At 49.8% G+C, this 66,577-nt stretch overlaps 3 protein-coding genes across 13 annotated transcripts; 2 read left to right on the top strand and 1 right to left on the bottom strand.

The window, feature by feature from the left end:
• The first annotated feature begins 4,407 nt into the window (after nt 1-4,407).
• On the top strand, nt 4,408-25,322 carry KEL (Kell metallo-endopeptidase (Kell blood group)). 9 transcript variants are annotated; one of them, XM_032644051.1, is made up of 20 exons: nt 4,408-4,542; nt 4,925-5,033; nt 5,256-5,400; nt 5,694-5,870; nt 7,686-7,810; nt 8,110-8,256; nt 11,138-11,197; nt 11,291-11,476; nt 11,710-11,858; nt 13,471-13,600; nt 14,013-14,135; nt 20,795-20,905; nt 22,018-22,116; nt 22,360-22,437; nt 22,879-22,979; nt 23,141-23,251; nt 23,385-23,452; nt 23,683-23,852; nt 24,206-24,301; nt 25,019-25,322. In XM_032644051.1, exons 2-20 carry the CDS (start codon nt 4,986-4,988, stop codon nt 25,178-25,180), a joined length of 2,286 nt encoding a protein of 761 aa, XP_032499942.1. In that variant the 5' UTR covers nt 4,408-4,542; nt 4,925-4,985; the 3' UTR covers nt 25,181-25,322. The 9 variants fall into 9 exon arrangements, 8 of the variants coding, with proteins under 8 accessions (XP_032499942.1, XP_032499945.1, XP_032499943.1 ...); XM_032644054.1 differs by having other exon boundaries at nt 4,416-4,542; nt 4,954-5,033; XM_032644052.1 differs by having other exon boundaries at nt 4,444-4,597.
• A 532-nt stretch (nt 25,323-25,854) lies between these two features.
• On the bottom strand, nt 25,855-26,923 carry LLCFC1 (LLLL and CFNLAS motif containing 1). Its single transcript, XM_032643795.1, has 2 exons — nt 26,577-26,923; nt 25,855-26,033 (listed from the first exon to the last, which is right to left on the bottom strand). The coding sequence occupies exons 1-2, from the start codon at nt 26,716-26,718 to the stop codon at nt 25,855-25,857; spliced, it is 321 nt and encodes a 106-aa protein (XP_032499686.1). The 5' UTR covers nt 26,719-26,923.
• Nucleotides 26,924-30,453: 3,530 nt separating this feature from the next.
• On the top strand, nt 30,454-60,311 carry TRPV5 (transient receptor potential cation channel subfamily V member 5). Of its 3 annotated transcripts, none has more exons than XM_032643994.1 (16): nt 30,454-30,503; nt 30,931-31,037; nt 33,032-33,129; nt 33,270-33,392; nt 33,863-34,000; nt 34,288-34,386; nt 34,543-34,718; nt 35,104-35,250; nt 37,156-37,368; nt 49,431-49,517; nt 49,619-49,695; nt 49,940-50,105; nt 50,309-50,375; nt 52,142-52,410; nt 56,782-56,888; nt 57,668-58,847. In XM_032643994.1, the coding sequence occupies exons 2-16, from the start codon at nt 31,021-31,023 to the stop codon at nt 57,966-57,968; spliced, it is 2,085 nt and encodes a 694-aa protein (XP_032499885.1). In that variant the 5' UTR covers nt 30,454-30,503; nt 30,931-31,020; the 3' UTR covers nt 57,969-58,847. The 3 variants fall into 3 exon arrangements, with proteins under 3 accessions (XP_032499885.1, XP_032499884.1, XP_032499883.1); XM_032643993.1 differs by lacking the exon at nt 30,454-30,503 and adding an exon at nt 60,248-60,311 and having other exon boundaries at nt 30,910-31,037; nt 57,668-58,001; XM_032643992.1 differs by lacking the exon at nt 30,454-30,503 and having other exon boundaries at nt 30,910-31,037.
• The last annotated feature ends 6,266 nt before the right edge of the window (nt 60,312-66,577 follow it).

Raw genomic sequence — 66,577 nt, forward strand, 5'->3', positions numbered from 1 at the left:
TGGACGCGACTTCTCTGGCCCCTTTCTCTCGGACCAGTGAACCTCGCCCGGGACCGCTCCCTAATAAAGCTCACTTGAAGCTTTCCTTTGTTTCGCGGTGCCGTTTTGTTAAGATCCGACCTTACAGATGCCACATTGCCACATGTCCTGAGATGCCCTGCAGTGCCTGAGGGCAGATGAAACAAAGGCCACCATTTGTGTGCCGTAAAGATCTGTGGGGTTTCCTCACATAGAAGGCTGAACCATTTGGGTTCCTGCCATTTCTTTTCTGTGTAGATTTTTGCTGGTCTCACCTAGGGTGCTAATATTTCTGCTACCACACAGGTGAACCAAACCCCTCACACTAGCTGGAGAGTATGTAAGGTTTTCAGTGAAGTAGGTGCGATGGTTTGGATTCATTATTTAGCAAATAATCACTACTCTTCCCCTCCTATGAGGAAAGTATTCTTTTCCTGGTCCATTGATGTTGGCTTCGGCCATGTGATTAACTTTGACCGATGGAACACTGGTAAACATGGTTAAAAACTGAGTCTTAATTACTTGCATGGTTTGGCTTCAGTCTTGCCCTCTGGTGATTCTTTATGGGAAAACATGACTTGCTTAACTTCTGCCCCTTCAGCTTGGGCCCTGGAAGAAACACACATGCGACAGACCTGCAGGAACCTAATGCCTAGATCCAGGCCCACCCAGATGCAGCCCAAAGCACAAACGAACACAGCTTACATCAGTGGAACAGCAGGCGACACACAGATCTTTGATCATGAGAATAAATGCTTGTTTTTGCAACCACTGAGTTTTGAGTGATGCGTTACAAGGCGTTATTATGGCATTATTTGACGAAGACAGTAGACTTAGCAAGAGCTTATGCAAATTCTTTTTGAGGACACATACATTGAATTGATACCTGTGTCCATTAGAGTCTCTTGCTTCCAGAGTATTGCCCTGGACACCTGTTGGATTGGGAAGAAGAGAGTGGTGGCTTGGAAAAAAAATACTAAGAAAAGTAAAAAACAAGTGTCCTGCTTTGGAGACGTGTTGATGTACACATTTGAAACTTCAGTCTTTGGGGCATTACTTTCAAGTTTTTGCCATATTCAATACCAACCAAACTATTGCTGTTAAATATATTTGTGGTTGATTTCCTAATTTAATTGAACAGGGATTGTGTATTTTAGTCTTATATCTATAAAAGAAAAAGTATATATGCAAATTAAAATATTAAGAGCTTTCCATCACTTGCAGCTGAAACTGTTTCAAAAGTCATAAATTATTCTTTCTCAAGCGTGATCCCCACCTCTCAATATGGCTTCTTTTGAAAGAGCAGTTAGAATGCCCCCAGACTGACCCAGGAATCTCTTTCTTCCTCATCTTGTCAATCCCCAGCATTGCCTGTGACACCAAGGCCTCCTCTGGCTCATTCAGAACCATGTTTATTGCTCTTAGGAGGTAGCTTCTTAGTTGTTACCACCAAAATCAAGTGATCTTAGATGTATACACCTGAGAGTGCCACCATATGTAGATAAACGGCCCATTCTTGATTTTGATACCTTAACCAGCTGTAGATGGTAGCTGATTGTGGACAGACAACAAAGGCCAAATCTTCAAAAGGGGAAATTAGATGTTTGAGTGTTTGGAGAATAACAGCCCCCCAAGGCAGTCACAGAACAAGGTCAAGCCATGAAAGATAGTTTAAAGAGTTTAGACAAAGGAAGACTAACTAGGAAGAGACTTCCAGAAACTGAATCTTAATGACCAAGAGGTCCAATTGGTAAGGCTGTGGTTCCATTCCCAGCTCTGATCGATACTGACTTTATAACTTTGGGTAGGTTTACTGCACTTCCATAGCTCAGTTTTCTCCTCTGTAAACTGGGGAAAATAGATCTTATCTCCTTCATAGAATTACTGTGAAGGCTGAATGGAAAAATATAGGTAAACAAAGCATTTATTGTAGTCCCTGCACCATAGGAAGTAGTCAGTAAAAATGTCGTTGTAAATATTGCTCTTATTATTTGGACATCATTATGGTATCAGACGGAAGGTCCTGGGATTAGAATGGACTGGACAGAACAGTGAGAGCAACCAGGAGGCGGTGTCTGCGAAGATTAAGTGTGTGTCTGCTCCCTGAGCCTGGGGTTGATTGTGAGCTGAGGCTGCCTCGGGGCTGCGTGGAGGTGCTTGGTGGGACTGGGAATGGCCGCGGTAGTGGAGATGACGCTGCAGACCAGGACTGGGGAGATAAGGGGCCTCCTACTCCAGAGGCAGCAACCGGAACAGAGGTTACTCTGACTTTAGGTGGCAGCAGGGTAGGGAGGGGTGGCCTGGCGGCTGTATCTCCACGGTTGGCTCAGAGCCTAAGCCCAGGCCAGGGGGGCTGTTTACAGGGCTGATGTCCCACAGCGCACTTGTGCCTCAGCTTGCTCTTATCCAATCTGAATTGGCCCTGTTATCATTTTCCTAGAGAAACTTCAGCCCAGAGGACTCGGTTGGTGGAAAAGGAGTGGGGAAGGGGAGCGGGTGTGAAGGAAGCTAGAAGTCCATGGGTAGAGGGCTGGACTTTTGGAGAAGGGAATAGAGAAGGTACGATGGATTTGTATCCAAACAGACCAGAAACCTCTAAAATCCTGAATCATCATTTTGCTCTCAGCCCTTAACCAACTGGCATCACTATTCTCTTGGACATCCAGAAATAAACTCGGAAGCTCATTTGTGGCGGATATACACTGTTATACAGTACCCCCCTTCAATCGGTTTCCATGATTTTATTTTCCTCTATAAGTGTTTTCTTTCCATATATCCCCCTCCCTCTGCCCTCACCCTGGGCCAAGCAGCACTTCATCACTCCTGTACCACGGAACCAGCACTGTTTCTCTTGCCTTCTATCTAATCAATCCAGATCCCCGGGACCGCACCAGCCTTTTGCAGATATTATTTTCATTATGTCACACTCTTCCTCAAATCCCTCAGTCCCTTTTTATTCTAACGTGTGAAGTTGTACCGTTTCTTCACCGACTCTCACGATGCTTTACTACATGCCGCCCATCAGCACAGGAACCTTATTCCTCTTCTCCAGCCGCAGAGCCGTCCTTACCCCATCCCGGCAAGTACACCATAGCACAGGGCTGATGGGGAAATACTGTCAAGGTATCGTTAGTGTGACTATCCTAGTAAGTTCCATTTTGCCTGAGATGGGGAAACAAGGGACAGAGGTGAAATACTTCCTTTCGGAGATGTGCTAAGACCCCAGGTGAGGACTCAGTATGATGTGGGAAAGAGAATTTCTGGCTTAGAAAGCAATTCATTCCTACAAGTGTTTATGAAACATCTTAGGTGGGTGTGAAGGAAAAAGGGACATTGTCCCTGCTACCAGAGAGTTTGCAGTCAACAGGGAGATGAAGATACAAGCCACCTGAGTAATAGAACTAGAGGGTCAGTCGTGCCTCTGTTGACTGAAAAAAAAAAAAAGCACAACCTGCAAGTTGAGAATTATGTTTTACTTAATGGACTTAGTGAGGACTTAAGCCCGGGTTACAGCCTCTCAGCTCTCAGGGACTGTTCCAAAGAGGTAAGGGAGGAGCCAGGATATATAGGAGTTTTACTGCTAATTAAAGAAAAAACAGACATCTCAAGTTAATGACTTTAGTGCCTTTCTATGTACGGAAGATGCAAGAATCTGGACTTATAGAAATTATTCCTTTCATATGCACTTTACTATCTAGGACCAGGATCCTGGTTTTCCCCATCCTGAGTCCTCTCAGCATGCACCATTGGGACGGCTACAGTAGCTAATGGCTTTATGGCTGTAACACCCTTTGTTTACTAAGATGACAGGCAACTGTTCTTTGTCCACACTTTATTCTTTGTAGAAGGTATGAGACCCTGTGAGATATTCAAAGGCAAATTCCATCCTCATTTTCCAAACCACAAAACTTACCTGCCTGAGAGTTTAAATGGCTTGTTCATTGTCACAGGGCTAGTCATTAGCAGATCTCCTGGTTTGTTGGGCTTTTTCATGGACTGCTCTGCCTGCAACCAGCAGGGCTCTGACACACCAGGGAAGACATCAGGCATGCTTGGGAGCAGGGGGAATGGGCGTGGAGCAGGGAGACCTCCCAGGGAAGGTGGCATTTGACCTGAGAATTGAAGGACTCAAGAGGTTTCAATCATAGAAGAAAGGAGAGAAGAAAGAATATTTCAGAAATAAAGAAGCTCTGTGAGCAGAGTCACAGAGCAGGGCCAGAGGAGCCACCCAGGGTAAGACTGCCTGGGGAGTGAAGTCTCCCTCCCTCCGTCTCCTCTGAGAGGCTGAGATAAAGGAGGAGGAGAGGCTGGGGTGTCTCCTGACTGATAAACAGTCTCCACCCAGAGGCCAATAGCTTGTGAGTGGGCACAGGGGCGCCAGGTGGCAGAAGCGCCCTTTCTCCAGGGAGAAGGAACTGGGGTGGAGTAGGAGGGAGGCCGTTTCCTGAATCCCCGTCCTCAGACTCAGCACCTAGAGCAGGACCAGGAAGGATTCTGGGAGCCAGAGAAAAGGCCAGACAGACGGCAAGTCCCCTGGAGAAAGCCATTCCCTTTTGGAGTCAGATGCCTAGGGTGGGAGGTGCGGCTGGATGGTGTGTGTGAGTGCCCTGCCTGCCCCTGGAGAGGAGGGATGTGAGGCTTGGAGGACAGGACTGGTGAAGGAGAGGGAGGTGACGGGCGAGGGAGGGAGGGAGGTTAGGGATACCTTTAGGGGAGAGGTTCCTTCTGAAGCACTTCTGGGAGCACTGCCCTGGCATGCAGATACACAAGTGTGTGTGTGTGTGTGTGTGTGTGTGTGCGTGCGCGCGCGCGCACACGCGTGTGTGTACGGGGGAGTAGGTGGGCAGGGGGAGGTGTCCAAATGGCCTGATATAACTCTCTTTAATGTCCCCCCTTCCTGAACCAGCTTCTCTGTCCTCCCTCCTCCTCATTCAGTTCAGGAGGGTGGAGACGAGTGGGGGAGAGCCATGGTGTCTGAGCCAGCGAGCGGAGTGGGGACCCGCAGGAGACGGGAGGTAAGTGACCTCTGTGACCTGTGCGGGGCAGATTTATGACAACCCTGCCAGCTCCCAGGGGTCCAAAGAGGGCTGGGTTTGGGATAATGAGGGGTGTTATCTCCATACAAAGGGGCCCTAGCACTAACTGTCCCTTCTTTCTCCTCTCCCCTCCCTTTCCCCACCCCTCTCCCAATATCCTCTCTCCATCTTGTGGTTTTCACCTCCTGGCTCTCTGCGCAGAGATCTCCAGAAGAGGGGCTGCCCGCTGTACACAGCAGACAGTGGGCGATGGCCAGGCGAGCGCTAATGACAGTCCTGCTTTTCAGTCTAATCCTTGGTGGTTCTCTGCTGCTTTGGGGCTACGTTTTCAAGGGCTGTGGTCCTGGTAAGTGAGATCCTAGGTCTCCCACGACCCACTCAGCCCTCCCTCATTCTTGGACCCCATCCATCCATCCATCAGCTTGAGGCTCTGTGTCCATTAACTGACACTCATCCCGACCTTCTGGGGCCCCGGGTTCCCGACCTCTTCCCCCTTGAATCACGCTCCTGGCCGCCAGTCAGACCGTTTCCTCCTCACCAGGGTCTCTGTCCCTTTCCCTCCCCAGACATTCCTTTGCTTAGCCCCTTGGGGGAGCCCTCATCACTTTCTCTTTCCCAGCTCTGAGCTTTTCCCCACAGCCCACTGTGAGATGCCTGTGTGTCGGGACCTCCTGAGTCTTTACCTGGCCTCTGGAAACACCAGTGTGGCCCCCTGCACTGATTTCTTTAGCTTTGCCTGTGGAAACACCAACAGGACCACTAGTTCTTTTCAGGCTCTTGCAAAGGAGAACAAGCGCCGACTTCAGAGAATACTGGGTAAGGAAATCAGGGTGGAAGATTCTCTTGCCATGGGTGCCACTGAGCCTAGAATGATCACAACTGTTCCAAGCCTGTGTGCCTGTGGAACACCTGGCTTGCACCATCCTCCATTGGCTCTCAGGGAACTGCTAGGTTTGCTTCTCCATCACCGTACATTTCACCGCAGGTACCACCTCTCTTCCATCTCTTCTTGTCCCTCCCTTCATCTTTTCTTTACCTAATCCCTATCCTCTCTCCTTTCCCATTTATCCACGATTGCTCCATTCTCTCCAAGTTCTCCCTTTCACCAAGTTCCATCTTCTGTGTTATCTCCCTTAAATTTTCAATTTCTACCCTATGCCAGGTGTCTTCCCGCACTGGCATCTCCTCAACACCTGTTGCACTTTAATCTTTCTCTCCATCACTCTCATTGTCCAGCCCTCAGACCCTTCTTGTCTCCTAATGCACCCTTGTCAGTGTTATCCTCTCCCTCCCATCACTTCCCAGACCCCCCTCTTTTCACCATTATCTCCTGTTCTCCCTGAAACTTTGGACCATGGTGTGCAAGTTGAACTGGAAGAAGCTGAACTGGGATGATGGAGACGACTGATTGGAGATGATGGTGGGAGGAAAGAAGTGGTGTAGTGGGTGAGAAGTGACGGAGGGGTCTTTATTGGGTTGTGTGTAAGGGAATGAATATAGATGGACACAAAAGAGATGCTGGAGGGAGAGGAGGACCAAGTTAAAAAGGCTGGAGGTAAGAAGATTCCTGTAGATGGTGGCTGTGTTGAAAAGAACTGAGAGGAAAACTGTGAGGGAGGAACCAAGGCCACATAGGAAGTAGGAAGTTGGTCCCAGGAAGTTGGTGGATGGTGGCGAGGATTTGGGAGTAAGCATGTAACAAAAGGAATGCATTTCCTGCATATGGGAACCCAGAGAACCTGTTGACGGTATCAATTGGAATCTGGAAGAAATAAATGTATCCCTTTGCCCTCCTTCTTTTGACGGGGAGAAAGTGGAGGTGGGTATTCCCTGCATGGTAGAGGGGTACGCTTTCACTTAAGGTATGGAGGTGAAAAGAAAAAATACACTTCGGACAAATTCTGCTGCCCATAATAGAATGAAAGGATGCCAGGGGGACTGAGGGAGAGGTGTTAGATATTAGAAGGTGGAGGATTCAAGTGGGTTTGTGTTTGGGTTATTGTCCTGTGTTTGTTTGTTTGTTTCCTGGGATCAAAGAGAGGGGAGAGTCCAGACTAGGGGAGCCTGCCCCTATGTTTTCTCTTTGCTGAACATTTCCTCATGCACTTTCCTCTCTCTGATCCCTCAGAAGTCCTCTGATTTCCCCAATATTTCTAATTCCTTCATTCATCTCCCTCCTGCCTCTCATTTCTACTTTCTCCTTTTTCCATACTCTACTTATCCCATTTCTTTTTTTCCTCCCCTGTCTTTTCGTCTTTATTTCCCTTCTCACCTTTCTTCCTTTTTTTTGGCCACGCTGCTCAGCTTGTGGGATGTGGGATCTTAGTTCCCCGACCAGGGATGGAACCCGGGCCCTTGGCAGGGAGAGTGTGGAATCCTAACCACTGGCCCGCCAGGGAATTCCCTCACCTCTCCTTTATCCTCCTTGTTGTCTTGTCCGTGCTCCCGTTCCCAGCTCTTTTTCTTCCATCAGGTTGATCCAGCTCATCCCATCTTCCCAGTTTTCCTCATCCCTCTCTTTCTCCCCTTCCCTCCTTATCCCTGGAAGTTTTCCCTTTCCTATCACCTTTCTGTCTCCCACCTTCCCGGCTGGTGCCCCACTCCTTTAATTCTCCCACACTTGGTTTCTAGAAGCCCCAGGTTCCTGGCGCCTGGACTCTGGGGAGGAGAAAGCCTTCCAGTTCTACAGCTCGTGCATGGACACAGGTGCCATTGAGGGTGCAGGGGCTGGTCCCCTCAGACAAGTTATTGAGGAGGTGAGACCCGGGGCATCAACCTTTCTGGATGCATAACACGCAAGACCAACATATGCTCAAGGCTGCCGCTTTTTCCCCCTAGAGGATGGGTCTCTTTCCTAGGGATTTGGGAGGGAGATGGAAATGTTAATGGCCTGTGGATGTATTAGGACCTTGGGTGAGGGTAGGGAAAGAGGGATAGAAGTGGAGCCCTAAAGGGGTTAAGGGACTCAGAGTAGAGGTCAGGAAGTAGCAATGGTGGTGGGGGGGTTGGTCTCGGAGACTGTCCCTGTGCTGAGCCCTCTCTCTCTCCTTCCCAGCTTGGAGGCTGGCCAGTCTCCGGTGATTGGACTCCCTTAGACTTTAACCGAACTCTGAGCCTTCTGATGAGTCAATATGGTCACTTCCCATTCTTCAGAGCCTATCTGCGACCTCTTCCCACCCCTCCGTACACGCCGGTCATCCAGGTGAGGGAGGCACTGGCAAAAAATGTAGTAAAACCTGGGCCTGACTCACATTTCCTCGGAGAGGAAAAATGTGCGATCCAGGGAAGAGACTTATCTTTAGGGAAATTATTGATGTGAGAACCAGGGACTTTATGTGACATTAGGGAAAGGAGCAGCAGGGCAGTTCTGGGAAGACAGAAGTCGTCTTGGTCTTCCTTGTAGCTTCTCGGAATCACCCCCAGGGTCTCTCAACTAGTTCCCCTGTCTCCAGTATTGCCCTCCTATGATTTAGCTTTCATTTTCCCCAGAGGGACCTTCCTAAACCAAGAGCTAATTATGCTGTCGTCTCTGTTTAAATGCCTTAAATGGCTCACTAGGTCGTCAGGATCTGGTTCTTAATCCTTAGCAAAGCCTTGCAAGTATGACCCTTACAAACTCCTCCAGCCTTATCTCCTCCTTAATACCCCAAGCCATGCTCGCTCGCTTACAGCTCCAAGGATATTCGGTTCTTTGCATACGTGGCTTCCTTTGCCTGCAACGCTACTCCTCAGTTCGCACACTCAGCCTGGAAAACCCATACATAGTTTTCAAGTTTTGGCCTTGATTACTATCCCTTCCAGGAAATCTTCACTGAAACCCTGGCTGAGATGTAGGTGAACCCCTCTGTTCTCCCATTTCCTGTCGTCTCAGCATTTAGTGCTGTGTTGAAGACTGAGCCTCTTGAGAACAGGCCCACGGTTTATTCAGCTCAGGTCCTCGGGACCTAGCACAGGGCCAGGCATCTAGAGGCCCACACCAGGTGTTTGCTGAGCGGGTAAAAAAAAAATTAAAGCCTTGGACGCATCGGTATTGTGGTGGGCCATGTGACCCTATATGTTTGGCCCCTACTCTGAAAAATGCCACGAAATTATATGAGGATGAATATACAAGACCTGATAATACACATGAGGCATTCTCAAATTCAGTTCTAAAGGGTGTGCTGAGGAGTTTAACTGGTGTGGCCTTTGGAAATTGGTTAAGACCTGAAATGGTTAAGGAGAAGCTCAAAGGAGGGAGAGTGTGGGCTGAGTCCTGAAGCCTGGGTGATTCGTACAGCTGACGGTGAAGCTAAAGGGCCTTATAAGGGCTGCGGGGAAGTCCTGAGCTAAGGGAAGAGCCTGGAATGGCGTGACACCTCTGTGGGGTCAGCAAGGAGGCTGGTCTGTCGAACAGAGGATTTGCGGGTAGGGGTGGGGTGCAGTGGAAGGTAAGAGTAACGCTGAAGACATGAAGTTGAGACTGATTATTCCCAGCCTATGACACTGGACTGAGGTGATAACTTTTGACATAATAGAAAAAAATGAGCTACAAAGGCCTTTCAAATATGACGGTTGTACGTAGAGCCCAAGTACAGTCAGCGGTTTTCGAGGTCAGCCTAGAGGTGCCGAGGCAGCTAGATGAGCCACGTTGATTCTGAACTAAGATGATTGTGGCAGAAATGGAAAGTGAGGCCAGGCATGAGGATGTAGGCAGCTACCTACATCCTCATCCTAGTGGTGATGGATGGTCCATGGTGATTTGACTGGTGACTGACTGAATATCAATAAGAGAAATGGAGAAACTAGACAATGACCCCACAGTGTTGGTTTGGTGTGAATGGGAGGAGGGTGGTTCCCATCACCTTGAGACTGAATGGTCTCTAAGGGGAAATACAGGTAGAGAGAGTGAACTACAGAGGGAGCACCCCAATGAGGTGCTGGAGAAGAGTAAGAACGGTCAGGAGGTGGGGGTCAGACCAGCTCAGCTGAGCCACAAAGGACAGGGGAGAGACCAGTTCAGGAGGGAGGGGTTATCTTTGATTCCAGAGACTTCTGAGCTTAGAAAATAAGGAATGAAAAGACACCATTGGAAACCTTCTAGACATAGCATCAAAATGGTCATGGAGATGGACTCCGATTTTATGGAGTTAGGAGGAAGGTAAGGAAGTTGAAGCAAAGGCATAGATGACTTTTAGTTCTTTAAAGTTTGGACAGAAAATGTGACAAAGGAGTCAAGTGAAAGCTTTATTCAAGATAGCAGAAAAGTATATAGCTCCAGGGGGGAGTAGGATATTGAAGTCGGAGAAGTAAAACAAAAAACGTGGGAGCAAAGATCTTCGGGATAGAAACAAGGACACACCGATGTCAGAAGTAGGGTGAAGCACGTGAGGGTAGTGGGCTACTTGCCTGGGGCGCAGAATTTAAGAGGGCACCCAAACTCACTAATCAAGATAAATAGTATTTCAATAAATATTTTTTAATGTCAAAATCAACGGAAAAATCCATGATGAACAAAATATCAAATTTTTATTCATCGTGGATTTTTTTTTTTTTTGGAAAAAACAATGGATCAAAACTCTATTGTGGACTTTTGGGGAAACATCTACAATTCAAAAAAAATGATCAAAAATACATTGTGGATTTTTGGGGAAAATACATGATGAGCAAAGTTTTGCTATTTTATTCTGTGGGGATTTTTAGCGTTAATTTAGATTTTTTAAATTTCAATTAAGATATTATCGATCTTGATTACTGAGTTTTCAGTACCTCTCAACTTTTGCACTTGAGACGGGTATCTCACTCCCTTTACCCTAGACCTGGCCCTGGCACAGACAGTGATTCCCTACGGGACATGGGTTATTATGCTTCTCTCTTGCTGAGCACCCCCAAACTGGTTGAAGTACCTTCTTTGCACATTTGCACATCTGTACTCTTCCCCCATGTCCCTCGCCCCCAGTCCCTGGCTTTCCTTGCTCTCTGGCTCCTCCTCTGTGCCCCCTTTAGTCCATCTCCTGGGGCCATCTTCCTGGTAAATGCCCATCTCCCCACACCTGTCCTCTCCTTCCTCCACATTCCCCACTTCTCTCAGTCTCTCTTGTGTCCAGATAGACCAGCCAGAGTTTGACGTTCCCCTCAAGCAAAAGCAGGAGATGAACTATGCCCAGGTAAGATGGCACTGGGGACCAAGGTCCTGACCTCTTGTGCTAGAGAAAGGCAGGGGCCGACGGTGGCTGTGACTGAGGTTGCGTCTCCCCCAGATCCTGCGGGAATACCTGACTTACCTGAATCGCCTGGGAACCTTGCTGGGAGGAGACCCAAACAAGGTGGGAGAACACGCCTCCTTTTCCATCTCCATTAACTCACAGCTGTACCAGTTTCTGAGGCCCCCGGAGCAGCAGGCACAGGGAAAGCTCTTCCAGATGGTCACGATTGACCAACTGCAGGTACCTTGAACCAGGGACTGGATGAAGATGGGCCTGAGGGTCTCGCTCCCAAACTTTCTTGACCTTCTTGTCTTCTTCCTCCTTATTTCCTTAATTCCATTCCATCCCTAACTTTCCTGGCTCCATCCTTTCCCTCAACCCCCACCCACCCACACTCCCTTTCCTACCTGAGGGAGGGGATGCCCCCTCTCCTCCTTTCCTGTCCCCCCAAGCCTCCGTATCCCTCCTTTAAGGAAATGGCCCCTGCCATCGATTGGTTGTCCTGCTTGCAAGCGACATTCGCACCAATGTCCCTGAGCCCCTCTCATCCCGTCGCAGTCCATGACCTGGAGTATTTGAAAAACATGTCGCAACTGGTTGAAAAGCAGCTGTCGAAGCACAGGTTTGCCCCACGTGGGAGGGTGATGGAAAGAGGGTCCGAGGACCGGAGGTCTCAGGGACAAAGAAGACTGGAGAACGCAGGCTAGTAAGGGCCTCGCAGAAAGATGGGAGGGATCTGGGGCCATGTGGGGGCAGAGAGGGGGTGGGATGGACGGCCCAGGAGGACATGGTGGAAACAGGAAGAGGGGCTCGGGGGGCATGGGGTAGGGAAACACACACGAAATGAGGGATCCAGGTATCTGACAAGACATGGGGTTTGCTGGGAGTAGCACCCAGCCTGTGAAGAAACTCTGAGCTGTGGGAGATGCTCGAAGGCCAGTTGCTGGGGACAGCTGGGCATTTATGTCTTGTCAGCAGCTGAGGGGTGTGGGTGGGAGGAGAAGGTACGTGGGATGAGTAGATGGAGGAGGTGAAGGCTGGGAAGAACCTGGGGGAGAGGCTGTTTCTCATCTGTAGTGAGAGGATTCTGGGGCCCTTGTGGGAAAGATCAGGGCGTCGAGGAAGGTGGGAGGAGGGAGGGTGAGGCTCTGTGTTGGGCTCACTGCTGTCCCTGATACTGTGTGGCCACCACTTGAAGGCAGTGGCTTCCTTCCAGGGCCTTGGGCTCAAAGCCCATCTTCATGGTAACTCAGAGGCAGCAACGTCTAGAAATTCTTTCAGGGAGAAGCAAACAACCATTCACGCAGGTGCGATTTGTATCCTATGTAAGGATACAAATCAAACCCGGTGAGAGAGTTTCCAGCCGGGCAGAGAAAGGTCCTGGATCCCAGCTTTGTTGCTCTTAGAAGATGCATCTTAAGATGAGCTGAGCTTTCTTGGTTGTGGAAGTAGCTCAATCTGTTTGGTTGAATCTAAGTCCAGCCTTCATCTAGCCCAGATCCTTCCCCCACCCCCACCCCCGCTGTGACTTGAGAGGTCCGCCTCTTCATCTGGTTCTTTCTTCTATCATTCTCCACCCCAGCCCAACCCACATCAAGAAAAGCTCTTCTTAAAACAGACAAAAGTTTTGAACGGTGGTTGCCAGGGGCTGAAGGGTGGGGAAATAGGGGGACGTTGGGGAAAGGTTACCAACCTTCTGTTGTAAGGTGAACAAAGTCTCAGGATCTAATGTACAACATGGTGACTCTAGTTGATAACATTTAATTTTGCGTCCGCTGTATTTTACTTTGTAGAGATTGTGGTTTTTTACAAGTGAAAGGTTTGGGGCAACCCCGTGTCAGGCGAGTCTGTGGGCACCATTTTTCCAATAGCATTTGCTCACTTCATGTCTCTGGATCATATCTGGGTGATTCTCGCAACATTTCACCCTTTTTCGGTATTATTTTAATTGTTAAAGTGATCTGTGATCAGTGAACTTTGATGATACTTTAATCGTTTTGGAATTTTTTTAGCAATAAAGTATTTTTAAACTAGGGTAAAAAAAAAGATAGAAAAGCCCTTCTTTTTTTTTTTGAAAAGCCCTTCTTGACGTGTTCACATGTGAAGCAGTTATTCTCTATTAATACAGAAAAGGGCTTCCCCGAGAGTATCAAGGTGACCTATCCAAGCGGAAGCTTTTCTGGTGTTTTCCCCAGAGCCCGGGGGTATATTGTGGGTCTCTTTTCTCTCCACAGGGACTTTCTGCAGAGTCACATGATCTTGGGTCTGGTGGGGACCCTTTCTCCAGCCCTGGACAGTAAATTCCAAGAGGCACGTAGATTGCTGAGCCAGAAACTGGGGGAGCTGACAGGACGACCACCCACGGTGAGGAGGGGAGGGGAGGAATTCTCCCGGATGGGGGGCTAAAGGAGCATCTGTCATTTGGGGGGATAAACGTGGGCATAGCCCCCTCAGGGAGGGGCATGAAGATAGATGCCCCAGGGTCTGGGCTCTCGTGGAGGCACTCAAGGCTTACACTGAGAGCTGAGGCACCAGGGACCAGACCCTTAGGCACACGTCCGGCTACCTCCAGGGCCTTTTGCTGATTGTTAAAGTCTAGATATAAAGCTCTAAAGTGATCAAGGCCTGCTTTTCTTTTGTCATGACCCCTAGACTATTTGCCTGGTTATCCTGAGCGCTGTGATTTGAGGGGCCGGACATACAGCCTAGGGTTCACTGGAGTAAGAGGCAGGGACCTTCCCTTTGTCTCGGTGACTCCAGTGTTCCATGTCCAAAGGTGCTTCACGAGGAGCTCATCTCTGACATCCCGAGGGTTCTGTCGGCCGCACCGTGGGCTTCGTGGTGCAGATCCCAACATATCAGAGGAGGGAGCTGTACCAAACGTGCTCTACTAACCAAGGTCTACTCTGTCCATACTCAGTTACTGAGAACTTTGAAATCCTAGGTCGACACATCCAATCCCAGGAGGAGGCGTCTAGAACATAAGGTGCCCTCCATCCTCAGGCAAGGCCTCAGGGTAGTCTTGAAAATCACTGGGTTTCTTTTCTTAGTAATTTGTGGACCATTTCTCTGCCTTGGAGAAACTCATGGCTTTGGCAACCTGAAATATCTGTGGAATTCAGAGAAGGGAATTGTAGACGCAGGGACTGGAATGTAGTTATTGCCTATTGAGACTTTCAAATGTGCTAGATATTTTTCTAAGCCCTTTAGATACATGAGCTGATTTGATCCTCACAACAATTCCATGAGATGGGCAGACCGTTCTGTCCCTGTTTTATTGATGGGTAAATTGAGACCCGAAGGTTAAGGGGCTTGCTCGGGGTAATATACCTAGTAAGTTGTGAGAGCTGGGATTCGAACTCTGGAAGTCTGGCTCCAGAGTCTGTGTGCTTAATCGTTGTTTAAAAAAAAAAAAGAAAGAAAGAAAACCCAAAAACCTTTCTGGAATTTTCACTCAGGTAGGCTAGTCCCCAAGAACCTGTGGCTCAGCCTTTCCCTTGACTCAGATGAGACAGAGCCCCAACCCCTCTTAGTTAGGGTTGCTACAAAATCCCTGGCACCAGACGGCCTCCGGGAAATCCCAGAACCGTGGCCTGGTGGCGCTTCTTGAAAGGTGTAAGAATGCCAACATTGAAATTCACACTTAAAAAACTTAGAAGGCTTATGAATTGCTAAAGTCACCACCCTTAATACACATATATATCCTTTATATACATATTCTAAACAGCGTTATGTATCTAATAGGATATATAATTGTCCTTGGGCTTAAAAGCTGAATCAAACCCTACCAACAAATAGTTCTGTGACTTGGTGAAGCCCTTTCACCTGTCTGGAACAGTACCAGGTATGACACATATTAATAATAAAAGCTGAAATACATGGAGTAGTTACTCTGTGTCAGGCATTGCTTATTTTATTTACTACTCCCAGAACCCCTCTGAGGTCCTCAGAAAGGACATGTAATGTTCCCAAGACCACACAGCTCCTAAGTGAAGGAACACACTCCCAAACAGGTCTGTGTGACCCGGGAGGCCATATTTTTAACCGCAAACTGTGCAGGATTGAGAAATAGTGGGTGGTAACAAAAAATGCTTTGGCAAATTCTTTCTATAAAGGTCAAGATAGTAAATATTTTTGGCTTTGTGGTCTATGTGATCTGTGTTGCAACCACTCAACTCTGTCCTTGTAACACAAAAGCAGTCATACGCTAAGTAAATGAATGGGCGTCACTGGGTTCTGAGAAAACTCTGGTTTAGATACTCTTGGAATTCCTAAGAGGGAGAGATGAGGGTGGGTTTAAATGATCAGTGGGATATCTGAACGGGAGGTAGGACGGAAGCAGTGTCTAGGGAGAAGAACGGGTTTTCCGGCGGAGACAGGGATGTCGTTTCATTGCAACAAGGCACGGGGCAGGCTGGCTAAGGCTTGGTGCAGTGTGAGGGATCCTCCTGGTGGCTTTGGCTGAGCAGAGGTGATGGGGCTTGCAGGCAAGGCTGTCCTACTGCTGCTGGAGCCTGGCCTGGGGGGTTTGAGAATCAGCCTGGGAGCCAGCACACCTGGAACAGAGAAAGCAAATAGGGTAAGAGTAGGGAGGAAATCAGAGAGGGGAGGAGGGGATCATCCTGGGCCTGGTAGGTCACTGTAAGGACCTGGGTTTTTCTCTGCATGTAACAGGGGCCTATAGAGGGATTTATCTGTTTTATGTTTTAAAAGATCATATCCTGAAGGTAAGCAGCAGTGTTTCCTGACGGATGTGTGGTGTGAGAGTTAAAGTGGAGTCAAAGATACCACCAAGGTTTTGGCCTTGATTTGATCAAAATTTGTATTTCTATCCAGTGGTTGTTAATTACAGATGTCTAACCATATTCTTCTGAACGAATTCTAATGGATAATGCCCTCATTCAGAAGGCCTGTTAGGTCTCATTATCTGACCGTATTTTATTTATGACTTTTGAATATATCGTCAATGAACCTGGCTGTTAAGCCAGGTCTTCCTCTTATTAAACTTGAGAAGCTGAGTTTGGGGAATTAAAAGCAGAACCTCACATTTTTGCCCGTTAAACGTGAACTGTTTACATTCAGCGCAACATCCCAATTTATTCAGGTAATTTTAGCCTTTGTTTCAATGATCTGTTATTTCTGCCTCAGGTCATTCATGGTTTTATTTATAGCATCTTCATCTAGATTACTGGTAAAATTCTGCAGAGGGAAGAGTATTGGGTCAGATTATTGAAGACCTAGCGTAGAGTCGTCAGTTCATTTATGCACCAAATGTTAATTGAGCCCCTATTATATGCCAGACACTTCTCTAGGCCCTTGGGAATCTTCATGAACAAAATAGACAAAAATCCTTGCCCTCAAACACTTATATTCTAATGGAGGCAGAATGACAGTAAGCTGAAAAAAACATATTGGATGGTATTAAGTGTTATGAAAAAATAAAACAGGAAAGGGAGAGAGGCATACTAGGTGAGGATGTGCTTCGATGTCCAGCGGGGGGGGTGGTCGGGGAAGCTCGTACTAACTTGGAGTCAGTAATCACTGATGTTCCCTTATGGACCAGTCAGTCAGAATCCACTCAAGTCACACTGTCATTTAACGTGGATTTCTCCATCGATTTCACAAAGATGTAAGTTTTGGTTTTACCAACTGCTATCTTGAAATCAAAATCATGCCAACAGAGTGGGGCAGAACTTTAGAATTTACAGAGCACGTTCCACGTAGTGTTTCCCCTGCTCTCCCAAGTAGCTTTGTGAGGAAAGCGGAACAGGAAGGCAGAACAGGCATTAGGCTCATTTTTATAGCTGGCGCAACTGAAGTATGAGGGTTTAAGTTAATAATCCACAGTTCGTAAATACTGAATTCTCTGTACAGAGGGAGCACTGCGGTGGTCCTTGAGGCTGAATCTGGCCCATAGGTGTGTGTTGTTGGCCTTTGAAGCTTTTTATAAACTGTTAGGTGATGGCACAGCAAGACTCAGAGTTCCAGCCTTTTTTGTTGTTGTCAGTGTGAAGCTCTGGCAACACGGAGCTAGCCGTCTCCAGGGGCGACAAATGACGAACTGAGTGATGCAGCCAGCAGGGCTGCGTCCCTCTCTCCGGTTTGCCGTACCCCTTGTCCTGGGGTTCTGACGTTGGACTGCTGCTCTCACTTAGGTTACCTCATGGCCCCTGTTTGAGTTTGTGACTCCAGATCTACCGTTTGTCCTAATTTAATGATCCTTTAAAAGTGATGACATTTCAAAAGGGTTTTGATATTATTCGTCCTCAGTGGTGCTATGCTGGCCCTCAGGAGTTACACATTATTTTCCAAGTGTTCAAAAATAGTCGGTTTAATGATTCATTCTAGAATTTTGTTTAGAAATTAACATTAAGGATTCCTGACTCACCTGTAATCTCTAAAATCTACCTTCCCCTTACTGAAAATTGTGCAAAAATTTGCTTCTCTCCAGACTCTTGGAATTTTTCCTGATTTTTATCATGTCTGTCATTACTCATGGTTCTAAGCTTGTATCTGCAACTTTTTTTCTTTCTTTTTTAAAAGATTTTTTCCTTCAAGTATAGTTGATTTAGAGTGTTGTGTTAACTTCTGCTGTGTAGCAAAGCGATTCAGTTATACATATATATCCATTCTTTTTCATATCCTTTTCCATTATGGTTTATCACAGGGTTTTTGGGGTTTTTTTAATTAATTAATTAATTTATTTATTTTTGGCTGTGTTGGGTCTTCGTTTCTGTGCGAGGGCTTTCTCTAGTTGCGGCGAGCGGGGACCACTCTTCATTGCGGTGCACGGGCCTCTCACTATCGCGGCCTCTCTTGTTGTGGAGCACAGGCTCCAGAAGCGCAGGCTCAGTAGTTGTGGCTCACGGGCCCAGTTGCTCCGCGGCATGTGGGATCTTCCCAGACCAGGGCTCGAACCCGTGTCCCCTGCATTGGCAGGCAGATCCTCAACCACTGCGCCACCAGGGAAGCCCCTGTCACAGGGTTTTGAATATAGTTTCCTGCGCTCTACGGTAGGACCTTGTTGTTTATCCATCCTGTATATAATAGTTTGCATCTGCTAATCCCACACTCCCACTCCATCCCTCCCACACTCCCACTCCCGCAACATTTTTCTGTTCCTTAAAATTAATCTTTTGAGCCTCATTATCCTGGGTTTGAAGTATTTCTTCTATCCTTTATATTTTAGCAATGATTTTTTTTCTTTTTCTCTATTTTCAATCAATGTGGTATACTCTATCACTCCACATCTTGAGAGACAGCTCAGATACTCATAACCCCCAGCAGTGAATATACAACCTGCCAACCTCCACTCCTGAGACTTACGTTCATTTATAGATTCTGGAAGTTATTTTCCCGCACGTAGAACATATGACTCAGCACAAGTGTGACCAAAAGAATCCCAGAGTGGCACAGGGTGCGCAGTGGGTGGTCCGCGGTGGTGTCCACACTCTCCAGGAACCAGGTCAGGGCCTGCCGTGGCCTGAGCTATGGGCAACAGCATGGAACAGGCAAAGGCTTTTGGAGAGAAGGGCAGGCACCAGCCAAAGGGATCAGGAAACAACTCAAGAACCAGGAGGTGTAGAAAGGGCAGGCAGGTCCACACTACCAAGCTCAAGGCTGATGTGTTTGCTCCTGTCCCGGGTGCAGCCCTCCACCCCCGGCAGCAGTCTGATGAAAGGCAGCCTCAGAGCCGAGCTTGTCATCGGGGGCCTGCAGCACCTGCCCTTGACCCAGGCATTGCTATCAGACCGAGGTTGCCTTTCTATTTGCATTTCACATTTGTGAGTTTCAGAGCTCCAAGTAATACAGTATGGAAAGTGTCTGAGTCCCTTCTCCTCAACAGGAGAAGGTCCTTAATAGGTCTCATGGTGAGGGGACAGACAAGAACGCACAGATGTGGGCACCCGGGTCTGGAGCAACCTCCAAAATGATAAACATTCTAATAGGCAGGCCCGGGAGTGTCTTCGATGACAGAAGTGCTGGCCTTCCTTTCTCTTTCCTCATTTGTCGGAAGCCCCATAAACTCTCTCCAGCCTTAGGACCGGAATGCGTGGTGGCAGCCTAACTGCCTGACCTGCCAGGACGTCTGGGGAAATAAATAAGTTACAGGAATGAAGTCTTATGACTTCAGCCCACTCAGCCCAAATTAGCATGTTAGCCGGTTTTTCCTAAGTCGCAGCTCAGCTTTCCCTTAGGCCAGCTTCCTGAATTTGTTTCTCACCTGCCCTGCGTCATCTCTGGGCCTACGCTTGGTCGTCTCTTCAAAGCCATCCACCCCAACGTCTTTCTTTTATGTTTCTTAGTTTTTCCATCCTGCTGTTAGCACATTATTTGACCGGGGGATTTTTGCAGAAACTAACGCCTGTGGCAGTAATATGTCTCTGGTCAAACATGTGTTAAAAAACACCCCAGTTGCCAAGGCCCTCTTTGAGTTTTTATTTTTTTTATTTTTTAATAAGTTTATGTATTTATTTTTGGCCACGTGGGGTCTTCATTGCTGCACGCGGGCTTTCTCTAGTTGCTGCGAGCGGGGGCTACTCTTCATTGTGGTGCGAGGGCTTCTCATCGCCGTGGCTTCTCTTGTTGCGGAGCATGGGCTCTAGGTGCGTGGGTTTCACTAGTTGCGGCACGCGGACTCGGTAGTTGTGGCTCACGGGCTCTAGAGCACAGGCTCAGTAGTTGTGGTGCACAGGCTTAGTTGCTCCGTGGCATGTGGGATCTTCCCGGACCAGGGCTCGAACCTGTGTCCCCTGCATTGGCAGGCGGATTCTTAACCACTGCGCCACCAGGGAAGTCCCCTCTTTTGATTTTCTGTCTAACCGTTTCTCTGCCTTTGAAGTTGAAGACGTCCATCCTCTCATCCTATATCCTTTTCCCTGATTTGGCAGAAAGTGTCTTAGTGCTCTGAATTCGTATATTTAGTCTTTTCTTTTTTCTTCTTCTCCCACCAAACAATATGGTATCTAAAACCCAATTTTACTCTGATAACTTCCTTCTTTATAAGACAAGGTCTTACCATATGATCCTCAATAACCATTTGGAGAGTGGGGTAGGAAGGCAGGAGGCAGGGAGTCTCTTCCTTCTTCAATTTCTTTTTTAAGTAAAGAAGCTTGGGAGGATGGGAGTCTCCGCGGGGCTCTGTGCGTGGTGGGTGGGGACAGGGTGGCAGGCGTGGTGGGCGGGGACAGGGTGGCAGGCAGACCTGCTAAAGTGAGAGGGTTGGCTCTAGTTCTGTCCTTCCCAGGAGCCTTTCAGTCATCCAGAAGGATGCCTCCCAGTGGCCTGGCTTTCAAATTCAATAGGCAATAAACAAGGAGAGTTTGCCCAACCCAGGCTCATGAGACTAATCCCGGAGGAGATGTGAGCCCCTCTTTGCTAAGCAGCATGACCCCATGTGTGTCACCAAAAGGGGTTATAGAGTAAAGGGAGACAAACCCAGAAAGTCCAGCAAAGAGAGCGTGCTCTGGGGGTGAAGGTCTAGGTGAGACTGGCCTGGGAAAGTGGATGAGGAAGACGCCTTGGCGGGAGCCATTCATTCCAGCTTTGTTTCTGTAGCCTGCCCACCCTCGCTGGATGACGTGTGTGGAGAAGACAGCAGCCTTCTTCAAGCCTACGCTGGCAGCCTTGTTTGTCCGTGAGGCCTTCGGCCCCAGCACCCGAAGTGCTGTACGTGAGGGCCCTTCCCCAGCCCACGTCCTTCCGCCCCTTCCCCGCCAACCCATCCTCTCCTAGTTCTAGCGACTTTGCTCTTCTCGATGGTCTCTGTGGTCAGAGAACCAGCCAGTTAGAGAACCCAGAGAGGGACACGCTCCATCCCTAGGGTCTGCATGGTTTAGCTCTGAGACACGAAGTCCGCACGACACACACTGACCTGGACAAGTCGCCCAGCTTTCCTGCTCATGTGTTTCTTCAACCATAAAATGAGAAAATTGAACTGCATGACCTCTAAGCCTACCCCTTGTTTACCTATGATTTTTTTTTTTAACAACACGTGAAATGACATCAGAATGGAATGCTATCATCTTCAGAAGTGCCAATAAATAACTACTGAACACTTTTCAGTGCCCACCATGTGCCTGATACTCTTATAAGCACTTTGCACCAACTACTTTAATTCCTACTATTATTATAATTTTAAAGCAGAGAGAACTGAAGCACAGAGGGGTTAAGAAACTTGCCCAAGATCACACAGCTACCAAATAGCAGAGTTAGGATTTGAACTCAGGCTCCCAGTGTCGTCATCCATTTTCCTCCATCAAGAAAGGAAATACACACGGTGGTAGATGGCTGAGGAAGCAGTCAGTGCACAGTCAGGGTGTGAAGCTGGGCAGGCTTCAGCTTGTTGCGAAGCTGAGGAACCCTGGAAGATGGAGAGAGGAAATGCAGGCTGTAAGAAACAGGCTGTGAGGACGAGGGCCCTCGAGAGCAGAGAAGGGGATGGTGGTCCACCTCCTCCCGCCACTTTCTGAGACGATTGCCTGGCCGAGAGAAAGGACAGTGTCACGGAAAGGAGCTGTCTACCCCGTCAGGTGTCAGGCGTGACCAGTTCCCACCTTCCCCTTCTGTGCCTGGTACCTCCTTCACATCCCCACAGCTCTCCGTACCCTGAGTTTTTGGTCACCTAGTAGGTAGCACTTTCCACTTTCTCTGTCTGAGACCTTCCTCCTTCTGGCAGCCCCTCAGGGTCGAGGCCCCTTCCTAGAGGCCCAGTGGGCAGGGCCCAGCACTGAGGCTGAACTTGATCCTGTTTCTTTCTCCCTGCCCCGTCCTGCCCACAGGCCATGGAATTATTCACTGCAATCAAGGATGCCCTCATCGCTCGCTTCCAAATGCTTCCTTGGATGGATGAAGAGACCCGAGCAAAGGTCCAGGACAAGGTAAGGCCAGGAGAAGGAGACGGTGTGGGAACGTGTAGTAGGTGTGAACTGAGTGTTGGATCAAGAGATCAGAGGGCCTGGAGGAGCGTGCTCAAGGCCAAGGGCACAAGTATAAACACCAATATGCCGCACGCACATCCTGGGGGCACTACCAGAGGAAGGGACGGGGCAGTGAGCAGGAGAGATTCCTTCTGATAACACTTGGGGCAGCTAGGTTCCTTCCACCTTTGTGTCTCTTCCCAGGTCACCCAGCTGCAGGTGAAGATGGGGGCCCCGGAATGGGCCTTGAAGCCAGACCCAGCCAGACAAGAATACAACGATGTGGGTTCCTGCCCTTGCCAGTTACTCTTTAACCCTCAACTTCTTCACCCACCCTGATCCACCAGAGTGGCAGACAGTCATTTTCCCTAGTTGATCCTAAGAAACCCCTTCCCTGCCCTGGTGCTGCTGGGGCCTGATGGCTGGATAGCCACACTATGGATCTTGCCAGCAGAAGAGTAGAATCTTTGCAGGTCACGTTGAGCGCGTGTGAGCACTCGCATCCATGCATTCGTGTGACTTGCCTGAGTATTTGTGTGCTGGTACGTGTGAAGCCTGTTTGTACCACGCAGGCACTGGTGTCATGGCGCTGGTTTTCCACCATTCCGGGGATGTCCGCCCATCAGGGCTTATCTGTCTGGGTTCAGATGTCCGCATCAGGGTATATCAGTGTGCATCTACATTTGTCTCCGTGTATTCGAGTTGCCTCCTGCCTCCTCCCAGATACAACTTGGACCCAGCTTCCTGCAGTCCTTCCTGAGCTGTGTCCGATCCCGCCGAGCTAGAGTCATCCGGAGTTTCCTGCAGCCTTTCCCCAACCACAGGTATGAGGGCGAGGGAGACACAGACACCGCATCCCAAAGATAGTCGTCCAAAATCAGCAGGAAAGAAAGCCAGAGGCTCAGGGAAACAGGAACAGTGACAGTATTTGGGAAGGACGGCATGTAAATGATAGAGCTGGTATTCATATGTACTCTTTCCACAGGTGGCAGGTGCTCCCCTGGGGCGTAAATGCCTACTATTCAATACCTGACCATGTGGTGGTCTTCCCAGCCGGACTCCTCCAACCCCCGTTTTTCCACCCTGGCTACCCCAGGTATGGGCCATTCTAAGTTTCCCAAGAGCAGTGGACCAATGTTATGATGAATGATGGATGCGACTGATGGTTGGAGAATTGGGGCCAAAAACTTGGAAGGATTCTGAGGGTAAGACAAGCCCTTGCTCCCTAGAGCTGTGAACTTTGGCGCTGCCGGCAGCGTTATGGCCCATGAGCTGCTGCACATCTTCTACCAGCTCCGTGAGTAACAGCGGGCCGTTGGGAGATGGGGCCATCGGGAACCCAGGTGAAGGCCCCAAAGGCATCCTAGAGGGGGAGAAGGGAGGCTGTGCGAGGGTTCCGGGGTGGGGGGGGGTGCAGTTCTGAAGCCTTTGCAGTGCTCCTGGGAGCCAGCCCAGTTTGTGGTACCCCCATGTCTTCACCCCTGCATCACGCCTCACCGTTTCATTCCCTTGCCCCGTTTTCAACAGTATTCCCTGGGGGCTGCCCAGCCTGTGACACCCATGCCCTACAGGGGGCGCTAGTGTGCCTGGAGCGCCACTATGCTGCCTTTCCATTACCCAACGGGACCTTCTTCAATGGCTCCCGCACATTCCTGGAGGATGCTGCAGACACGGGGGGACTGGCCATTGCACTGCAGGTAACTCACATCCCAAGGGCTGCGATCTATTTTTACCAGCAGAATAGACAGCCTGTCCCCAGTTTTTCCTTCCACCATCCCTCAGGCAAACATAGCAAAACTTTCTGCCCTTCACATCCCCACTGAACAGGTGGCAACTTGAGGACCCCCTCCGACTCCATAGAGCCCTCTTTTCTAGATCCATAGATCTCACGGCAAGTACCTTTTCTCCTGGCTCAGAGCAGCGTGTCAGTGCAGAACTTGGAAAGAAGGACCATGAACTGGTTTTGGATATTGCGTGTAGGGCATCAGATTTCCAGATGGCCACGGGTCTAGAGCCTAAGGGCGACTCTCCATCCCACTCCCATATCCAGGCATACAACAAGAGGCTATTATGGTACCGTGGGGAGACCACCCTGCCCAGCCTGAACCTCAGCCCCTGGCAACTCTTCTTCCGAAGCTATGCCCAGGTAGGCAGCCGACACCTCCCACCAGGGCTTAGTCCATGTCAGATAAATACCGTATTGTTAACACTCAGATATTGTTAAGCATCTCCCCCCAATGCCACCAACCCTCTGTTGCACAAATCCCCGATGTCATCCTTTCACACATGTCCCCTTGGGACCATCCCTTCATCCTGCTATAAATTCTTCTACCAAATTCAGCAGTGCCTTCAAAAAAAGGAAAACAACTCTATTCCCAAATCCCTCCTTGAGATGAGCCCGACTTTTATCTTCTCTCATTTCTTCTGGAAACACAGATCCCTTCAAAAAGAGCCTTAACAGACTATCTGTAGACCACATTCCTCCTCGGAGACCTCGCCACGCAGTGGGGTCCCCACCTGACAGGAGCCCCGCTAAGTGCCATCTTCTCCCTCGGCAGATCGTGCCCCCAATTCCTCAGGGCACTTAAAGACCCACACAGTGTTCTTACAGCAGACCCACCTCTGGGGCACTTACAAATGGTATGATTGCACAGACCAGCCCTCCCCAGATACCCACTGCCAGATTAAATGACCCGCAAATGGCAAATATCTTCCTTTCTCCACGTGGCCCTCGGAGCATTGCTATCCCTGCTTTTATCTTTGCTGTCCCTCGTTACCACCTGGTCACCAGGTCTGCCGTGTCCTGCTGACCCTGATACCCTGCTTTTCTCCTTACCCTGTATGGACCTCTCTTTCTCCCCAGGTGATGTGTAGGGACCCCAGCACCCAGGATCCTCAGGACACTCACAGCCCTCCTACCCTTCGAATCCACGGGCCCCTGAGCAACAGCCCAGCCTTCGCCAGACACTTCCACTGTCCCCATGGCACCCTCATGAACCCCTCCAGCCGCTGCCAACTCTGGTAACCCAGCTGGCTCCCAAAGAGACCTCAGTACAGGTGTATCAGCATCTCCCTGCCCCATCCCTGGAATCAGGACAATACCTCCTCTCCCCTTCTGTTCCAAAAATAAAAGCCGGCCCTTGGCTTCTGCCTGCCACTTAAGAACACTTTCCTGCTATGTCCGATGCCTAGAAGTCAGAAAAAATCAGAGGAGAAACCGCCAAGCAGAGTTCCAAGGACGTGAGACAAGGAAAGAACCAGTGAATGAGCTAAAGGTCGGCGGAAACCGGTTAGAGACAAAATTAAGCTGCCCCCACTTGTTTCCAGGATTTGATTGTTATTACTTTCATTGTTGCTGCCTCCCTACCCCTCATCTGTTGTCCTGAGCAAAGCCAGGAGAGGCTGGGGGAGAGAGAAGGGCAGGGGTCCGGTGTCTCCGCTCTTGGAGATGGCCCTCAGAGGGTGGGGAGGAAGGTGGGCAGGGGCCATGGGCCGCTGAGAGGCCAGCACGGGGTCTCTCTGATGCTGCGTCCCGAGGGGGAGGGTCGTGGGCAAGAGCCAGGAAGCCGCATGTACGTCACCCTCGGGAGAAGCGCTCTGAAGCCCCACGGGGAGGCGGTCAGTAAGCTACCGTGAAGCGGAGGCAGATGTCCAGGTCCTCGTCCAGGAATCAGGCCACCGCCTCCGCCTCCAGGTCCCTCACAGGAAAACCACGGTGCCGGCCAAGTTAAAGCAGAAGGTGAGGTCGAGCAGGCAGCCACGGCTTGCCACCGCCTCTGACGTCTGCTCGTCCTCTTGCTGGGTCATGTCCACTGCCTGCCACAGCTCGCCCACCGAGGAGGCCACAAAGTGCTCTGCAAACTGTTCTCCATCTTGGTCTGAAACAGGGGACGGAGGACAGCATGAAAGGACTGTTTCTGATCCCCCCCCCGCCCCCCGCCCCTGGCCCACCTTGGAAAGAGGAAGGCATTGGGGAACCTGGGAGCCCAACTGCCCACACCCTTGTTCTTGACCACCACAGAGGCGATGCTCCATCTGGGGGGTCTCTTCTGGTCTGTGTGCAGCCATAGCCCCTGCTCAAGGGCACACACTCCCCACTGCCAATTCAAACTGCCTCCTCCAAGGTGTTACCTCATTTGGGGAGTGAGGGACCAACGTAGAGAAGGGTGAACTTCCAAGACCCTCTTCCCGTATTCACAGGGTCCCATGCACATCAGCTGGCCCCGGCACACCCTGAGTATGGCCCTGGCGAGGAACCGCGGCTCTAGGCCCTTTACAGGACACTCACACTGCAGTAGTAGGGCCTGGGGTGACCGCGCGTAACCCAGACCTATCTCAGCTTTCCCTCTGGCCTGAACAGTGATCTGACTCCAAAGAGATCTGGTCCCCGGCTTCAGGCATCGTCCCCCTTCTTCACCTACCTGAAGAGGGTGTTTTCTCTTTCTGACTCCTCTCGTCCAGGTCTGGGCTCCCTTTCTGAGGCTTCACCCCCTTGACCCACAGCAGCAGCAGGACGGATGCCAGGAATGTTGCCCTGCAGAGCTGGGAGCCCAGGGAAGTCATGGGCCTTCCCTAGTCCCCAGTGCCCGGCAGGACCCCCTCCTCCCTCCCCTGTCTGTTGTCCCGGCGCTTACCCCTTCCCAGCACCGTTTTCTCCCCTTCCCTTCCGTAGGACCTCTGATGTCATGAGCTCTGTGACATCACAGTCATGGGCCTGACCCTCATCCCGTCCTCTTGGAGAGTTCCGTTGGCAGGCAAGAGCGTGGAGAGTGGCTAGCAGGGGGCAACTGAGGCTTCCAGGATGACCACGGTGGGCCATTCTGTGCAGAGCCACAGCAATGACCTAAGAGTTTGTGGGGTCCTTTCATGTCCATTATATCATTAGATTCACATAGTAACCAGGACTCAAAGTCACGGTATTGCCATATCCATTATACAGATGAGGAAACTGAGGTTCACAAAAGAAATGATTCGCCCACTGAAGATCACACAGATAATAAGGTGCAGAGCAGGGCTCTTGGCCGATTCTTTAGATTCTAAATATCACACCTTCCCACTCCTCTGTACAGCCTTTCTCAAAGGAAAGCGACTTGCATAAACTGAGACCCAGACCGGATGTCGAAATGGGGATCTTCAAGTCCTGGGCTGTGCATGAAAGTCAGCTCCGTCAGAAATGAAGGAGGGGGAGGGTGTAGGTGGAGGAGGGGATGGGTACCTGCTCTGGGTGTGAGAGAGACAGAGAGCAGAGTGCCTTGGACCCAAGTGGAAACCTTTCTCTCACTCATCGTCCTCTCCCGGACTTCCCTCTATCCTAGCCATTGCCCTCTTGTACTGGTAGACTGAACACCATCTTCCCTCATTCCACATCCTCCTGTACTCAGACACAGAGGAAAAGTTGTTAGAGACCCAGTGTCTAAACTCCATCTCTAAAGGGTGGGAGGAGTTACAGTCTTCAGAGAAAAATCAGCGTGGCAGACAGAGGCAAGGATCCCAAGTAACGGATCTCAAGAGACCTGCCTTCACGTCCCAGTGCCTGCCCCTGCCCATGACCCTGGTGAGCACAGACCTGTTGGTAATGGGCTGTGGCTTATTAGCGTCTGCTTCCTGGAGCAGAGAGATGGGGAGACAGGATGAAGCCCCACCCTGAAAAACCAGAGACAGATACTGGCCATGAGCGACAGGAGGGGGTGCCAGGACAGGTGGGAGGGGGGTCTTAAGACACGCTGGAACTATCACCACCAGCTCACACCGCTCCTGGCGTCCATGTACCCCGCAACTGAAGGAACCGCCAAGTGCAGGGGTGAGGATGTGCGCAGAAACACGTACCCTTCCTGAAAGAGGGGATCGCAGAAATGGAAGGGCCCGTGGAGCTTCCCTCCCACGGATGCCGCCCATGCCGTCAGACGGGCTTATCGGGAGACTGTCCCAGACAGCCGACACGGCCTCCTGTTTACTTCCTGGTGATCCAAGCCAGGTGACAGGGTGACTGGGGAGCCGTACAGGAGGTCACTTGATGATGGGAGAGGCAAGATTCAAGTAAGCAGGTGACCCTGTTCACCTGTCCCTTGCACTCATTGACCTGCAGGTTCAGGAAATGATGCTTGAATGGAAAAAAAATCACTAACAACCTCCTGGCTATTTGGGGGAGGAGCCTCTTGGTTCAAGGCTAAATGAGAAGCCATCTCTGGCTCTGTGAGTTTGCCCGGGGAGGGTAGTTGGGCATCGGGGGTGTCTTACAGGGGCGGCTGGAGAGGAAAGAACCGGGTGGCACCGCTACCACTGCCCCCATTCCCTCACCACCCGCCTGCCTGATGCCCTGTGCTGAGGAGATAAATCCTTGTAGGAAACCAGGAACCCCTTCACATTTTTTTCTTATTACAAAAGTATGTTAAAAAATTATGAAAAACGAAAAAGGCAAATAATTCCACCATCCAATGACAATTCCTCTTCATCTTTTAAAGGATGGTATTCAGATTCTTCCCCTACATGGCTGTGGGCAGGTGGGGTGGGAGGGTATGACCTAAACATTGAAATCTGGGTTTATATGTTTTCCTCCTTCTCATCCCATCAGAAAAAGAGATCTGGCTCCCTTGGCACCAAGGGTCTCTGGGATAAGACAGGGAAGTCGGGGCCCTGGACCAGCTCTTACATACTCGTGCTAGACCCCGAGGCATCATCTTGCAGGAGAGCTGCTACCTGAGGGAGAGAGCTTGTAGGACTCCTTGCCTGCAGAAAGCTGCCGGAGAATGAGGACGGATGAGAGAAGAGAAGGGAGAAGAGAGTGGCGATGCAGGACGTGACAAAGGGTATGGGGGGACGGGGAGGGAAGCCAGAGGACGGAAGAGGAGAGAACTCCTTAAAGATGAGGAAGGCCATTTCTGAATCTCAATCCTGCCAGGTAGGACAGGAGGGACAGCTTGGTCCCCTTCAGGCAGCTTGTTCCTGCCCCTCTCGTTGGAGAAGACAGCGCAGGCAAAGGAGCGCAAGTGGGAGGGGGAGACCCAGAGGTGGAGGCCCACGCATGGAGGGGGCCCCCCCTTTCCTCCTCCGGGACCCGAGGACCATGCCCTTGGTGGCCAGCCCTGCACACCTGCTCTGTGCGGCTCTGACCGGGCCCTCCCGCCTCCACTCCCTCCAGGACTAGCATTAGGGCTTGAGCGTTTCCCGGGCAGGTGTTCCTTTCCTCTGCCAGCCTCTTATCAGCACATCTACACCCCCAGCTCACCCTTATCGCTCCCTCCATCTCCTTAGACTGCAAGTCCCAAGGCTTCAGAGGTCATTGCAATCCCACACTGCTCCAACCTCCAGCAAAGCAGAAAATGTCCCACAAGGTGACCCCTCCCCCTTCCCAGCCGGCATCTCCCCCCTTCCTGAGGGAAAGCGTGCTTCCTCGTCTCGGGCACCTCCTTTGCTTATTTTCCTTTCAATTTCCGTCCCTCTCCAAAGGTAATTTTGTCCATCCTTCAGTCTCTAGAGACGCGCTCTCTTTCTTACAGCAAAAGAAAGGAGAGGTCCCTGTTCCTGAAGACCTCCAAGGTGGAGGGTCCCCAGCCTGTCTCCACCCAAGCCTCTCATCTTTATAGGCAGAAGGCTCCCAAGAAGCCACGAGGTCTGATGGGTGATTGGGATCTAAGGTTCCACCTTGCAAGTCAGCTCCAGCTTCGCCACCAGCCGTGGGTAATCACACGCACATCTCCCTGCTCTGTCTTCTCATTTAGGAAACAGAGAACCCTCAGCCTGTTCCCAGGTACCTCGCAGATCTACTGAATGACTGCAGTTCAATAACGTGGACATACCTCTTGGAGAACAACAGGAAGAAAAGTGGAAACTGTCGTACCATAAAATAATTGAACACTGTCTCGTCTTTATACGCATACTCCCCCTGTTGACTTACTCCCGGAGAGAGTCCCAAGATTTCCTCCAAGTTCCTGCTGTTCCGCCTCTGCGGGGGTGCAGGGCTCTCTGGGGTCTCCTCTGACTGGAAGGAAGGAGCTGGGAGGGAAGAGGGGTCACGGGGCTGTGCCAGGAGGGGGCTGAGCCAGGAAACCTCCTTTGAGGCAGGGCTGCAGGGCTGCAGGGTAGAGGGCAGAGGTGACCGCAGCTCAGACAAGCAGGTCTGGGGGCTTTTGAGCTCATCTATGGAAGAAGAATCAACTGTCCTTGAGCTGTTATGATTATGCTTTACAGACACTTCCATGAGAGCGTGTAAGTGTTACCCGATTTTCTAGAAGGTTAGAAGATTGAGGCTCACCTAACTGCTTTGCAAGGACTCAGAGCCAGCATTCAAACCTGGACCTGCCTGATTGCGGAGCTGGAGGGCTTTGCTTCTGTACTCTCTTGCACCCAAGGTAATTGCTCACCTGGCTTGTGGGACCCACCTTTAGGCTCCCAGTCCAGATTCCTGGGCCACACCCCTCTCCTGTCCCGGTCTCAGCCGCCCTAGCCCACTGATAGGAACAAAGTCCTTCCCCCTCCCCTCCCAGCTCTGGGGCAGGCTCTGTGCCCCAGGGCTCTCTCCAGAAAGAGCTCCTCCCCTCCAGGTAAAGCCTCTCTCTCTCCCGGCAGGGCCCCCAGTCCCCTCAGTGCACGTGCACACGTCCCCACAGCCCACAGCGCACACAGGGCACCCTGGAGATACACTCGCTCTCCATCCCAGCCCCTGCCTGCTCACCCCCACTTCAGCTGCTATTGAGTCCTAGACCCGCTCCCTTGAACCACATCCCCGTAACCTGCTGGTGCCCGAAAGGAGAAAACATGGGGCCCCCTCCACCCGAGGCCAGGGGACTCTGGATCCAACTCCAGAAACTTCTGACCTCCTGGCTGGCGGGACAGCAAGACTGGGACCAGCATCTGGACGAGGCCTACATGCTGCAACAGAAGAGGTAGGCTGCCCCTCCTCTCCCTGAGCCTCAAACCCTCTGCCCACTCAGGTCTGTCTCCCCGCCAGAGTACTCCAGAGTTCAGTGCCAGCCACCGGGATGGGCCCAGCGCACCTGTCACCAAAGCCCGACTCTTCTGTCAGTGCAGGCGGGGTGTGTGGCATTGGGCCACAGGCAAGAGGGGGCGGAATGATGCCGGGGCTCTCGCCTGGTGGAGAAGGGGAGCGGGGGACCTAGAGGGACCAGGCAGGAGAAATCAGGAGGTATGGCAGGTGGGTGCGGACTGGTGGGGAGCAAGGTGCTGGGGAAGCGCCGAGATCCTGTGGGTTTTAGGACGCTTGTTGGTTGAAGAGAGAGTGCGGAATTACTGCTAACGGGAAGGAGAGGTGATGACGTGCGAACAGGGAAGGAGAGCTCTGGTCTGTGTAACACCTGGAGCTGGCCAGCTACCGGGGAAACCCAGGTGACACTGGGGAGGCCCAGAGGGGACTCAGAGTCCATCCATCTTTTACTGAGTCTCCTGGGTGCAGGGCTGTGCTAGGTCCCGAGGAGACAGAGATCGAATAAGGCCTGGGCCTGTTCCTAGAGCAGTTCAGGCAGGACTGGTGCCCTGAGGGCCAGAGCATTTCATGGCCAGCCCTGAGGTCCAGATCCTGGAAGACTAGCCGGGGCAGGGACCCACCTTGAAGGCAGGCCTCTGCCTCGGGGTGTTCGGGGGACTTGTCTCTCGTCGGAGAGTCACCGTTAGCAGATCTGGGGGCAGCCAGGGCTGGACTCACGGGCAGTGGCTTCTCCAGGCCAGAGGCCTGAGCACCAAGGCTGTGAGCAGAGCTCTCAGCACAGGGGTGGACTCTGCAGTCCTGGCCCTGGTCGCTCTGAGCTGGACACGCTCACACAGAGGGTCTAGGTGAGATGGTGGAGGGAGCTGGCCCTCACTCTGCCGGGTCCCCCTGGAGAGCACTTCCCCGAGGGGCAGAGCTGAGCTCTACCTTGAAATCAAAACTTCTCCTTCCAATAAAAAGCTTCTTTCCCCTGGCTCCTGGGACCATTGGAAGAGAGGAACTGGGGGCTGGGGGACATCACAGGAACCATCGGTCAGTCTGTTTTCCTGCCCTTCACCTCTCCCTGCCCGACCCTCTACCTACCATCCTGTGTTCACCTTCAGAGCCAACACATACTTGCCCAGCAGGAATCGGCTTCAGCTTTATCTCTTGTTTGGCTCACCCAGGTGGGGGAGAAACAAAGATTAACCGGCAGAGGTACCGGTACAGGATGGATATCTCCACAGGCTCCTCCCACCCACCCCGAGATGCACATACTCAGAGAAGCTCACAGCTGTGCCCTTCTTCAGTTACAAGCAGCGTGTTTAGATGCTTGAGTCTAAGGGTAACCATAGGAGGGATAGATCCTTCATAGCCCACCTCAAAACTCTCCCTCCCCGCAGCGGGAGTGTGTATCCAAACAGCCCCCAGGAGAGTCAGAACTTTGGCAGCTCCCAAGGCTCCTAGCTCTAAGAGCTGGCCTGTCTCTCAGCCCCCTTCTGGTCTCTCAAACTCCCCTTGGCTAAAGAGAGCTGCTTCAGCAGGCCTGGGAGCAGGGATGAAATCGGGCAGAAATTCCCTTTCCCCCACCTGCTCTAGATCCCCAAGTTCCCAAAACGTTTACTCAGCTTAGACCGACTTGGCCAGGCCCACCAGGACCACTCCTTCCGTGGCCCGAGCCCTCCTCCCTCAGCCACGCCACCCCTCTTTCAGCTGAGCCACGAGGCCCCCCACGTGGGAAGAAGTGGCATGATGTGACCACACGGGGACCCTGAGACAGGCTTTTGCCCCAGGCTGACCCTCAGTTAGAGTCCAGGAAGCAACGCTGCAATGGGTCACTCACTGCACATGTTGTGGGACCCGTGTCTGTCCTAGGCACACACTTTCTCTGTTCCTCTCTGCCCTTGACCTCTCTGCCATTCTGTCTCTTCCTGACTCTTGTTCTTCCTGTCCCAGGATTCGAGAGTGTCCTCTGCTTCGGGCAGCCAAGGACAACGACCTGTGTGTCCTGAAGAAACTTCTGCTGGACCGAACGTGTGACTTTCGGCAACGAGGTGGGATGAGAGTTTGATGTGATGGCGATGGGGCAGAAGCCCCTGCCCCTCCCCTACCCAGGGCTCTGAGGGTCCCTGCAAAGGGGCCTTGGAGCGTGTCTCTGGGAAGTGTTTGATGCTCGTGTTTCCCTCCACTCTAGGAGCCCTGGGGGAGACGGCGCTGCACGTGGCGGCCCTCTATGACAACCTGGAGGCCGCCATGGTGCTGATGGAGGCTGCCCCGGAGCTGGTCAAGGAGCCCACCATCTGTGAGCCGTTTGTAGGTGAGGAGCCTGAATGGGTTTTCAAGGTGGACACAGGTAGGAGAAGGTCTGAAGTCATCTCTTAAAATGAGGCTCAGAGGGTAGGTTGGGGAAGGAGTGATGGAGGTTCAGGAAGGTCTCCCTTGAGTTGGAAGGAAGGCAAAGGTCCTGGTCTTGGCTTTGCGTATCCGTGACCTTCTTGAGCCATTTATTATTTCCCTTCATCTCCTTTCATGTTCCCTGAAGGACAGAACTCTCTTTCTTTCATAGCAGCACAGTGATTACCTTTCTATGCCACCCCCAGTAGTCGAGGTGGGGACAGCTAAGTGAACTGCTGGAGGGATGACTTGTTCTCAGTCTCACACCGCTCTGCTGAGTCGAGGGCAGAAATCCATGCAAGGATCCGTCAGGGATCTCCTGGAAGCCAGGTGGATGCTGTGTCTCCGAGAGAACCGGGAACAGACCCCATGACTGAGGGCTCTCTTGTCCAGGTCAGACGGCACTGCACATGGCCGTCATGAACCAGAACGTGAACTTGGTGAAAGCCCTGCTCGCCCACGGGGCCAGCGTCTCTGCAAGGGCGGTAGGCTCAGCCTTCTGCCTCAGTCCCCACAACCTCCTCTACTTTGGTGAGAGCCAGGGCCAGGGCTGGGAGGGTGGGGAGGGGGCCGAGAGCAAAGGGAGGGCAGGCTGCGGGGGCTCCATGCCGGGGGAAGCTGGGAGGGGTCCGCCCTCCTCAGGCTGAAGGCCAGAGCCAGCCCCCGACGCAGGGCCCCCTGCACCGTCCCCGCCTCTGGTTCCGCTGACAAGCGTCCCCAGGCCCAGAGCTGAGACGTGGGGAGGGAGAGGCAGTCCCCTGGAGAGACTGCCCATCCCAGCCTGCACCCTCAAGCCACGGGGCCCTCTGCACCCCCAGGGGAGCACCCTTTGTCCTTTGCGGCCTGCATGGGCAGCGAGGAGACCGTGAGGCTGCTCATTGAGCACGGCGCTGACATCCGGGCCCAGGACTCCCTGGGTGAGAGCCGGGCTGGAGGGGGAGCTGGGTTGCAGAGGAGGGGCCGGGACAGCCCTCAGGTCCACCCGGGCGCGGGGGGGGGGGGGGGGGGCTGTCATGGGGAGCATCAGGGACTCTAGTCCCGGTGGCCACGTGACAGCCCGTGTCCTCCCCCAGGAAACACAGTGTTGCACATCCTCGTCCTCCAGCCCAGCAAAACCTTTGCCTGCCAGATGTACAGCCTGCTGCTGTCCTACGACAGGCGCGGGGACCACCTGCAGTCCCTGGACCTCGTGCCCAACCACCAGGGCCTCACCCCCTTCAAGCTGGCTGGAGTGGAGGGCAACACCACGGTGAGGGACCCGCCCCCAGTCCCCCCGTGTCCTTCTCATGACCCTTTTTCCAAAACTGTCCAGAAGGGTGGTGGTCCCTCACCTCCCAACACCGTCACTAAAATCCTCAGCCTCAGAAATTCCTGACTCAGGAGGACTCGAGAATCTTGCTTGAGAGGATCTGCTGCGGGAACCCAGAGTTCTCCTCCCCTCGCCTGTTCTCTTCTTTCAGATCTTCATAGGGTTTGTGGGAAGGAAAGGGAGCCCCAAAATGAAAAGGTTCATGTCAACAGAGCCTTGTCAGTTCTCCCCTGTCCATCAGTCCCAAGGAGTAAGCGACCATGCTGTTGCCCTCGACGTGCTCCTTATACGCTGACCCCCCCACCTCACCCCTGTGTCCACACAGATGTTCCAGCACCTGATGCAGAAGCGGAAGCACATCCAGTGGACGTGCGGGCCGCTGACCTCCACTCTCTACGACCTCACGGAGATCGACTCCTGGGGAGAGGACGTGTCATTTCTAGAGCTTGTGGTCTCCTCCAAGAAGCGAGAGGTATGGATACCATGGAGGATCAGGAGCTGTCGGGTGTCCATGCAGAGCCTGTCCGTTTGCTGAGATCCTGGGCTCCAGACACTTCCCTGGCCTGTAATAGATGGAGATGAGGACGGACTCCTGGGACCTTTGGGAGGAAATGCCAATTGACACCCCTTTCCTAACTTCACTCTCCCTCTGCTTAGCTCTGGTCCCTTCCCCTTACCTTTCTCCTACTAACGTTGCATACGAGGAACTCTCCAGATGGAAATTGCTTCCTGTCATTCATTCATCCTTTCCGCATATTGAGCTTCTTGCTGTGTCCCAGCCACTGTACCAGGAATTAAGAATACAGAAATAAATAAAACACAGTTCCTGTCAATCAGCTTTGTCAATTGCCCATCCCCGTCCTCAGTAATTGTAATAGGGTACCGCATAGAGCATCATAAGGGTCTGTACTGTACACAGTGGCAGCAGAATGGAGGTTGGTTTATCTTGGCTTGGATAGACCAGAGAAGATGTCACAGAGGATGTGCTTGAGCTGGGGCTTCATGGAGGAGTTGGGAATCACCAGGAAGATGAAGGAAAAGAGAGCTTTCCAGAGAGGGAAAAACACGTGGGTCATTCAGACAGTACTGGATTGAGTGATATGAGGGAAAGGAAAGTTTGTTGAAGACTTATAGGGGGGAGAAAAATCGTTTGTGTTTCCTGGAACCTCCAAGATGGTGGCAAAATGTAGTTCCCCTTGTGTACCTGCCACCTGACAGTTTCCTAGGAACCTTCTGGAGCCCAACTCAGGTGATCGCTGGTACTGCTGAGGAGAGGAAAAGGTGAGTGGCTGGCAGGTGTGAACTTCCTCAGGGCAGGATTTCTTAGGAATTGGAACCCCAGTCCGTCTGGTGGATTGTGCCAACACAGATCCTTGGTCTCTGATTTCAGCTGGTTCTCAATGTTCTGCTACAGGTTTTATTCTTGTCTTGGTCAGCTATTCTATTCCCTCAAAATTCCTTTCTAGCCCCTTCTATATCCCTCACTGCCTTCACCTTCAGTTCTGCGAGGAGACCCAGATTCGTTCATTATGATGCAAATAGAGGCTCTCTGGCTGGAGCTTCTTCAACTTCCTGCCTTGTCCTGCCCAACAGATCTGGAAACTGCCCACTGTCTCTCTCCTTCCCTCTAGGCTCCATGGAAAAGGTATTCTTTCTGCTAGTGAATACTCCCGCCAGCTACGCTCTGACTTTGCCTTCTCCTACTTTCTCAGATGTGTCGTGCTGTCCATCGTCCTCTCTCAGAGCATCTGTAACATCTCACTGCCTACTTACATCCGAGCACTAGCCCACCTGGCTGAGGTTATGGCCGCTCCCCACTCTTTGTGTCCTCTCTTGCTCCTCTCGGGTCCACAATACTTGTGGAGCAAATCTGACCGCCTCCTTGCTTGAACCTTGCAATTGCTTTCCGTTGCATTCAGAAAACAAAGTCCAGCTCCTTACTTTGGCATTCACGAGGTGCCGTGATCTGGCCCTTAGCTGCTTCACCCGTGATAACCCCTGCCCGCCCCTCCAACAGGTTCTGCCATATTCCCAGCCACACCTCATCTGTCAATGTCTTCTCGCACCTTCCTGCCTTGGCAACTGCTGCTACTTTATGGAATGACCTTGCCGAACTGTCCCTTCACTTAACCATCTACGGCTCATCCGTCAGAGCCTCTGTGGTGCTATAGGTCCTGGTGTTTACTTCTGTCATGGTTTATCTACAGCACTACCATGAGGCCTAGCATACAGTAGAAGCTGACTGGTTGTCCATAAAAGAAATGACGGACGAACTGAATGCATGATCATGACCCTGCCCGTCTGGGACCCAGTGGGAAACCCGGCGCTGCTTCTATCTACGGTGGTCACCCCCAGCTGCACTCTTCTTCCATGGCAGGCTCGCCAGATCCTGGAACAGACCCCAGTGAAACAGCTGGTGAGCTTCAAGTGGAGGAAGTATGGGCGGCCATACTTCTGCATCGTGGGGGCCTTGTACGTGCTCTATATGATCTGTTTCACCATGTGCTGCATCCATCGCCCTCTCAAGCCCCGTAGTGGCAACCGCACAAACTCCCGAGACATCACCATCCTCCAGCAGAAGCTGCTCCAGGTGACTCTTCTCAAAAGGGGATGAAGGGAGCTGGTAGCGTGGGGTGATGGCGCTGGAAACCAGAAGCAGCTACCTGGGAAAGAGAGCACTCACTTGGCTGTGGCAGGGGCAGGTTCCTGATCACCTAGACAGAAATTAGGAGGGAGGGAGAGAAGGGGACCAGAGTGGGGGCTCGATGAGTCAGAGTGGGCTTGTCCAGGGAGCGATGGCTTTCTTGTGAACTTTGAAAGAATGCTTGGTATTAAAAACGTCATACTTCTCTAAAATTCCTTGTCATTTACAAAGAGGACCAGACGTTTGTAAATGTGACCTTCAGCAGAAACCGTGCTGTTGTAAAGGGAAGAAAACTGTGCTCCAGGTCCGTTTCTGAGTCTGTTTCCGGTCTGTTAGGGCAACACAGGCATCTTTCTGGCCTGCATTCTCTTCTGAGCTCTGTCAGCAGGAACACACTGGCAACGATGTATCAGCGGTCTGGCCACCTGTCAGGTGTGCTGCAGAAGGATGCCTGGCCTGGGTAGCAGGTGGAAGTACATAGTCTCTAAGGTCCCCTCTGCTCTTGTGGGCTTGCCATTCTGTGGGTCACCCTCAGAGACCTGGGGTGAGGATGACTGAGTAGAGGTGTGGAGTAGATGTCAGGCTCTGCTGTTGGAGAGCAAACCCCTTGGCACGACAGAAAGAGCAGACTCTTGTGCGTACTTCCGGGCATATACATTCAGCACTGGGTTCGTTTAATAGGTAACCGAAATTCTTGTCCTAGTGACCTGAAAATAGCGGAAAGGGAGTGAAGGCATGTGGGCAGAAAGCAAAAGACAGAGGAGGAAGAATTTTGCCAGGCGATTAAGAGCTCGATGAGTGGAGACTTACGCCCAATGCAGGCTGGGCCAGCCACAGGTATAGCTCAACCTGGACTTGGAAGAGGGGTAGTTTGGGATAGTTAAGGAGCAAAGAACCTGAGTCAAGTTAGACCAAAGAGAGTGGATGCACAGAGAGAGAACAGGGCGAAGAGCCTCACTGAATCCTCCAGTAGGTCGAGACACTCCATGCTTCTCCAATTTCCTCTCGGTAGGTATACAGTGTGCTGTCGTATCCAGAGCCTCTGTCTCTCACAAAGCAGGGCTTGCTGCCTGGAGAAGACAGGCCTGAGTCGGGGGGGGGCTGCCTTGTTAGAGGCGGGCAGAGGCGTGCTCAGGGGAGGTTGTGTGCCATGCATCTCAAACTAGACATGAAGGTTGTCCCTGGTGTGGAGACCACACAACAGGAAATAAGGACATTTAGGAGGTGGCCAGCTGAGACAGGCGAGTGACTAGCAATGGAGGGGATGGGTAAACATGGGGGTGGCTGGACTTTTCCAGCCTTCTTGGTTCTGTTTCCTCAGATGCATTCTTTTCCGCCCTTCCTTTGTTTCAAACTTACTTGGGGGATTTTCTGGATCTAGAATGTAGATAGCCTTCTAGCCTAAGAGCTGGGTGATGCTGAGCAACTCTGCTTCCTATGTGTCTCTTTCTCTTTGGGGCAGGACTAATTATGTACAGACCTGTTCCTTTGACCCAGATAGTCTAAATTATTATTAGGAGATCCCTCCCCTTGCCTCAGGACCAGGTGAATCATAATTACAGCTAAGTGCACGAACTTTTCTTCTGTTTGCTCTCCTGTTCCTTCCTTGTCCCCTTTGGCATTTTTACCCTTTTACCTTCCACTTCGATTAAAGCCACTTTGACCCAAATAGAAGACTCCTGACTTTCAAATATTCTTTTCTTGCTGGGGGAGTGGACTTAAGAATGCTGCCCTAAGAGGTTTGAATAGCAAAGAACATCAGTGAAGGTCTGTGTCTTTTGACATTACCCCTTGAGCCTTGGTCCTGAGTTGATGGAACCCCTGAGCTTCTCTTATTCAGTCGGAAGTCAGTCGGGATGAGATCGGGGGCTCCCAAACACATCACCGCGACTTGAAAGATTCTGCTTTCGTGATGTGCCACATTTGTTAAATAATGGGAAATTCTTTTTTTCTACATTTTTATTACTTGAAAGTCTTAGAAAAATGAAAATGTACCGATACAGGGTCTTGGCTTGATGAATGCAATTGTCGCCACATTAATTAGCCCATGGAGCTTTTTCTTAGTTAAATGAATACTTTTCTATCCAATTATATTAATAAATCTGGACATATGGAACTCTCGGTCACTGTAGGATTTCCTCTTTGGGTCTCATGGGATCTAGAAAAGTCGCCGGGCTCCATGAGAGTAGCCCAGAACACCATCTCAAGACAGTTGAAATGAAAGAAAATACTCCTTTATTTATATGAGGTGGCACAAGGTACACGAAAGCGGACGTATATGAGGGTAAAGTCAGTTTATCTCTGTGCAGTTTTGGAGATAATCTCAGTGTCTTCACTCTTAAGATGCCTCATTGTTCAGCCATAAAAGTTATGCTTTTCCAGGGTTTCCCAAGAACGTATAATTACTTAGAGTTCATTTTCCGTCTCCATTCAGTGTCTCCACTCGGTTTAGGCAGGACACCGTGCACTGTGGTCCTGGCTCTCTTAGGTTTCCAGGTGAGCAGAAAGTTCAAAGTCTGGGATTAGGCAGCTTAGGTTTGAGTCCTAACTCTGAAACCAAATAGCTGTTTGACCTTGGGCAGATCCTATCTCTTGCTAGATCAGTAGTTTTTAACCAAGACTACACATTAGAAACATGGGAGGCTGGTAAAAGTACGGGTTCCTAAGCTGCCCCACACCTGACACATTAGAAAGACTGAAGCTGAGGTCCAGGCAATGGTACTTTTAAGAAATTCTTTGAGTGATTCTCATTCTTAGCTCGGGCTGAGAGCTTCTACTCAGCTTTCCAGTGTGAAGTCGGTCACTCTGAGCATTTAGAGCCCTGATTTGCTGTTCAGCAAGAGGGCGTTGATCTCCCATCATCAGATTTCCTTTTTGTGTCTTGAAGATTTCCTTTATCTCTCCGCTGCCCTTTTCCCAAAATCGCTTTGCTAATTCATTCACTACACAAGTAATCACCAAGAGCCTAGTGGGGCCTGAGCACATTGCTGTAGGTGTTGGAAATTCAACCTGGTCTGAGCAAAACGCAAGTAACCCCTGCCCCTTGGGAGCTTACAGACTGGTTGACATTAATTAAATGAATAGATATCGCAACCTGTGATGGCTGCAAGTCACATGATTTTTTCCTATGATGAGAAAACAGACAGGGTGCTGAGAGAGCTTATAACAGGGGCCTGGGCACTCTGGGAGGTCAGAGAAGGCTCCCCTGAGGAAGGTAACTGAGCTAAGATGTGGGTATGAATTAAAGGTGGAAAGTGAGTTCTAGGCAGAGAGGATGCATATACAAAGGCCCTGAGGCAGGAAGACCCTTGCCAGTGTCTAGGAACTGAAGGAAGAGTGGCTAGGGTAGAGGGAGCTGGGGCAGGGGCCTCCAGATGAGGTAGTCCTGGCAGATCTTTCCCCAAACTTTCCCAAATCATACAGGACCTTGCAGGCCATACTGAGGATTTTACTCTTTATCCTAAAGGTAGTGAAAGGCTCAGAAAGATTTTAAACAGGGGAGATGCTCGGTGACACTTCTGTTTCAGAAGAATGTCTCTGTACGGTGGAGGACAGGTTTGAGGGGGCCTGGGGAGATGGGGGGAGACCAGTTAAGAGACTATTACAGTTCAGTGAGCAAAGATAATGGTGGATTGGCCTCAGGATGTGATGGGGGGACGGAGAGAAGGGGTTGGCATCAGGGGACTTATCAAAGGTAAAATCATCACTACTGCACAGTGGATGGGATGTAGATAGGGAGAGGACGTGGCAGGAGTGACTCATAGGTTCCATTTATTTTAAATCATCCTCCACCTGTCACGGTCAGTGGGTTTGCTCTTTCTACACATCACAATTCCTCATAAGCTCGCGACAGTCCAAGGCACTACAGCTATTTGAAAACCCAGTTGATCTCCAGCTCTGTACTGCTTTACTCAGGGGTCCTAACCAACTCACTTTGGAACAAGCACGGCAAATTAAAAGACAAGACAGAGGTGAGGAGAAGCAGGGAGCCTGGTAGATAAAAATAACATCTACTGGGTGTTTGTTTTGCACACTTGATGTGCACTTACCAGTGCCTCTGAGATCTTATTAAAATGCAGATTCTAAGAATAAGGCTGGCGTGGGCCCTGAGATTCTGCATTTCTGACTCACGGCTGGGTGATGCTGACATTGTGATTCTGTGGACCACATTTCAGATGACAAAGCATTACACCACTTGATCCTCATAGATACCTTAGTAAGTAAATACAATTATTATTACCATTTTAAAGATGGTGACTCTGAGGTCAAGAGAGGTTTAGTACTTCGGTAAAGACACTCAGCTAGTAAGGGCGGTGCTGGGGTAGGGGTTCTGGTCTGCGTCACTTCAGAACCTTTAATACGAAGCCAGGCATTTCTCCCTCCAGAGTGATGTGCTCAGTTCCAGGCTGCTTCTTTGGAGGATTCACTGCGTGAGGAACTCATGTCTCCAGGCTTTGAGAGCTAGCCAGGGCCTGGCACACTCACCTGTACCTGGGCACACCTGATAGTTCCCTGCCAAGATAAGGAATGCTGACGAGCAGGGGTGGGGATCCAGATCTGGGATTGTCTCCAACCTCTAGCTCCTGAGCTACTGTCAGGGCTCTAGTTCTGACACTAGGCCACGGTTTTGATGTGATTAACTTTTTGGTGGATAGAGTGCGTCCTGCTTCTGTGGGAATGGGTAAAGACTCCTCAGGAACGAGCAGACCTTTCCCAAGTTCATCTTCCTGAGACAACACAGGGGCTGGGACATGGAATAAGCCCTTGGAAAGTAGACTTAGATGGAAACCAGGAGATCTTGCTCTCTTTTTGGCCCAGTGGTTCTCAAGTGGGGGTACGTAGCAGAAACATTTACATCTAAAAAAGGAGATGCTGGGTCCCTGCTCCAAACGAATTGAATTAGAGTCCTCAGGGTTGGCCTGGACACGTGTTGTAACAAAGTTTCCCAGCTGATTCTGATGGGTGGCCTGGTTAGGAGCCCCTGCACAGTTTAGAGGATGAGAGTAACTCTTCCTTAGGAACCAGCAGGTCTCTTTCTGGGAGCTTAATTCCTCTGTAAGAATCTTGGGGAAAAGGGAGGGTCCAGGATGGGGTTTGACAATTGTTTCCGGTGCGTTCCCCCTTCCTCGTGGTTACACTTGCTTCCCACCCTTCCCCACAGTGGTACCCAGGCTCAGCTAGGCCCACCCCTCTCTGGACATTTCCTTCAAGACAGTGAGCTGAGTGAGTCAGCTGGTAAGTGAAAACACTCTCTTTTGGCCAATTCTCAGCAAAGTAGGACCTGTCATCCTCCGCAGGGGATCTGGCTGTGGACAACTCCTAAAATCCTAAGCCATGTAAAGAGGATTCCAGTCATTGTTGAATGACATTTACTTATTTATTTATTTTTGCAGTACGCGGGCCTCTCACTGTTGTGGCCTCTCCCGTTGCGGAGCACAGGCTCCCGACGCGCAGGCTCAGCGGCCATGGCTCACGGGCCCAGCTGCTCTGCGGCATGGGGGATCCTCCCGGACCGGGTCACGAACCCGCGTCCCCTGCATCGGAAGGCAGACTCTCAACCACTGCGCCACCAGGGAAGCCCTGACATTTATTTTTTAAAGGGGCTGAGGGGAGTATTTTCTCAGTGCGTTATTAGCTGAGCCTGCTTACGCAACCTTGAGCTAGGAATCTGGAAATTCCAGACAAGCCCACTTCATTGTCATCCTTTCCGCCATTTGCATCCTGGCTCCACCTCCTGATTCCCTTTTACCTCCCTTCCGCAACTCTTAGATCATGCTCAGCGTGCACCTGTCTGTTCACCTGCTCCCTTGTCTCCTTCCTTCTTTCCTTTCTTATGAATGCAGCATCTGCTGTGTGTGCATTGTGGACAAAAAAAGAAGTTAGAGGTCCCTGCTCTCAGGAAGCTCTAAGATTCCTGGTGAGACATGGAATGTCCAGACGACTGCAGTGTGCTGGGGAAGGGCTGTAACCAGAGACCGGCACCGTGATCCTGCAGGGGAGACACCTGACCTGGCCTTGGAGGGGCAGGAAAGGAGACCCAGGAGGAATGCTGTGACCTGGGTCTTGAGGTTGAGGGTGAATCAGAAAAATGTGGTGGAGGCAGGCATTCTAAGAAAAGGTCACGGTCCACACGAAGACCTGACTTAACAACAATAATTCAACGTGGCCAGTGCTCACACAGAGCACGGGGACCTAGGGCAGGAGCCAGACCAGCAAGGGTTCTGTACGTCATGCTCAGTAGTCTGAGTCTTTATTTTTTATTCTTATCTCACAATGCACACTTCTAAGTAAAAGAACACGTGTGCAACCAGCAAGGGTTCTGTACATCACGCTTGGTAGTCTGAGTCTTTTATTCCTATCTCACTATGAGCACTTCGGAGTAAAAGAATACACGCCCATGATTTAAAAATCAAACGGCAGGTATAATGAGGATCAAGAGTGCGCTGGCTCGCCGGCCTCACCCGTGCCTTACTTCCTGGAGGCAACCAGTGTTTACATCTTTTAAGTTCTTCACCCCTGTTATCACCTCTGCACTGCTGAATAATGCACTTCTATCTCTATTCATTAATTAAATTTAGACATCAGCTATCGAATTTCTACTCTGATAAGGATTTAGAGAATACCCATCACTCCCATCTCCCCCTCATGTTTATTCCAAAGACATGGTGGAACTAGGAAAGGTATTAAACAGAGAAGCCATGGGGTGATTTTTGCATTTGAGAAAGGTTAGTCCAAAAGCGAGGTGAGGGGGGATTGGGTGCAGGGTGCTATGGGTTTGCATTAAGGCAGTGGTGCTATGGATTGAGGGCCAGGGCAGCATTTGAAAGAACTGGGAGGCTAAATGAACGGGACCTTGAAAATGAGTGTCTCTGTTAATTCACTTTGTTAAATATACCCTTGATCACGAAACCTTTTCATAAGAACCACAAATCTAGAAAGCTGCAGATCAGTCTCTCCCTGTAGACAGGGAATCTTGAATACAATCCCCAAAGAGTAAACTTCTAAAAAATTCAAAGAAAAACTCATTACCACTTTGAGTTTAGGGTTTAATTCTAGAGGGGCAAGGGTGGTTGATGAAGAGGGCATTCTTATTATCAGTTCAACAGACATTAGAAAGTCATTTGTTAAAATTCAATACCCCTGTCCATTTTAATCTTATTTTTTTATTATTTTATTTATTGATTTGGCTGCATTGGGTCTTTGTTTCTGTGCGCAGAATTTCTCTAGTTGCGGCGAGCGGGGGCTACTCTTTGTTGCGGTGCATGGGCTTCTCATCGCCGTGGCTTCTCGTTGCAGAGCACGGGCTCTAGGTGTGCGGGCTTCCGTAGTTGTAGCACGCTGGTTCAGTAGTTGTGGCTCTCAGGCTTTAGAGTGCAGGCTCAGTAGTTGTGGCGCACGGACTTAGTTGCTCTGCGGCATGTGGGATCTTCCCGGACCAGGGCTCGAACCTGTGTCCCCTGCATTGCAGGCAGATTCTTAACCACTGCGCCACCAGGGAAGCCTGCCCCTGTCCATTTTTAAAACACTAAACTCGGGCTTCCCTGGTGGCGCAGTGGTTGAGAGTCCGCCTGCCGATGCAGGGGACACGGGTTCGTGCCCCGGTCCGGGAGGATCCCACATGCCGCGGAGCGGCTGGGCCCGTGAGCCATGGCCGCGGAGCCTGCGCGTCCGGAGCCTGTGCTCCGCAACGGGAGAGGCCACAACAGTGAGAGGCCCGCGTACAGCAAAAAAAAAAAAAAAAAAAAAAAAACACTAAACTCTTTCTCAACTTTGAAAAGAGTATCTATTCCAAATGAGAGCCAACATTACATATGAGTGTGAACTGCTAGAATTCCCCTTGAAATCAAAGAAAAGAAAAATGTTTTAAAAGCCCACTACTATCATTATTTTTTCAGCTTTAATGAGGTGTAATTGACAAATGAAATTGTAAGATGTTTAAAGTGTTCATCGCAGTGATTTGATACACGTATAAATTGTGGAGGGATTCCTATCTAGTTAATTAACACATCCATCACCTCACATATATACCTTTTTTGTTTTTGGTGAGAATAAGTTCTGCTCTCTTAGCAAATTTCAATTGTATAATACCGTGTAATTAACTATAGTCACCTTGTTTTACCATTAGCTCCTCAGACCTTAGTCGTCTTATAGGTGAAATTTTGTACCCTTTTACCAATCTCTCCTTATTTTGTCCATACCCCCATGCCCTGGCAACCACTTTTCTACCCTCTTTTTCTAGGAGTTTGCCTTTTTTTTTTTTTTTTTTTTGATTCCACATGTAAGTGATACCATGAGGTATTTGTCTTAACCTGATGGGCTTATTTCACTTAAAATAATGCCCTCAAGCTCCATCCATATTGTTACAAATGACAGGATTTCCTCTTTTCTCATGGCTGAATAATATTCCGTTTTATACATATGTGTGTGTATATATATGTATATCACATCTTCTTTATCCATTATCCATTGATGAACACTTAGGTTGTTCCCATATCTTTGCTACCGTGACTAATGTTACAATTTACCTGGGAATGCAGGTGTCTCTTCCAGATTCTGTTTTCATTTCCTTTGGCTGTATACCCAGAAGTGGAATTGCAGGATCATGTGGTAGTCCCATTTTTAATTTTTTGCGGGCCCTCTGTTCTGTTTTCTGTAGTGGGTGCACCAGTTTACATTCCCGCCAATAGTGTTCAGTGATTCCTTTTTCTCTACATCCTTGCCAACACCTGTTATTTCTTGTCTTTTTGATTATAGCCATCCTAATAGGTCTGAGATGATATCTCACTGTGGTTTTGATTTGCGTTTCCCTGATGATTAGTGACATTAAGTACCTTTTCCGTACCTGTCAGCCATCTGTATGTCTTCTTTGGAAAAATGTCTATATTCAGGTCCTCTGCCCATTTTTTAATCGGATTGTTTGGGGTTTTTTGCTACTGAATTGTATGAACTACCATTATTTTCATTGCAACTTTTGCACATGTATATTACCTTTTGTTTTCCAGAGAGCAATTAAAAAAAAAAATAAAACCCTACTAAAGGGTCTGTGTCTTGGAGAGCAGCAAGGAAGGGGGCTCGCAAGAGACTGTGGCGCTCGGCATTCTGCTTTTACATAGAGGACCTTCAGAGACAGAGTGGCAGAGGCAGCTACTTTAGGGCAGTCAGATCCCAGGTGGAGCAGAGGCAAAAGCCTGGGGTCTCTGGACACCTCTGTTACTCACTGGTGAACTTGAGCAGGGGAACTCCTACTCGTAAAGGAACACGTTGAACAACAAAGGGGTGCTGGTGAGGGGCAGCCCCAGAAGGAGATTACGGTAACCAAAACTGTCCCCAATATTCTCCATTAGTTAGGGTTTTGCCTTTTCGTCTCCTGAGGGAGAAAGCTGACGCCACTCTCTCGCTTTCCTCTAGGGGCACTGTGGTTCCCACAACTCTCCTGGCCAACTAGTGCAGTCCTTTTCTTCTTAGTTGAGCCAAGGAAAAAGGTTGGTGGCAGTTTTCCAGACGTATGCGACCAAGGTCCAAAGTTTTTTTAAAGTTTAAAAATTTTGTACAGACACATATGTGGCACGGATGCCGTTATTTTATTTCTATATTTAATGTTATTTTGTTCCTATAGTTAATGAACTTATTATTTATACTACTACCTGATTCTCAAAAGGAGTTGGCCTGTTTTACAGTGAAAGACGGATGCTATAGGAACATTAAGATCACCAGACCCATGACCTGAATTTTAGGATGGAGGAGAGGGGATGCAAAGATAGTTGTTTGAGCTGGGGATTAAAAAAAAAAGAGAGAGAGAGAGAACTCTGAGCTTCCTTGGAAGCAAGGCAAAAGGGAAACGTCCCACTATATGACAAAATAAAATTTGCCAGTTTCTCAAGAGAGATAAACGTCAGAGAAGTTTACAGAACATCAGTTCTTTTTTTTTTTTTTTTTATAAATTTATTATTATTTTATTGTTGGCTGTGTTGGGTCTTTGTTGCTGTGTGTGGGCTTCTCATTGCGGTGGCCTCTCTTGTTGCAGAGCATGGGCTCCAGGTGCGCGGGCTTCAGTAGTTGTGGCTCGCGGGCTCAGGATTTGTGGCTCACGGGCTCCAGAGCGCAGGCTCAGCAGTCATGGTGCACGGGCTCAGTTGCTCCATGGTACGTGGGATCCTCCCGGACCAGGGCTCGAACCCGTGTCCCCTGCATTGGCAGGCGGATTCTCAACCACTGCACCACCAGGGAAGTCCCAGAACATCAGTTCTTTAAACAACAACAGCAAAGGAATTGATATCTAGTCACAGGTTGTTAGATCATATTGTTCACTAGATACGTAGTCACCAACTCCTTTTCTGGTCTTCCCTGGTCCCATATGATTTACCTGAAACACTTCCACCACCTGTTGGTAAGTCTGGTCCTGTTCTTCCCTAAAGACTCTATCCTTGGCTTCTTCTGAGCTGACACACACCCTCTGAGAGGCCACAGCATGCTTGGTGGGTGCCTTCTTTATACCATAGATCACCTCCCACTACATAGCATCTCTTCCTGTTTCAAAAGCTATGCCTCTCACTGGACCAGGGTGTACACTGCTGAAGTAGCCTGCAGAAGGATGCTGAGAGGTTCCAGTTTATCGGCGGGACAGAGATGATTAGCATTTCTCATGCTTAATGAGGAATCACGTCCTTCCCAGCTTAGATCATCCTCAGGGACTGTCAACTCCTGTCTTCGGTGCACAATTCAGAGATGTGACCGTGGAGAATAGAGTTCCCAAAAGTCTAAGGGGTACTCGAATGGGTTGAAGTTGTCTGTATAGTTTCACATGAGAATTATGTACATATGAGCACAGTTTTCTGCAAAGAGGATCTGTGGTCTTTATGATATTCTCAGATGGGCTCATAACTTCAAAAAAGTTAAGGAACATTATTGTAGAATTCCATTGCTGTATCTGGGTAATATTGCAAGCCTTTTCCTGGTAACGTGCAGAGGAGGGTGGTTTTTATTCCATCTTGACCTTAGGACTGTACCTTCCACTCCTACTGTCCCGGATAAGGCAGGGCCCTTCCTCAGAGCTGAAATCCATATATTGTCTTTAGCCCTTTGCTATATTGCCCAATCATAATAAGACCACAATGAATATATCTATAGCGCTCTGTGGTTTATAAAATACATCCAAATACATCTCATTTGGTCTTCACGATAACCCTGAGAGGTACGCATTATAGTTTCCATTTTACAGATGAGAAACCCCAAGCTCAGGGAGTTTAGTGACTGATTCAAGGTTTCACTGGAGCTAACAGGTGCTGGGTCCATACGGGAACCTGAATTCTGTGATGTGTTTATATTCTACTCGCTGGGAACCGCAACGAGATTGGAAAAGCTGGCCTTTCAGCGTAGCTGAAATCAGCCCAAACCACTAATACCTCTGCCTGTTGGTTTAGCCTTCTTAACTTGATGCTGTGAAATGTGACCTCAGCCCCTCAATACGCACATCATCATAAATACCTGCTCACAACATATATATAAGAGGTGACTTACTAGGCGGTTACTCAGGTTGTTAGCATATGTAACATATGTATATTAAGCCTTGGTTACTTAATGCCCTGGTCACAGACTGAGCCACAACGGCAGGGCGGGTGTTGATGGTGTTGGTAAGGGGAGCTTTTCTTCACCTTGGGTAGAGTTGAGCTGCTTTAGACCACTTACTCAAAAGGACTTGACTCTCAGACCATCAGAAAGCACTCCTTTTGTGTGTGTGTGTGTGTGTGTGTGTGTGTGTGTGTGTGTGTGTGTGTGTGTGTGTGGTACGCGGGCCTCTCACTGTTGTGGCCTCTCCCGTTGTGGAGCACAGGCTCCGGACGCGCAGGCTCAGCGGCCATGGCTCACGGGCCCAGCCGCTCCACGGCATGTGGGATCTTCCGGGACCGGGGCACGAACCCACGTCCCCTGAATCGGCAGGCGGACTCTCAACCACTGCGCCACCAGGGAAGCCCCAGAAAACACTTCTTATCCTGAATTTCTCACCGCAGGAGGCCTATGTGACTCAGCAGGATAAAATCCGGCTGGTGGGGGAGCTGATGACGGTCTTCGGGGCTGTGATCATCCTATTCCTAGAGGTGAGGTGCAGCTGTGCGCAGGCGGAGGCCACCCACCTGAGGCCTCAGATTGAACCGAAGTCTATATCGATCATTGTTTTGTTTTCCTGGCCTTTTCCCAGATCCCGGATATCTTCAGGGTTGGTTTCTCTCGCTATTTTGGACAGACTGTCCTCGGAGGGCCATTCCATGTCATCACGTGAGTGTCCTTCCTTCCAGCCCCCTGCCTTCCCTTGCCAGAAGTGTCCCAGGTCTCCCAATCCCTCTCTGGGACCCTCACTTCCAGGGATTTTTCTCTAGCGGGCTTGTGTGTGTGACAGTGTATGTGTTTAGGTATGAAGACTGAGCCTGAGTGTTTGGGTCCCATGTAAGTCAGTGCTGAAGGGGACCTAGCATATTTCCAGCCCTCCTCTCACTTCCCTCCTCTCTGCTCTCCCCCCCAGCATCACCTATGCCTCGCTGGTGCTGGTGACCATGGTGATGCGGCTTTCCAACACCAACGGAGAGGTGGTGCCTATGTCGTTCGCCCTGGTGCTGGGCTGGTGCAGTGTTATGTACTTTGCTCGAGGATTCCAGATGCTGGGTCCCTTCACCATCATGATCCAGAAGGTCAGTGCTTTCCCCAGAGTTTCCTCTGGCTTCAGACATTGGACCTTTCCCAGACAGAGGGAGGGAGTGGGAGCAAAAAGGAAAATGCTGCTCGGAGTGGACCTGGTGGAACTCTGGTGACTTCCAATCTATCAGCAGTAGCTGCAGAGAGGTAGGTGGAGAAAGGATCCCTCCACCCTCCCTCCCCTCTCTGTTTTCTATAGATGATTTTCGGAGACCTGTTGCGTTTCTGCTGGCTGATGGCTGTGGTTATTGTGGGATTTGCCTCAGGTAAGAGCATCACTCTCTCCTCCATCAGATCATCGGATTCAGTTCTCCAGAAAGTTCTCTCTTACTCTTGCTCTCAGTTATTTCTCCTTTGCAATCCCTTTTGCTTTTTTTCCCCCTGGTGGAAGGTGATTCAAAAAACACACTTGCATTCTTAGGATCTGGGTCACTCAGGTTGGCCTAGAGAGTAGACTCATGGGCTCTGAATTTCTGGGCCAGTAACATTCATGTTGACTAACTGCCCTGCAAGATCTTTAAAGGAGAGATAGAAAAAGGGCTTTGGAGAGAGAAGAATATTAAACAAGAAAGACTGGCCAGTCGTGAAAGGTGCCATAGGCAAAAAGTCTGGTATTTAACTCTACTGTGTTTACACTTCAGAAGAAGAAACGAAAAGCATTCACTAACACGTACGGTGCCCTTTTTTCCCCTATGTGTGGTCAGAGTTGAAAGAAAAGAAAGGAATTTGAAAAAGGAGGTACAGAAAAAGGGTTTGGAGATTGTGAAGAATGAGAAAGGAAAGCAGAAGAGCTGTGAAGAGAGGCTGGAAGAAGAATGCCCAGTGGGGACCCAGTCACGGACCAAGACACAGGGGGAGGGTGCCAGAGAGAGGAGAGGAAACATCCGGAACAGAGCAGACAGAGCAGAGGGAGGGAGAGCACAAACGAATGAGTGGAAGACAGTTCTTAGGGAAAGGAAGGAAGAGGAAAGAAGAACAAAAGGCAACAAGGCTCACTCAGTCCTCCAAGGCTCACTCAGTCCTCCAAGGCTCACCCAGTCCTCCAAGTCTGCAGCTGAACCTCCAGAAGGCAGGTGGATGCACCTGATGACACGTGAAGACCTACAACCCTAAAGACAACAACTTTCAGTACAAAGGACGCCACGCCTGTCCTAGGCATTCCCCTGCTTAATGGGGGTTCCCACGAAACAGTGGACTGAAAAACTACACCAAGATCTGAATTCTGAGAGGGTCAAACTTTGATAGGCTGCCTGTTTGGAGGATTCCTCATGTACCCTTCCTCCCCACCCTCTACTCCACCTGCAGCTACACTTATGCAAAATGAGGAACTATAACAGAGTCGTTTTCTGTAGATCTCCTAAACCATCTCCTCTTCGTTGTTGCAAAGCCGTGCTTTGTCATAGACCCTAGTTCTGCTCTTGGGGTCACCTTATTTATAGTTCCATTCCCCACACAGCGATGGGTCTTTTAGAGGTTCTAACTCTGTAGTGAGTTTCCAGGATGCCCAGTACCATCCAGTAGGCTACACACTGAGCAGGGAAAACTTTTTTATGATGGTCCAAGCTCACCCAGGAAATCTCAGAGTAATGGATGGTTATCTAGAGGATACTGAGATTTTTTTAAAAGGTGCTTTTCTTTTAGCCCTTTCATGTGCTCAGTTCTTTAAAATTGTTGGAGATTCCATGCATTCTTGTAACAACTTGCCTTTTAAATATTTGGTTCTAAAATGTAAAACCCAGTTAGGTGACATATACTATATTGATAGATGGATCGATCGATGGATATTTACTAAATTCTGAGTATTACTGGTATGATAAACTTGGTCATAGGACATCTGAGGGTTAGCCAGGTCCACAGGGAAAATGTGACTTATATGTGTAATTCTACATTTATGTGCCTGTGTGCATAGATGTGCTTGTGTGTAAATGTATGGAGATGTATACTGGAGATAGAATGAATGCTGACCAGGCCCGTGCTTATTGTGATAACTCCCCGTTTCCTGATCTCCGTGCCCTCTTCGTGGGCGGAGCAGCGTTCTTTATCATTTTCCAGACAGAGGACCCATCCAACCTGGGGCAATTCTATGACTATCCCATGGCGCTGTTCAGCACCTTTGAGCTTTTCCTCACCATCATCGATGGGCCTGCCAACTACGATGTGAACTTGCCCTACATGTTCAGCATCGTCTACTTTGCCTTTGCCATCATCGCCACACTGCTTATGCTCAACCTGTTCATTGCCATGATGGGCGACACACACTGGCGGGTGGCCCATGAACAGGACGAGCTCTGGAGGGCCCAGGTGAGTTCATTAGGGTTAGTCTTTTTTTTTTTTTTTAATTTTTATTGGAGTATAGTTGATTTACAATGTTGTATCAGCTTCAGGTGTACAGCGTGTTGAATCAGTTATACTTATATCCGCTCTTTTTTAGATTCTTTTCCCATATAGGCCATTACAGAGTATCAAGTAGAGTTCCCTGTGCTATACAGTAGGTCCTTATTAGTTTTCTATTTTATATATAGTAGTGTATTTATGTCAATCCCAATCTTCCAATTTATCCCTCTCCCGCTTGTCCCCTGGTAACCATAAGTTTCTTTTCTACATCTGTAACTCTATTTCTGTTTTGTAGATAAGTTCATTTAGATTCCACATATAAGTGATATCATATGATATTTGTCTTTGTGTGTCTGACTTACTTCACTCAGTATGACAATCTCTAGGTCCATCCATGTTGCTGCAAATGCCATTATTTTGTTCTTTTTTATGCCTGGGTAATATTCCACCGTATATACGTACCACATCTTCTTTATCCATTCCTCTGTTGATGGACATTGAGGTTGCTTCCATGTCCTGGCTATTGTTATTAGTGTTAGTCTTTCTAAGGGGCAGGGGATGGAGAGAAAAATCAAAGTGGAACATGCCACGGTAGATGACTCTTAGGAGAGTCACGGAACAACCCTGTGGGGCTGTCACCTCAACAGAGGTACTTTTGGATAGATGGAGGGGACTTTTTAGCCAAAAGTCTTTTTTTATCTAAAAGAGTGTAGGATGGTAGGATAGGGTTAGGATCAATACCCAAGAGCACAGAGGAAGGGTAGATTCAGGAGCCAACCTTGAATCCAGTGGGAACTAGAAACTGTTTTGTTCTTATATGTTCTAGTTTTTAATTTGGACCTTATCTTCTATTTGCTTCTATAACTGTTTCTCCATAATCTTTTCCTTATATCATCATAGGCTAATAAAATCTTAGAGTTGGAAGTGCCTTTAGTGGTCCTCTAGTTGAGCTCCTACCCAACATATACTCATTTATTGGTCAGAGGATCATTCAGTATCTTCTTTCATGCCGATGAGGATCTTATTGTCATGTGGATTTGGGTAGAGGTTGGAAGGAGAGAGCTTTTTTATATTTCAAAAGTTTTTGTTATTAGAAAATTCCGTATTGCATTGAGCTGAAACCTATCCTTCTGTAATTCCACTCTTTGGCCCAAGGTTTTTCTTCTTGTATAATGCAGAATACAATCTCCCATAGGAGCACCATTCAGATATTTGAAGACAATCATCATGTATGCCCTCAGACTCTCCATTCATTGGCAGTAATTATTTAGAGCCTGTTGTGTGTTGGAAAATGTCTAGGATCTGGGGACACAGGCATGATGATGTAGTCTGTGCCCTCACGGAGCTTACCGTCTGGCTGGGCAGACAAACATTAAATGAATGACTTCACAGAAAACTGTACAATTAGAATAGCAAACGTGTCATAGCGACGTGAAGATGCTAAAAACAGGAGGCAACAGAGGAGTTTGACTGGAAAGTTAGGAAATGCTTTCCTGATGGAGCGACAGTTAAGATGAGCCCCTAAACATGGGTAATAATTAGTCAATTAAGAAGAATGAGGGGAAGGGATGGAGGTTAGGATTTGCATCCATTGGGACTCTTGGCTACAGGGACAGGAAACCAAACTCAAATAGACTTAAAAAAAATTGGGCAGTGGGAAGAGGGTGTGTTGAGCCTCACAACTGGAACGTTTAAGGAATTAAATCAGCTTTAGACATGGCTGGCCAGAGTCTGGATCTCCATTTTATACTCTAGTTTCTGTTCTCTCTTTCATCCTCTTTTAAGTCAGTCCCTTGCATCATGTCGGTGAGATAAGCTTAGAGAAGCTCTGAACTTACAAAGGAATGAGCAGGTGCACTGTGTCCCAAATTTCAAGGGTCCATTCTTGTATTCTGTGTGCCTCCCGATGCTGTGGATCTGTAGCTTTTAAAAGAGCGTCTCCCCCTGCCGCCCGAACCCATCTCATTGCAACAAGTTTGATCATAGGCGCAGGTGGTGGTGGGGGTGGTGGTGGAGTTTGGGGGAGAATAGACTAATTAACCAGGGCTGTGTGAAGTCCAGTCTACTCTAACTGATGGACTCAGAGTAGAGAAGGAGTGATTCTCTAAATGAAAACTGGGTTCTCTTACCAGAAGGTGGCGGGGATGCTGAATGATGGCAGGGAAAGGAAATAGAATGATTGAAAATCCTGAGGTTGGGGACTTGCCTGGTGGCGCAGTGGTTAGGAATCGTCCTGCCGATGCAGGGGACGCGGGTTCGAGCCCTGGTCCGGGAAGATCCCACATGCTGCGGAGCAACTAAGCCTGTGCGCCACAACTACTGAGCCTGTGCTTTAGAGCCCGCGAGCCACAACTACTGAGCCCGCGTGCCCAGAGCCCGTGCTCCACAACAAGAGAAGCCACCGCAATGAGAAGCCCACGCACCGCAACAAAGAGTAGCCCCCGCTCGCTGCAACTAGAGAAAGCCCGCACGCAGTAGCGAAGACCCAATGCAGCCAAAAATAAATAAATAAATAAAATAAATTCCTATATTAAAAATAAAGAAGTCATATCTTTAAAAATGAAAAGAGAAAATCCTGAGGTTGGAGGGAACTCAGCGCAGCTAGGAAACAGAGGGAAGGCCAAGAGAAGTGTGGAGTACCGAGAAAGATGGGGCGGAAGAAGACAAAGTGGAGAATTGAGCTACTTTAAGGATTCCTAGTTCTTTCAATTCATCAAGTTTCCTGAGCCCAATCCATCCTGACTGACCCTCTGTTCAGGTCTACTATATCCTGGGCCTTTCAAAGCTAGAATGGTCCTGATATGATTGGAGGAATGCAGCGTGAAGAGGGGTCATGCCAGTCCTTGCTTTGGACACTACGCTATAAATAGCACCTAAAATGGCGGCAGGTCTTTTAGAAAATATGCAATGGGTTCTTACTAGGCTTATGATCAACTAGAACCCCCGCATCTTTGTTACATGACTGACTTAGCTAAGCTCCTTCATCGTTTTTCCTGTACTTAACACAGACATTTTAGTCTTTTTAAAAAAATTTTTATTGGAGTATAGTTGATTTACAATGTTGTCAGCTTCAGATGTACAGCAAAGTGAATCAGCTATACATATGCATATATCCGTCCTTTTTCTTTTTAGATTCTTTTCCCATACAGGCCGTTACAGAGCACTGAGTAGACTTCCCTGTGCTATACGGCAGGTTCTTATTAGTTATCTATTTTACATATAGTTGTATGTATATATGTCAGTCCCAATCTCCCTCCCTGCCTTATCCGCTTATCCCCACAAGTTCGTTTTCTACATCCATGACTCTACTTCTGTTATGTAAATAAGTTCATTTGTACCCTTCTTTTTAGATTCCACATATGAGCGATATCATAAGATCTTTGTCTTTCTGTGTCTGACTGACTTCACTCAGTATGACAATCTCTTGGTCCATCCACGTTGCTGCAAATGGCGTTATTTTGTCCCTTTTTATGCCTGAGTAATATTCCATCGTATATATGTACCACATCTTCTTTATCCATTCCTCTGTTGACGGGCATTTAGGTTGCTTCCATGTCCTGGCTTTTGTAAATAGTGCTGCAGTGAACATTGGGGTGCATGTGTCTTTTCGAATGATACTTTAGTCTTATACATAAATGTAGGACCTTACATTTGATTTACTTAAATTTTTAATGTTAGTGGTCTTTGACCAGCATTCCAGTCTGGTGAGATCATTTTTGTATTGCTTTGTCATCTTGTATATTATGTATCCCTCCCAGTTTTGTGTCTCAGACATATCTGATAAGCTTGTCTTCTATGTTTCACCTAGGTAATTAATGAGGGCTGGGCAAAGGACAGAACATGTGACGTGCCACTAGAATTTTCCCTGCCCAGTTTGGAGTCATTCACGCACCCTTTTCCTTCTTAGCATGTGGGTATTTATTGAATTTGCTGCAAATTCCTGAACATCGGCAGCAGCATTTCCTCCCCAAGGTCATAGAGATTCTGTTTAATCATATTATTTAAATCAAGATAATTGGTTTATGGCTTTCATATGAAAAAGGAAATGAGATTAGTTTGGAGTGACTGATTTTCCAAGAATCTGAATAGTAAAGCAGGGGCCACTGTTTTATTCGAAGCACTCATAAAATATCGTCTGCTTTTATGGCAGGTGATGAGTAAGGCAGGTAGCGTGGCACCTCCCACAGGCTAGGGGATAGGTAGGTAGCTGTCACCTCCACTGATCTCTGGTGTCCTCATCCCACAGGTTCCTTTTGGTTCCCTCTGTCAGTAGCCTCAGGGTTCTCTGAACCTCATGGCTCTTTCTGAGTTCTTCCTCTATCTCTTGGTTCCTCCTAGGTCGTGGCCACCACGGTGATGCTGGAGAGGAAGATGCCTCGCACCCTGTGGCCTCGCTCTGGCGTCTGTGGGTACAAGTACGGGCTGGGGGACCGCTGGTTCCTGCGGTGAGTGACAACGTAGACGTGTGAACTGTCAACCAGTGTGAGGCCGTGGGAACAAGGGTGACCGGTTCCACATTTATGACCCTCCTCTCCATCCTTGAGATCCCAAATTGGACCCAAAGGAGGCGTCATCACTCCGTAAAGCGAGACTGCGTTAGCCTGTTAGGGGGAGGCGGGTGGAGCTGAAGTGGAGGGGTGCAGAGAATGCTGAGAGCTGATGCCAGGCTTATGAGTACATAAGGGCAGTAATGTGAATGGCTAAGAATATGAGTCCGTGCTCGAATGTGGGCATGGGTTACCCAACTTGGTCTAGTCTTGTTTCCACCTGACGCCCACTTCTAGTACATTCTTGAAGCTTCTAGTCTAGCCTTGAAACTAACCTGCTCCTTCGTACTCTACCTTCATCTCCTGACCTGGCTCTCCTCTCTCATTTATTTCCTGAATGGCATCTTCTCATCCTGACGACACGCTTATCTTTTAATTGGCTCTGTTTTCTCTTTCATACTCACCCACATTCCCCCCACCATCACACGCCCACACAAGCCCTGCTACCCTCCAAATCCTGAATGCACAGCCTTTTGGGTCTCTCTCCTAGTTATCCTCCATCTCCCTCTACTTCCCTTCATTTGATCCTAGAGGGTCTTCTGGCTTCAACGCTGCTAACTTCCTCCCCCTTTCCTCTCACTCCTGTTTCCCAGCTGTGCCCCGCTCACTTCTGCTTCTCCCCATGGCCCAGCTCTCTCCCCAGCTCAGCTGAGTCCTCTCCCCTTTCCCCTCCTCAGAGTTGAGACCAGCCAAGATCAGAATGCTTTGCGAGTACGTCGCTACGTGGAAGCTTTCAAGGGCTCAGACAAGGAGGAAGAACGTGAGCATCTTCCTGAGAAACAGCCCTCTGTGGTGGAAAGTGGGATTCCAGCCAGGGCCTCCCTGGCCCTCCCGACTCCCTCCCTGTCCCGGGCCACATCTCGAAGCAGCAGCAGTCACCGAGGCTGGGAGATCATTCGTTGCAACACGCTGGGACACTTGAATCTTGGACTGGACCTTGGGGAGGGGGATGGAGAGGAAAGTGTCTATCACATATGATTAGGACCCCCGTTACTCTCCTCCCGACTCCAGGTAGGCCTGGGGTGGGGGGCGGGCAGAGAGAGAGAGACACTGCCTATGCAAGCATCTGACCTTCATGCCCATTAATCCTGGGAGGGGAGGACAGAATAATTCTTAAAGGCCATCCACGCCTTGCCCTTCACATCAGCATCTAGGGATGAGCAAAGGGCCCCACGTATCTTCTGTCTTCTTGGAAGTCCCACATCTTGGGAAAAGGGGGTATCTTTTCAAACAGAGTTAGACTTGGCAACTGAAGACATGAGGTAGGGGTGCTAGGCCAATGAGCGGGTCGTCTTCCTTTCCACCCCATGAGGCCCTAGATTGTAAGCTGTGAATCCTCCCTGGTTCCACAGGGCTTCATGTGGGAAGAGCCAGGCATGGCATTGAGGTTGTAGCCTCTCGCCTCTTCTTGTACCCCGTAGGACTCTCTCCCCACCTACCGACCAAACCCCAACGAGAAAACTGCAAGAAAAAAGGCTCTTTATCCTTGCTTTATTTTAAAAAGATGCACTGTGATATACATAACATAAAATTTACTATTTTAACTATTCTTAGGTGTGCCATTCAGTGGCATTAAGTACATTCACCTTGTCGGGCAACCATCACCACTGTTCATCCAGGGAATTTTTTACACTGAAGCTCTTGTACCCGTTAAACATTAACACCCCATTATCCCCTCCCCATGGTGCCTGATAACCAATATTCGACTTTTGGTCTATGAATTTAACTACTCTGGTTACCTTATATAAGGGGAATCATCCAATATTCGTCCTACTGTACCTGGCTTATTTGATGTTTTCAAGATTCATCCATGCTGTAGCATGAGTCAGAATTTCATTCCTTCTAAAGGTCAAATAACATTTCATTGTATGTGTATTCCACGTTGTGTTTGTCCATTCATCCACTGATGGACGATTGGGTTGCTTCCACCTTTGGCTATTGTGATGCTGCTATGAACATTGGTATACAATTATCTGTTCAAGTTCCTGCTTTCTGTTTCTTTGGGTATATGACTAGAAGCAGATGGCTAGATCTTATGGCAAGCCTACGTTTAATTTTCTTGAGGAACTGCCATACTCTTTCCCACAGCAGTTGTACTGTTGTATGTTTCCTCAGGCAAGGCACAGGGTTCCGGTTTCACCACATCTTCACCAACACGTTACTTTCTGTTTCTATGATAATAGCCATCCTTTTGGTTAGGAAGTGGTATCTCATTGTGGTTTTAATTTGCATTTCCCTGGCGACTAACAGCATTGAACATCTTTTCATGTGCCTATTGGCCATTTGCATATCTTCTTTCTTGGAGAAATGTCTATTCAAGTCCTTTGCCCATTTTTGAATTTTTTCGGGGGTTTTTTTGGTTGTTATTTTTGGGTTGTCTTATCCTTGTTTTTTGAGACTGGGAGTCTGAAGTGCTTGTATCTCATTTGCATCCTGGTGTGTTTTTAAATATGTGAGGTAAATTATTCCTTTCCATGCTTGGATGGCCCCATCATTTGTTTTATGAGACCATCCCTGGCCTGTGCCTCTGGTTGTCTGTTGGCAGCTGTTCATCCTTGCCTCTGGAGGTAACAGGCCCCCAACCATGTTTCCTGCAACAGCCATCCTCCACCCCCATCTCCGTTTGTCCCTGTGCTGAACTGTGGGGTAGACAGCAATAATAGAGCCCGGGCCAACCCTTTCCAGGAAGGAAATTGGAAACTAGGTGTCCAGGGTACCCATTACAGCCTCGCTTTGGCCTCCAGCCCTTCTCGTCCCAGCTCTATCATCACCCTGACCACAATGCCATAACAACTCTTAAGAGGACTGTGGTCTGGAACAGCAAAAAGGTAAGTGGGATTTGCAACACCAGAGACAGGTTCATCCAGACTCTCATGCAAGGCACAAATGAGTGCAGAACGGTGAGGGATCACACACACACACACACGCACACGCGCGCACACACACGCACACACACACACAGAGGTTGTATGGTTTCTAAGCGTGCTCAGCGTGACTCCTCTGATCTTCTTTCACAGTGGAAATTCTCCTTCTCCTGTATAAAGCTCAACTCCCATCTGCGTTCCAGATGCAGTTTTCTTTCTGTCTCTTCAGGCAGCTCTGTCTATCACTGTGTCCTGTAACTCCTCTCATTCTTGTGTCTTCAGCCTCTCTCTCGCTCCCCTAGCGATGCTAGTCAGCAAATAACCATGCTCTGCTCTTTCCCACCTGCAAAGACATTGTAATCGCCCTCCCTCAACTCCCATTTCTCGTTTCAGGTCCTGCCCTATCTTTTTACTCCCTCTTCGGGGCCAGACTTCTTAAGAGAAGAATCTATTGTCTGCTGACCTCACACTGAGTCCTCACCCCATTGTGATCTGACCTTGCCTCTCCGGCTAGCGATCTCATCAAGGTAATCTACCTGTAGCTAACCCCGCTGAGCAATCCGAGTCTTGCGCAAACTCTGTAGCGTTCAGATGCTAGTGGACCACTCACCCCTTCCCAGCACGTGCCTAGTGCCACGCACGCCTCCTACTTTGCCTGCTTCTCTCCTATCCATCCCTTAAATATTTTTGGTCCACAAGGCTCTCTGTTTTCCTCACCACCTGGGAAGTTCCAGCTGCCTCCGTAGATGGTATTGACACACACACCTTCATGATTCCCGACTTCTTACCTTCTCTTTAGGTCTGTCTCCTGAGCTCCAGGCATGAACAGCTTGGATGCCTATCTATTAGACAACTCTACCTGGATAGTTTACAGACACCTGGAACTCAGCATGTCCCAAACTGAGCAGCTTTTCTTCCTCACCAAACCCACTCCTCCACCAGTGTTTCCAACCAAATAAGTAGGCAAGATTGCCTGAGCTCAAATCTTAGCTGTCATCCTCAACACACCTGTCTCACCTCTCATATGCAGTTAATCTTAAGTCTCATAGATTCTATAAAACATATCCCTTGAAAAAGAATAACTTTTGAGTAGATGATACACCACATGGTACAAAATTCAAAGAGCACACAAGATATACAGAGAAAAAAGCATTCCTACCTCTGTTCCAGCCCCTCATGTACTCTCGCCAGGGACTCTCACAAACAAAAGTTTGTTATCTATTCTTCCAAAAATACTCTATGCATATCTGACCATACCTATGTATATATTCCTCTAAAAACACATATAATATAGTACAATGTATTAGGAAAATACTTCTTGCTTTTTTCATTTAATATGCTTTGAAGACCGTTTCATTTGTCTCTACCTCTCCAGACCCTATCACTATTCTTCCAGGACGAGCACCCATCATGTCCCACCTTAAGTCCAGGAGTGGGTTCCTCTCTGTGCTGTCTGCATGCAGTCTTGGTTTTCTCCAATCTCTCAGTCACACTAGAGCCACATTGATCTTTGTAAGATGCAACTCCTGCCTCAACCTGTGATCGACTGGAAGCCCTTCCGTGAGCTGACATCTGGCAACCTCTCCTGGCCTTCTGTTTCACCAAGATGAATTTTTCATTCCTCCTCTATTTTCCTTCCTTTGGGCCTTCACAGTTTCTGGACCTTTCTATCTCTCTGCACCATCCTCCCTTCCATCTTTGTAACTTCTATTCATCCTATTAGTCTCAGCTTAACAATCGTATATCGTGTTTGTGTGTGTTTTGGGGGGTGGGGGGCCCTGACCCATAGGCTAGGTTGGAGTCTGCCTCTTCTGTTTCCAGGCCACCCATGATTTCTTCTTCTTACACACCCTGCACTTTATTGTACTTACTTGTTTAAATGTGTTTTCCTTAACAGACGGCAAGCTCCACAAAGGAGAATGTGATGCCCATCTTATTCATCTTTGTGTTCCCAGTGCTTGGCGTGATTCCTGGTACAATGCAGTGGGTAATAAATATTCATTAACCGAATCTATGAATGATTGACCTGTTTTTATTCTAATTCTCCTACTGGACATAGTTCAGATTGTTTTCCATTTGTCAAAGGTGGTTAAAAAAAATTACCAGCCTTTGTGTAGACATAATAGGGGTGGAAACACATTGCAAAGGATAAAAAACAATGCAAACATCAGTAATCGTTGGGAAATTTTCTCAGCTTATATATACTTCTGTGTGTGCAAGAGACAGAAAGAGAGACAGAGAAAAAGAGAACGCGAGTAGGGGGAAAGGAGAGCTCGTGGAATATTATGAAGAAGGAAAAAAAGAGGGAAGGATCCCAGCAGCAGAGCTCACGAAACCGGCCGGCACGTGGTACCCGCTGAAAGATGCACTCAAGGCAACCTACAAGATTCTACATCTGCCCTCAGGAGCCCAAGTGAGAAATGAAAGAAAGACACCCAGGCATCGCTGTGCAGCACGACAGATGCAGTAAGTGAACTGGGCGCCGAAGTGTTAAGCTGATAGATGTTTTTGTCCCAGTGACTACAGGGTGGCTACCACGCTCATTGGATGGGGCTGCAGAGACTGGGACACGCAAACAGAGTAACAGAAATACTGCGGTTCCTGCGTCTGGAAGTCTTCAGGTACCCCCAACGCTTACCATTCTCCCCTGTCTCCCCCTTCCCTGGTTTCTTCAGAATAGAGAAGCAGAACATTCTGGTTCCCATGCACCTCACCAGCCAGAGGCAAGGAGCTGATGAGAGGTTGTGTTCTTACAGGTATCTCTGGACTTTAAAAATGGGTCGCCTCCCAGCTACTTGCAAAGTGTTTGACGGACAAGGTTCTGAGTTCTGGTGACAGTGGTGGTACAGCCTCTGGAGCAAAGCTCTGCCTGCAGCCAAGGGAAGGAAGGGCAGGGCCAGTGTCCCCCCGCCGGTGCTGGCTGGAGAAAGGCCAGCTGAGGTCTGGGGCGCTGCAGCTGAGGGAGGGAGAGAGGCTGAGTGGAGGCCGGGAGCCTCTGTGGGCCCCGAGAGCACAGACGGGGCGGCACATGGGGGCTGGCAAGGCCCCTCCAGCAGCCGAGATCACTCGATGAAAACGGAGAAAGTGCCCTGACTTGGACGTAGGAGCCAGGATCACTGACTTCTCTGGGTTGGGCCCACCTGTTTCTTAAGGCTAATGAGAAAAAAAATGAGAAATATGCCAGGAGAGAAACTACTCTGACACACAGAGTGGCGTCACACCGACAGGGAGGTTGGATCAAAGGGCCCCTCTCTCCGCCCTGGGAGGGCAGCCAGGCGGGAGCCACCTGGGTGGGACTGGACACACCTGCTTCCCCTCGCCTGCATTGCTTCTTTGTCGTTCGTGGCATCGAGGAGGTGGCAGTTACGGCCACGGGGCCGGAGCGGGGACTGTGCCAGGCCAGGCTGCAGCCAGGGGGTCCCCACTCACCTGTGCGGTAGCAGGCGTCTGTGGGAGGGGTCCGCTGTGTGAGCACAGGTGCCAGTGGTTTGCTTTGCTTCCTTCGGCTGGTTGCTTGCCGGACTCCTTCCCGATCAAACTGTGGGGTCGACTGAGGGGGGCTGGCACGAGTTTCCCGCAGACACCATCGCTGCCACCCTCCCCGCTGCCACCACCTCCGAATTCATTGCCCAGGGGTGCCTTGGGTGCTGGGCTAACGTGAGGGCCACTCCGCTGCCTTCTGCCAACTTCTTCGTCCCCAGGAGCAGCCCCACTGGACAGCCAGGGCCCTTCGGGGGTGATGGGTACAGGTCAGAACCCAGTGTCCGGTTCCTGCTCTGCGACGGGATTAGCTGATGACTTCTGACTTGTCTACCTGCTGTGATCGTGACCATCAGACAGCAGCACACACAGGAGAGCACGCGAGCTGCCAGCATTTCAGTGACCGAAAGCCTTGTCATTGCAATACCTTTGCCTTCTCCTACTTTTCCCCTTTCAGGCCTTCGCCACTCATCTCTCTCCGGGCCAGGCCTTCAGATTCAGAGATAAGAAGGTAAGGGAGACAGACAGATAATCAGACTCTGGCTCCATGAAGGTCACTGACCTCTGACCCAGGCCTTGGAGACTGTCTCCTGCCCCTGGGTCAGAGCATGTTACCCCACATGGCTGGCTAGTCTCTTCTCCCAGGGATCCTCAGGCCCCAGCCCGCCCCAGCCTCACGGGTCTAGAGGACACAGCTGCCAATTCTTCCTCCTTTTTCCGGAAACCTCCACTTCTCATCTCCTCTCTCCCCCTGCGAGTAACCTGGTAGGCAAGAAGGGGACGGCTCTCAGGCCCCACGGCTTCGGGCTTCCGTCAGTGGTCACGCCCCACCCCCCACCCCGGAGTCCCAGGCCAGCCAGGAGTGGGGGCTCAGGACCAGCAGCTGGGATGGAGAGAGTGACTGCAGGCACGGGGCCTCTGCTGCGCGCAGGCCGCACCCTCCCTTCATCCCAACTGCTGGTCTCTGCTGCCCTTCCGCAGGTCCATTCCCCTTTCAGGGGCAGAAGCCGTTCTCTCTGTGCGTGACTGGGTATTGATGTACACCACCCACGTACACGTGATCCCCTGCCACCTTCCCTTGTTCCTCTGTCACCTCTGGGCCCCTCCCTTGCACACTGAGCCCTCCCTTAGCCTTTGGGGCCTAGGAAAGGACAGGCAGGCACCCACCAAATATTGGGTTGGCCAAAAAGTTCGTTTGGGTGTCCTGTAAGGTGTCACGGAAGAACCCGAACGAACTTTTTGGCCAGACCAATAGCTTGCAATTTCCTTGGTACAGATCACTCTCCATAAAACACAGTTCAACGTATCCTCTGTGCCAGGTTCTCAGACGGGGAGAGAGAAGAACACGGTGTGATTTAGCCTCTTCCTCTGAGGCTCTGCAAGTAAGAGGCGGAAGACAGCCAGGTCAAGGGACAGTGTGAATTCGGTGCAGTATAGAGGCTATTACTGTACGTTTGCCACGGGCCAGGCACCTGCCACACCTGCCTCATCTGAGTCCCGTAACAGGCCTGCACGTTAGCTACAGACGGTTACTGAAGCCCAGAGAGGGTGACTTCCTTGCCGAAGGTCAAGTGTGTATGGCTGCTCATTTCGTAGATGGGAAACTGAGGCTCAGAGCGGGGGACCTTAACCGTACAAGATCGCTCAACTAGTAATTAGCAGAGTTTGAATCCAGAGATATCTGGCTCCAAGGCCTGTGCTCCTTCTACCACGAGATTCAGGGCCCAGAGACAAGACAGCTCTGACATCTGAAAGTTACTTCCTGGATGTGTTCAATTTCAAACACTCCCGCCCAAGCAAAGATGACAAAGCAAATGGCCCTCAGTCATTCATAAGACACTGTTCGGTATATAGAATGTTTAATGTTCTTTATCTTCTTTAATCCTAACAAGAACCCTACAGAATAAATCCTGCAGCAGGTTGTTATCTGCGTTTTACAGGCAAGCAGGCTGATTCTCAGAGAGATTCTGTGATTGAGGTCGCAGAGCTCACCAGGGCAGAGCAGGACACCAACCCGTGGCTTCTGGGCTCCTGGAGAGACCTAGCCCCATGATGGTTCCCTTGCCCATCTGTACGGACAGATGGACAAATCTAGACCCGGTGGGTAGAGGGCTACCCTCTGCACCAAGTCTGCAGCAAGAACTGCAGGGACATCTTAGCTCGATATTACAGGCACTCATGTACCTCTGACAGTAAACGTTTTAGTACATCCATCTGCCACCTTCGATGATGGGCACAACCTTGGCCACAGAATCACACACCGGCACCTCCAACGTACACTCCAGTGGACAGCCCAGGGTTCTGAGGTGTCCTGTACTCTGTCCCGTGCACAGCCCCAACTGCATACCGGTTTCTGGACTTCCCTGTAGCTTGGGGACGCGTCAAAGTCAGCTCTTGGAGTTGGGAGTCAGCATGTCCTGGAGAAGGGGGAGGGGTCAGGGAAGGGAGCCAGTGGCCTGAGAACTGCCCCTAGGGCAGAGCCTGTGGATGCTGGACTGATCCCTCCTGGCCTGTGAGCCAATCTTATCCGGAGCTCACTGCATACCCCGCCAGGGCCCCCATGCAGGTCCCAGCGCCCCTGTGCAGAAGCAGAGCCCACGGCCGCACCCCAGGTGCACGGGGGTCTTACACCCGGGAGGACACCGGGTCCTGGAAGCCTAGGCAGTGGGGCAGGCGAGTGAGAGAAGGTGCAGAATGGCCAAGGTCGCTTTCTCTATTTCCTTGTGCTTGCCGTTGCCGTGGCTGACCAGGGACCTGCCTACGTGGGGCTGGAACTGATCAGGAGCCAGCTATCTGCAGAACGTAGCGTTTGGCTTCTGTCCCTCCGTTGTTCCCAGCCCGGATGCCACCTCATGGCCCCCTGGTCTGGCCTCTCGCCCCTCGTCTCAGCCTCCCACCGACGCCGTCCCCCTTAGGTATCTGCCTTAGAATCTGCCCGGCCCCTCGAGCCCCAGCCTGGCACTGCCCCGCAGTCCAAGGGGAGACCCACCCCCTCTGCCGGCTGCCTCTCCATCGAGGGCTGAGGAGAAGGCAGAGAGCTCCCCTCAGGTCAGGTCTGCCTCTTGGGCGGGGTCTTTAGGCGGTGGCCCCCAGCTCACCCCCCACCCCTGGGCCGCTCTGACCCCGCTCCCCGACTCTCAGACCCAGCGCGCCTACCTGCTCCCGCTGTCCTCCCCACCTTCAACTACTGCCGCTGCTCGTATAACAGGTCTGGCATTTCGCTTGGTTTTCATGACAGACGTG

This window comes from Phocoena sinus, chromosome 9 (assembly GCF_008692025.1).
Source record: "Phocoena sinus isolate mPhoSin1 chromosome 9, mPhoSin1.pri, whole genome shotgun sequence".
NCBI lineage: Eukaryota > Metazoa > Chordata > Mammalia > Artiodactyla > Phocoenidae > Phocoena > Phocoena sinus.

Bases quoted from the DNA above. Each gene is read 5' to 3' on its own strand.
- KEL (XM_032644051.1), top strand. From the start codon at position 4,986: ATGGTGTCTGAGCCAGCGAGCGGAGTGGGGACCCGCAGGAGACGGGAG. The intron at 5,034-5,255 runs GTAAGTGACCTC...CTCTCTGCGCAG, and splicing joins GGACCCGCAGGAGACGGGAG to AGATCTCCAGAAGAGGGGCT. The intron at 20,906-22,017 runs GTACGTGAGGGC...TCCTGCCCACAG, and splicing joins GCCCCAGCACCCGAAGTGCT to GCCATGGAATTATTCACTGC.
- LLCFC1 (XM_032643795.1), bottom strand. From the start codon at position 26,718: ATGACTTCCCTGGGCTCCCAGCTCTGCAGGGCAACATTCCTGGCATCC. The intron at 26,034-26,576 runs GTAGGTGAAGAA...CCCCTGTTTCAG, and splicing joins AGAGAAAACACCCTCTTCAG to ACCAAGATGGAGAACAGTTT.
- TRPV5 (XM_032643993.1), top strand. From the start codon at position 30,910: ATGGGGCCCCCTCCACCCGAGGCCAGGGGACTCTGGATCCAACTCCAG. The intron at 34,001-34,287 runs GTGAGAGCCAGG...CTGCACCCCCAG, and splicing joins CCACAACCTCCTCTACTTTG to GGGAGCACCCTTTGTCCTTT. The intron at 37,369-49,430 runs GTGACTCTTCTC...TTCTCACCGCAG, and splicing joins TCCAGCAGAAGCTGCTCCAG to GAGGCCTATGTGACTCAGCA.